The 71,923-nt window shown below is 44.1% G+C and overlaps 1 protein-coding gene and 1 long non-coding RNA gene across 3 annotated transcripts; one reads left to right on the forward strand and one right to left on the reverse strand.

Annotated features, from left to right (window-relative positions):
• Positions 1 to 17,757: 17,757 nt before the first annotated feature.
• Positions 17,758 to 20,848, reverse strand: Stk35os1 (serine/threonine kinase 35, opposite strand 1). Its single transcript, NR_029452.1, has one exon. It is a non-coding gene; the product is annotated as a serine/threonine kinase 35, opposite strand 1 (long non-coding RNA).
• Stk35 (serine/threonine kinase 35) lies at positions 19,906 to 51,676 on the forward strand. 2 transcript variants are annotated; one of them, NM_183262.3, is made up of 4 exons: positions 19,906 to 20,235; positions 20,793 to 21,393; positions 29,877 to 30,626; positions 47,163 to 51,676. In NM_183262.3, the coding sequence occupies exons 1-3, from the start codon at positions 19,930 to 19,932 to the stop codon at positions 30,587 to 30,589; spliced, it is 1,620 nt and encodes a 539-aa protein (NP_899085.3). In that variant the 5' UTR covers positions 19,906 to 19,929; the 3' UTR covers positions 30,590 to 30,626; positions 47,163 to 51,676. The 2 variants fall into 2 exon arrangements, with proteins under 2 accessions (NP_899085.3, NP_001033724.2); NM_001038635.2 differs by lacking the exon at positions 29,877 to 30,626.
• Positions 51,677 to 71,923: the final 20,247 nt, after the last annotated feature.

A 71,923-nucleotide genomic window follows, 5' to 3' on the forward strand; every position in this document is an offset into this window, starting at 1 on the left:
AAAATGGACAAAAGATATAAGGAGTTACTGAACTAGAAAATATCTACAGTTGCCAAGTAAGTGTGTGAAAATGTTTTCGGCATCATTACACACTAGGGCAATGCAAATTAAAGTCAGGGAGGTATCTGCTCTAGCTACCATGACTTCTTAAAAGATAGCGATAACTCAGGGAAACAGAGAGAACCAGGGAACAGCAAGACTCGGGAGCACAGCTCGCTTGTAGACAGACGGCTGGGATGTTAAATGGCTCAGCTGCCTAGAGGAAGGCATGTTCTCAGGAAGTTACATGTGTGTTTATAACACAGCTAATGAGGGAGACGAACTGTTGACATGTTGAATATAAGCACACACATTAAAGCATGTTGAGCATGAATCTGGACCCATGAGTTCTGGGATGCACTGCTCTACAGGACTTCCCTGCATTGTGTCTTAAAACTGCATATTAGTATATAATGGTCTTGAAATCAAGAGTTCTTAAAACTGTTTTGAGAACTGCAATGATATTTACTATATTAGAAATTAGGCCAGGAAGTGGCGGCACACACTGAGGAGACAGAGGCAGGCAGATCTCTGAGGCCAGCCTGGTCTACAGAGTAAGTTTCAGGACAGCTAGGGCTACACAGAGATAACCTGTCTTGAAAAACAGAGAGAGAGAGAGAGAGAGAGAGAGAGAGAGAGAGAGGACATTTTCAAATCTCTATTTAGTAAATAACTGTAATTCTTTATATATTAATTTCAAATTTTTATGAACTATAATTATATTTGGCATTGTTCTGACATTTATACAATTGGATCCTCATATTTGCTTCTGTAATACATGATAGTCATGTAGAGGAGACTGGAAGGTTCTCTGGGGATGCATATACACAGTATGTAGTTCTGAAATAGAATAAAAGTTATAAGGTGCCTATTTTTCTATGAAAATAGTTTCCGGGCTGGTGAGATGGCTCAGTGGTTAAGAGCACCACTGCTCTTCCGAAGGTCCTGAGTTCAAATCCCAGCAACCACATGGTGGCTCACAACCACCCATAATAAGATCTGAGTCCCTCTTCTGGTGCATCTGAAGACAGCTACAGTGTACTTATTTATAATAATAAATATATATATATATTTTTTTTAAAAGAAAATAGTTTCCAGCCTCACCGACCCACCTTCAACTATTTTCAGGACCCCAGAAATCCTGCCTGCATGTTGGAAAGCCCACAGTTTTGTGAGCTTGTGTGCACACATGCTCCTGCACGCACAGCTAGTGGGGCAGGCACAGTGCACTTTCCTTTTCTATTCCAACCACCTTATATAATTCCTGGTGCTATGCAGATACCAAATAAACATTTGATGAGCCAATGAAATATTAATGACTTGTTTGCCAAGGACAGGGGGAAAGAGAGGGAGAGAGAGGGAGACAGAGAGAGAGAGAGAGAGAGAGAGATTGTCAATCTGGTTGACAGTTTATTACTGTAGACTTGTAGCTCTGAGTCAGAATAAAGGTCAGAATGTTCTGATCTAGCTTGGTCCAGGGAACAAACACTGTTCCGGGAGGCTCCTAGGGCATAAAAAACAGGGCATGTAGACTGACTGGCCTTTGAGAAAGGTCTCCCCTGCCCCTGCCCCTCCATTTTTCAGCCTTGTGCTTGAGGCCTCTCCACACCATTCAGAACAGGCACAAAGAAAAGGGACTTAGCAGGGTCTATAGAAACATCACACATAGTTCTTCCCTGATGTACATCTTTTTCATACTCCTGATACTTTGGGCTGCCCCCAAGGACCCATTGGTGACTCAGCTCAGTTCACTGGACCCACAGTGGCTCTAGAAGAAGGAAAAGAAAGTGGAGTGCAGTTTGATTATGAGTTTGATATTAGTTCTCATCTAACATATTAACCAAAGCTTAGTTCAGCTGGGGGCGTAGGTGAGGGTGCTGACTTAGAACATTTCTTGCTGACACCCCCTCTATCCTGGATGTTGAGCTAGCTGGTCCTATGAGTTGGCCAAGGGCACCCCCATCCCCACCACTGCCCTCTTAGACTAAACAACTGGAAGCCACATTGAGAGGAAGGTGAGAACTCAGCCTTGTTGCTGTGATAAAAATATCCCGAGAAAAGTTAACGCCAGGGAGGCAAGATTTATTTTGGCTCTTAGTCGGAGGGTAAAGTCCATCATGGTGAGGAAGTCCTTGCAGTAAGAGCTTGAAGCAGGTGGTCAAGAAAATACAGTCAGGGGCTAGAGAGATGGTTCAGCGGTTAAGAGCACTGACTGTTCTTCCAGAGGTCCTGAGTTCATTTCCCAGTCAACCACATGGTGGCTCACAACCATCTGTAATGGGATCCGATGCCCTCTTCTGGTGTGTCTTAAGACAGCTACAGGGTACTCATATACATAAGATAAATAAATAAATGTCTTAAAAAAAAAAAAAAAAAGAGCCAGGTGTGGTGGCACACACCTTTAATCCTAGCACTCGGGAGGCAGAGGCAGGCGGATTTCTGAGTTCGAGGCCAGCCTGATCTACAAAGTGAGTTCCAGGATAGCCAGGGCTACACAGAGAAACCCTGTCTTGAAAAACCAAAAAAAAAAAAAAAAAAAAAAAAGAAAAGAAAAGAAAGGAAGGAAGGAAGAAAAGAATATACAGTCAGGAAGGACAGCAGCAAATCCTACTGTTTAGCCCTGTTTTCTTCTTTTTGTGCTAAGACCCCAGGGAGTGGTGAGGAGTGGGGGTAGGGGGTAGTGCCTTGCAAATCTTTTAACATAATCAAGATAATCCCTCACAGACCTGCCCAGGGGCTAATTTGGCCTAAAAAGCCTTCACAGGTGCTTCTGGAGGCTCCGCTCCTATTATCCCGGTTTCTGCCACATTGATAGTCTATCGCTAATCATCACAAACTCTCTAAGTGGATATGGACCCAAGGAAGAGAAACTGACTCTTCCGGGACTGGGCAACCGTAGCAGATTTGATTTTGCCCTGGAAAAGAAAAGCTGCCATGTTATCAGATAAAATCAGCTAGATAAGCAAGCAAGTGTTGGCAGCACACGCCTTTAATCTCAGGAATCTAGGAGAGGCAGAGACAAGCAGATCTCTGTGAGGTCAGCCTGGTCTACAAAGTTCCAGGCCAGCCATTGCTACACAAAGAAACCCTGTCTTTAAAAAAAAAAACAAACAAACAAAAAAAAACAAGAACAAACAACAACAATAAAAATCCAGTCAGATAAAAACTGCCATAATCATCGTTCTTTTGTTGTGAAGAGACACCATGACCAAGGCCACTCTTTTAAAGGGAAGTGTTTAATTGGGGCTGGTTTACAGTTTCAGAAGCTTAGTCCATTATCATCTCAGTGGGGAGCGTGGCAGCAAGCAGGGCTCTGGAACAGTAGCTAGGGGCTACGTCCTGGATCTGCAGGCCCAGAGATTGAAACAGGAATCGGATCTGGAAAATACAATTCTAAAATGTAGGCTTCCTAATTAGTTGTGGTACTGCATACCTGTGACTTCAGCACTTGGAAGGGAGAATCATAAAGATCACAGGCCAGTCTGAGTGACAAAGGGAGATGCCATCTCAGAAATAAAAACAAAACAAGGGTTTGGAGTGTATAGCTTAGAGGTAGATGCCTTGCCCACAGAGTACAAGAACTGGAAATAAATTTCCAACATATGATATACACAAATACACTCTTGGGAAACTTCGTGCTATCTAGGTGTGAAGAACACTCCTATAACCCCAGGACTCAGGGAAGCTGAGGCCATAGAATCCCAAGTTGAAGGCCAGTTTGGGACCATATCACAACATAAAAGTGAGAAATGGACTGGGGATATAGTTTTGTGCTACAATGTTTGCCCAGTATATACAATGCCCTTGGTTCAGTCATCTGCCATCTATCTATTGATCTATTTATTATCTATTAATTATCTACAATTGATTATCTTATCATCTATCTATTCTATCAACCTATTGATTTTCTATCACCCATCTATAATCTATTATCTATCATCTATTATCTATCATCTACCTATTATTTATCTATTATATATTATCTATCACCTATCTACCAACTAACTATCTTCACCTATCTATCAATTATCTACTATTTATCTGTCTATTACCTATCATCTATTTATTATCTATCATCTATCTATCTTTTATCTATCATCTATTATCTATCTATCTATCTATCTATCTATCTATCTATCTATCAATTCATACATGTAAAACTATAGGTTTTCATTGCTGGAGAAACTGGGATCAACTGGAGACCTCTGCTTGAGCCCAGGTGTGAGAATAGGGAGTGTTTCAGAAGCTGGAAGCCAGAGCATGCTCAGAGATTGTACCATGGAGGAAGGACCTAGTGGGAATGAAAGGTCTAGGCTCCTGATGGGAAGTTGCTAGCTGAACACTATATTCTAGAAGCCATCTGCATCTCCTGAAAGGCTGTTAAACTCCCCCAAGTTGCCCAAAGTTCTGATTGAGTAAATCTTCAGAAGATCTTAAAACACACATTTCTAACTAGTTCCCAGGTGCTGCAGGTGCTCCAGAAACTTTGAAGAAAAAATAAGGGAGGGGTGTGGTTACAGAAAGCTCTGGAAAGGAAGGTAAGTCTGTAACTCATAGAGTGGAACCTGTAACTGACAACATGCTGAACTGCAGCACCCAGAGCTTCTTCTTTGTCCTCATGTTCCTACGACCTTGATTGAAGACAAACAAGGCTAATAAAGATACTGCAAATTGCAGCATAGATGCCTAGGGCCCAAGGCACCTTACCATTCCCTGGCAGGGTTACAGCACCAGGCTCTACCTATAGCCATCACTTCTTAGCTCTGAAGGCAGCCTAGAAATGAGCTGTGTTGAGCAAGTCGTTATTCCTACCACTCCTGGGTTTCCTTGCCAATAGCAATGCTGGAGATTAGTTTAGGTGTTCCAAGGTGCCAACCAAATCAGGATTTAAAATGCTCATATTTGTTGATTTTATAGTTCCATTTCCAGGAATTGAGTTTGGAGAAACACTGATGTTTGTTTGCTGGACATAGTAGCACAGACCCTGTAATCCCAGCACCCTTTGGGGAGAAACAGAAGGATCAAAACCATCCTGGCATACACAGACCTTGTCTCAAAACAAAATACTCATGCACAAGTGCATAATAAGGCTACTCAATGTATTAATAAACTTTCTGTTACTATCACTAAATACCTGAGGCAACTAATGTATAAAGAGAAAAATGGTTTCTTTGGATTCTAGTCCAAGACTAAGGGCCTTGTGAATGTGAAATGTCTTAGTCTTCAGATGGTAGCATTGTTTGGAAAGATTATGGAACTTTTAGAAGGCAGAGCCTCGCTGGAGGAAATGGGACACTCAGGGTAGGTATTAATGTTTCTTTGGGGTTTGTTTGATTGATTGATTGTTTGTTTGTTTGTTTGTTGAGACGGGGTTTCTCTGCAACAGCCATGGCTGTTTTGGAACTCCCTTTGTAGACCGGGCTGGCCTAGAACTCCCAGAGATTCCCCTGTCTCTGCCTCCAGAGAACTGGGATTAAAGGTGTGAGCCACCACAACTCATGGGGTCTTAGGGTTTTAAGATCAACTCCTACCTCCTGTTCGATCTCGGCTTCCTGGTTAAGAATGCTACATAAAGAGCACAAGCTGTCCTTAGGCTCTTGTCACCATGCATTCCTGTCTGCTGCCATGGCTTTCCCAACATGATGTACTGTGAACTACAACAAATCCTTCCTCCCTGAAATTGCTTCTTGTCTGATATTTGGTCACAGTGATGCTGATACAGGCTCTCGGGAAGGCAGTACATCACAGCAGCAGTGCATGCCCGAGCAAACTGCTCTCCTAGGGACTCCCCAAAGGCCTACCTCCCTAAGATGCCACAAAAGCCCAACAGCACCACTCTGAAAATAAGTCTGCACCTAAGATTGAGACTATGGCAAATGCCATTCCTCTCTGCTGTCAAAAGATGGGTAATAGCACAGATGTCATCCATAGCAGACCAGTTAAATAAACCAGGAAGCCGAGATGGAACAGGAGGTAGGAGCTGATCTTAAAACCAGAAGATCTCACTAGTTGTGGTGGCTCATACCTTTGGACCCTGGTAAGTCCAAAAATGGAGTAATGGGCAATCCTCAAAAACTAATCAGGGGCTGAGCTTGGTGGTACATGCCTTTAATCCAAGGACTCGGGAGGCAGAAATAGACAGAGCTTTGTGAGTTCAAGGACAGCCAAAGCTACATACGGAGACCCTGTCTCAAAGAAGAAAACAAAACAAGCAGATCTAGGTGCGCCCATTTAGAATAGACTCTGAGACTGTAAGCATGTGTGTATGTATACATGTTTAATGATATGATCACTGAGATTTTATGTGCTTTGTAACAGCATATTATACAAAAACCTCACAGCTAACTACTGTGGTGCCGTGCTACCACTTATAGCGTGTGTACATTCGTGCAGGGCACATCTCTGGAAGTAGATAGAATAACAGTCTGCCTTTGAGAAGAGGAATTAGGATGGCCCAGGCTGAGGGAAAATACGTTCTACTGCAACCTTTTTTATACATTCTTTTTTTTTTTTTTTTTAATTGTGTGTGAATTATTTAAACTCACAATGTCTCCAGCCTCTGGATCACTAGGCAAAAATACATCTAAGTAAAACACTCCACACAGAGAGTAGAAATAAATAAATCTGTTTTTAAAGAAAAATAACGAATGGGGGAGGGAATTTTGCTAAGTGGCAACTTTACAAATTACAACAACTTTCCTTAAAGATAGGGCTTCTTTTGTCTTGCTTGACCCTTTGATAAAAATGGTAGCACATCTCCTTACAGGTCGGAAGGGTAGCATTGTTTCTTGACTTTGTTGCCGCGTTCTAACCGTGTTCCAGTAGAGGCCAGAGAACAACCTTAGCTATTCTTCCTTAGCTGCTGACTACCTTGCTTGTTGAGATAAGATCTTTCACTGCCTGGGGCTTATCAAGTAGATAAGGCTGTCGGACCAATTAGCCCAGGATATCTCCCTGTCTCTGCCTCTGCAGTCCTGGAAGTACACGCATGTACCATTTTGCCTGGCTTTTCTTTGTGTGTTCTAGGAAACCAGACTCAGTTTCTTGTTACCTGAGCACAGTCCCCAAATCAAAAGAACTGTCATCACTACTAGGCCGGCTGCACCGGTCTGTGACAGGGCCTGTCGAATGATAGATAAGGAGTGGGAAAGGTCTCTGGACTCTCACCTGAGTATCCAGACATTCCTCTCAGCTGAGTCAGCTTTAATTGCATATAGCTTGGGGGTCTCAGGGAAGTGCTAGGGTAGATAAGCTGGGGAAGCCTAGTGGATAAGGACTCCATCTTTGGGGCCATTGGGAAGCCATCCTTCATGCTCCATAAAAGACCCTCCACTGGGCCTGCTTTAGGATCACCCACATTCTGGCCCATCACCCCGCACCCACACTCTGTTCAGTAACTCTAATAAGTTTATTGGTCCTCCAGAGTGGAATCCTACTTTGGTTTGTCATTGGGAGAAGAGAGTAAATGTTTACAATCGCCTCAGGCAGAAAATTCTCAGAACAATTCCGGACCAAGCATGTTGCTGACTGAGCTATTATACCCGTCCTACAAGCAAATCTTAGGCAAATCTTTTGCAAGTTTTATAAAAGAAGGCTTTAAAAATACATTATGGGAGAAAGGCTACATTGAATATTAGGATTCTGTGGCCATGAGTATAAACTTAGTCTAGAAATGGGGAAAAAAATGTCTTCAGGCTAAGAAAGGCAGAAAGGAGCAATTTGGAAGCAGCAGTATCTAAAGGCTGAAAGGGTGCTAGATCCCACTGTGACTAAGGATGGAGAAGCATGCACTCTTGAAAGCAACTAAGAGGATGGGGAAGCCATCCTGAGGACAGTTAATATACTGAGATCCCACATGTTTGAGGAGAAATGGAAGGAAATTGGTTTTTGGAATGATAGAGTGTGTGTGGGGTGAAACCCTAATAATTCTAAATAATCTTGAAATTAAAAATTAGCAACATGCAGGAGTAGGAAATAATTGCAATAATATTAACTATTACACATAAACATTTAAGTATCTCATCTACAGCTTAGGATAATAAATTCCACTAGACACATACACACAATTTTTTTTTTTCAATCTTCTTACTGTGAAAAAAAAAATGGGCCTGTGGCAAACTTGTCTGTGCTTTAGCTCCCTCATCTGTAAAATAGACAGTAACAGCACCTCTCCGATCAATCGCTAAATTAATGTACTGCAGCAAGTGTTTCAAACAGTGCGTGGCAAACACCTCTTAAAATTTGGTTATAATAGCTGGGCAACAGTCACTCATTCCTTTAATCCCAGCATTCAGGAGGCAGAGCCAGGCAAAGCTCTGAGTTCAAGACCAGCCTGGTCCTCAGAGAGAATTCTAGGACAGCCAGGGCCACATAGAGAAACCCCTTCTTGGGGAAAAAAAAAAGTGGTTATGAAAATTATATTCCCATTGAACAAACATTGTTTTTATTTCTATTGGAAAATCTTTTTGAATAATATATTTTTATTACTTCTGGGGGTAGAACATGTGCTTAGCGTATGTGAGGCTCTAGATTCAGTCTCTGGCACAAAAGAATGAAAAATTAGTTAATTAATTAAATTTTTAATTGAAGCCTGATAATTACATGTGAATGGGATACAGTATCACATTTGATACATTATATAATGTGTGGTGATTGGATCAGAACAAATGATATGTATCACCTTTGATGTCTATTATGTCTTTGCACTGGAAGTATTAAAAATATCCTTTACTTGATACTTTAAAATATTCAACTATCACTGTCTGCTAGTTATCCTTCTGTGTGCTCTAAAACGCTGAAATTCTACCATAGGACTTTCCCAACTACGTAAAAGCTCAGCTGTCTCCCCATTGTTCTGTGAGCTTTTACTAGCATGAACCCCGACCTCCTTCCAGAACCCACACTATGGCCTAGCAGCATCTAGTACTGTAAATTCGCTGAGCCATTCATTTGTGCAGAGGACAATACACACGGCTTGGGAACAGCACAGACCCTAGTTCTCTGTGTTTGGAGAAACATGCTCTGCACTGTGGCTCACACACACTTCTCACTGGTAAACCAAAACCTCAAGAAACCCACCCATCCTGAACAGACATTGAGTGGCCACTCCTCCGGGTGTCTTCACAGGGACCATGAGCTCCTTCCTGCAGGACAAGACCTGGTTCTGCTCATCTCAGTTTCCAGGCCAACAAAAACACAGGGGCTTGATAAATACTCATTGTACAAACAAGGAACATTCTGTAGTATTAGGTACTGTTTGTTTTTAATTGAATTTTATTGTTTTCATACCTGAAAAAATTATTAGAATTTAATACCCCAAATAATACATAAAATGTTCAAATCATATCACATTATGCTACATGTGAAGGAATCAATTGAAAAAAAATTCTCCTTAACTTTTAGAGCACTATTTACCCAAATATTTCCTTTCTGTATGCAAAACTAATAATAACTCCAAAGGCATCTGTGCCATGTAACTGCTCAGGGTCAAAGGCTGTGGCGCTAGTTATGCCTACATTTGAATCCACCCACCATCTAATGCTGTGGCCTTGAGAAAGTCACCTAAACTCTTGTTGCCTCAAATTTCTTTGGAAAATTAAGATAATGATCATGTATCTCTGAAGATTTAATGGAAAAATAAATTTGATAGTACACACAAACACTAAGGATGGTCCTAAGTGCATATGTAATTCAACAAAGGTTAGCAACTGCATATGCATATGTTTTTTAAAGATTTATTTTTATTTTATGTGTATGGGTATTTTGCTTGCATGTATATCTGCGCACCATATATACGCAGTGCAGTCAGAGGTCAGAAGAGGGTGTGGGATCCCCTGGGACTGAATCTACATACAGCTGGTGATGAGCCCTCCTGTGGGTGCTGAGATGAAATTTGGATCTTTGGCGAGAGTAAAAGTGCTCTCATCCACTGGGCCATCTCTCTGATCAAATCTCTCTCTCTCTCTCTCTCTCTCTACCTCTACCTCTACCTCTACCTCTACCTCTACCTCTATCTCTATCTCTATCTCTATCTCTCTATCTATCTAAGGAAGATATGAGCTCATACCGGGTATCTTTCATGTTTTCTTTTTCTTTCAGGTTTTTTTGTTTTTTTTTTCCAGCAGGATTACTGTGTTGTGTTGTGTTTTGTTTGGGGTTTTTTATTTTTTTAATTTTTTGAGACAGGGTCTCATGTAATTCTGGCTTGCTTAGAACTCTCTATATAAACTTTGTGGCCTCAAACCTACAAAGATCTGTGTGCATCTGCCTCAAAGTGCTCCATCCCACGTTGTATCTGTTTGTCTATGTAACAACGTATCACAAATGCATATGTTGTATGCCTGTATAATGTATGTATATATTTAAAACATATACCCATACATGCAGGCAATTCCTTCTTTTGATGGCTATACTATATTCTAATGTATAGCTTTAAATAAGCAATCCCCTGCATAAGTGTTTCTAACATTTTATTACCATAAATAACTACAACCCACTGCATATAAAGCTTCTTTTAGAATTGTGTGCAAGTGTGGGCACTTGTGAAGGCCAGCAGACCTCCTAGAATCGCTTCTTTCTGCCCACCATGGGTGCTGGGAAGCAAAGTCAGATTATCAGGTTTGAGTGGCTCATGCTTTTACCTGTGAGCCGTGACATTGTCCCCCACACGTGTAAGTTTTTATCGTTCCTTTTAGTTTTCTATGTGTTTGTGTGTGGTGGGTGTGGGACATTTGAGTATTTAGTATGCACGCCTAGAAATGGACTCTGTGTATCAACGTGTATGAAAGAAAGGAGTTACAATATTTTATTTAAAAATTGTCAGATTGTCTTTTGTTTAAAAGGATGTTTGCCTGCATGTATATCTGTGCACCACATGTGTGCCTGGTGTCTGAGAAGATCAGGAGAGGATATGATATCCTCTGTAACTGGAGTTACAAATGACTGTGAGTTACCCTGTGGGTGCTGGGAACTGAGCCTGAATTCTCTGCAAGAGCAGCCGGTGCTTTACCCACTGGACCATCTCCCTATCCCCTAATTGTCCTTCTAAGTGGCCTATGACTTTCCTTTTCCATGAGATAACATGTTTTGTTGCCTTTTGATTGTATAAGTTTTGGTCAGACTGTAGTTACTGGTTCACACTTTCTAAAAATGTTTATTCCTGTGTGTGTGTGTGTGTGTTTGTGTGTGTGTGTGTGTGCATTTCTTTTTTTCTTTTCTTTTTTTTTTTTTCTTTTTTGGTTTTTCGAGACAGGGTTTCTCTGTGTAGCTTTGGCTGTCCTGGAACTCACTCTGTAGACCAGGCTGGCCTCGAACTCAGAAATCCACCTGCCTCTGCCTCCCAAGTGCTGGGATTAAAGGCGTGTGCCACCACCACCCAGTTAAAACTTTTTAAAAGTTTATTTATTGTGTTTTATGACTATGAGTACTTGCCTGCATATGTATGTACACTATGAGTATGTTTGATGCCCACAGCAGTCAGAGGAGAGCATTGGGTCCCTTGGAACTGGGGTTACAGATAGCTGTGAGCCAATAAATGGGTGTTGGGAATCGAACCCTGGTCCTCTGCAAGTGCTCTACCGACTGATCTCTCCAGCAGTGTATTTCTACTTTCAGAAACTTGGTGAGTCCAGAGTCCTTGCATGCCCTGCATTCTTACTCATTATGCGGACAGAGAAGGGCGCTTCTGAACCATAGAAAACACCAGGATGGCATCATGACTGCAAAGCTTGCTGCCAACCCCAACCTAGAGGTTGTAACTTTAACTCTACGGTTGCTGTACTTTACCTGATCACCATGCCATAGACCTCTCTCCTTTCTTCTCTTTCCTCTTCCCTCCCTTCCTTGCCCACCTACATTAAAACATTTTTCAGATAGGGTGGTCTTCAATTCACAATCTTCCTGTCACGCCCTCCTGAGCTCTGATTTACAAGTGCCCACCACAATGTCTGGCAAGTGTCCCTTTTTAATGTTTTAATTGTAAAGCTTTTCTACCTATTAAAGATAAAGATTCTCTTCCTCTTTAGACCTCTTAAAACACACACACACACACACACACACACACACACACACACACACACACTCACACACACACACACACTCTGCCAGGCTGCTTTTTTCTTGATTTGAGTAATCACCTCAGGTCTTATTTGCTCAGTGGTTTATATAAACGCTCCAAGTCAGACCCATATTTGTTACCTGATCTCAGACCTTCTGTAGTGACCTTTAATTATTGCTCTGTCTAGGATTAGGGCTAATAAGGTTTCATTCTCAAGGTGTGACCTCAGGAGATTAGCAGATCAATTTGAACATCTTTCAGATTGGAAAGAATTACAGATTATCATATCCTGAGTTAAGTATCTATTGCTGTGATAAACACATTGAGCAAAAGCAACTTGAGGGAGAAAAGCTCTATTTGGCTAAGCAACCACCATCTTGGAGAGTTCAAACATGATCCCTTGCAAAATGACTACCCCAGGTGGGTTAACTATTTACCTCACCCCTCGTAGAAAGCCCTCATGGGACCTTCACCTGAGTCTCTGTCTGTCCACTCTCTATCACCTGTTATATACTACTTTGCCTTAATTGTATGGCCTGATGAGGGGATGACGCACCCACACCCTGTAAGTAGGCCCTCACCTATGTTCTGTAAAGAAGCCTAATAAACTCACTGGTTCCCCAGAGTGAACTTTGGTGGAATGGTGTCTTGATTTCTAGTCGGGACCTTAGGAAAAAGGTTAGACATTGGTTACACCTCCTGCTAGGAAAGAATTTTAACACAGCTTACCGTGTTATGGTCTATCATTAGGGAAATCCAAGGGAGGAAGCTGGAGGCAAAAATTGAAGCAGAAGCCACAGACCATGGCTTCCTCAGCCTGTGTACTCACACCACCCAGGACTGGCAAGTTAGCTGGCAACCCTCACATTGGTTGTCACTCAAGAAAATGCCACACAGACTTGCCTACAGGCTAATCTGATGGAGGTAAGAGGCCAAATCTTTTAAGTTCAGACTCCTTTTAGAGAACCTGACCTACTTAAGTTTGAACTCAGTCAAACTAACAAGTGGTACCTAACATTAAGTTTCCAAGTTACCCCCCAACAAAACCCAAGCCTAGCTTCAATCTCCAGGTTACATCCCAACAAGACCAACATCTGCAGGTTATTTCCCCAACAAACCTTCACCCCCAGGTTATAAGCCCACCCCCCTCCTAACGACCACCAATGCAGAGGAGAGCAGAAATTAAGTTTATGATTGGACTCCCAGCAGCAGCCAGCCAATTATGTTAAAGGCCATAGTAGCTTTCCAATTAGTTGCTTTAACACTCACACCCACTCCCCCCCAACTCCCATCCCTGGCTGTAGCCTTCTATAAAGTCTTGCCCCATAGATATTCAGGGCTCTCCACTGGGATATATATGTGTATATATATATATATATATATATATATATATATCCTTTGTCCCTGGGTAGAAACCAAATAGATAATACTCATTAGTCTTGGATTGGATTAAGAAATATCTAGGACACTGCTTAGTGGTGGGCAAGCCTTTAATCCCAGCATTCCAAGGCCATCCTGGTCTACTATAGCTAGGGCCACACAGAGGAACTCTGGCTTGAAAACAAAACAAAACAGAAAAAGGGAAAAAAATTCCTTAGACATTAATGAGGCACATCCTTAGGTGTGCCCTTCAGTGAGACTTAACTAAAAAGGAAACACCCATTGTGTATTCAGAAGGTACCATTCCAGGAACTTCCAGATAGAGAAAGAAGAAAGGAAGGGACTGCTGAGTGCACACTGTTTCCTGGTCAGTGTCTTGGACCAAGCCACTTCCAATGTCCTTTCTTTCTACTCATGATGGACTGCATCCCTCCAAACTGTGAGCCATGAAGGACTGTATCCCTCCAAACTGTGAGCCATGATGGACTGCATCCCTCCAAACTGTAAGCCATGATGGACTGCATCCCTCCAAACTGTGAGCCATGATGGACTGTATCCCTCCAAACTGTGAGCCAGAAGAATCTTCCCTCCCATAAGTTGCTTTTTGTCAGCTTTTTGGTCTCAGAGATGAGAAAAATAGATAATAGAGTTCTTGGAGTTGCACTTCTGTTACTCAGGCCTGCTCCACAAACCAGTTGCTTAGCCTGCCCAGGTCTTTCCCAGGGTCCCTTGCTTGAGAATCACTCCATTGAGGCACTCCAGTGTCTGTCTTCAGTATTCCTTCGTCTCAGAAGTCCCCCCTAATATGCTGGTACTATTGTCTCTACCCTCCTTAGCTCTCTCCCACCCTCAGCTCACCCTCTCAGTCTCACAGTGTGGCCTAGAGCAGCCCTCCTTGTCCCTCCCCCTAATGTTCCCCAAGCCCCCTGAGCTATCAGCTCTTCTCCTAACCCTTCACTCTTCTAGACACCCTCCACAGTCTTTCTCTACAAGCCAGAACCCCCCACCTTCTCATAGAACCAGACCCAGGGTGGGGTGTACTTAGCCCCCAGACGTGTGAGCATGGGGAAGAGGGCTGGATTCCCTGTTCCAGCCTCAACAGTCAGCGAGCTCGCTTTGGTTGGCATGGCAGTTCTTAGCGTAACTGAGCTTCAGCTTTCTCACCAGAAAGGAGTGGTTTATGTAGAAGCCCAGCTGCTCAGGTCATCTCAGTAAGACCCAAGTCCTTACCATGGCTTCTGCCCCTGCCTCACTGTGGGTCCCACAATACCTGCCATTTCCTACTTCTTTTACCTGTCCCCCACTATCTGAGTTCCTACTCTACTGGCTTCCTTGGGCTCTCTGATCTAAGGGACTCTGCATTTATTCTCCCATCTGATATGGTTTACACACACACACACACACACACACACACACACACACATATATATATATACATATATATGACTTACATACATCCCAACTGCTGTCTTCTCTCCCAGTCCTCCCTCCCCTTTGCCTCTGAGAGGGCACCCCCCCCCCCCCCAGGATAATTAAGCCTCTGCAGGAAGATTATATACATACTCTTCCACTGAAGCTAGACAAGGTAGCCCTCTGCTACGTATGTGCCAGGGGCCTTGAACCAGCCCTGTATGGTCTTTGATTGGTGGCTCAGTCTCTGGGAGCTCCCAGGGGTTCAGGTTAGTTGACATTGCTGGTCTTCCTTTAGGGTTGTCATCTCCTTGAGGGCCTTCAATCCTTCCCCTAACTCTTTCATAGGGGTCCCCAAATTCTGTCCAATGTCTGTTTGTGGATATCTGCATCTATCTCAGCCAGCTGCTGGCTAGAGCCTCTCAGATGGGGGCTATGCTAGGCTCCTGTCTCTGTGGCTGTCCCAGGTGGACCAGCTGGGGTTGGAATACTTTCTTTTTTCTTTTTTTTTTTTTTCTTTTTCTTTTGAGACAGGGTTTCTCTGAATAGCCCTGGCTGTCCTGGAACTCACTCTATAGACCAGGCTGGCCTTGAACTCAGAAATCTGCCTTCCTCTGTCTCCCAAGTGCTGGGATTAAAGGTGTGTGTCACCACTGCCCAGCTGAAATGAATACTTTCTTAATAGAGGTACATTTGGCTATTCTGTTACAGGAATCAAACCTTTGTTCCATGATCCCCTATCACAGAGATTTTCCAAACTATCCATTCTAAAATGATATCTCGCCCCCACCCCTAGCACCACCTTGCTAAAGCCAGGAAGGGTACAGGGAAGCCTAGGGCCTCATTTCCAAATCTAGTTGAAGAATTTTTACCTTCATTTTCATTGTCTGTAAAATGGGCTGGTGATAGAAACCACCTCTCTGCAATGCCATAAATGTTGTCAGTTTCATAAATGCTCATAAATGTTAGCTATTGGGCATAATAATAAATAGTTATATTAGTAATTTGAGCAAACTAAAAAGAAATTAAGTAATCTAACAGCTACAGCAGACTTACACCCATAGTTCTTCTAGAGCTTCTTGCTCCATCTCTCCAAATTCAGGGGAGGGCAGAAGATAGGAGGAGAAGGGTTCTTGACTTTGTCTCAGACTATGGACCCAAGGGTGGGAGGAGTGAAGCCAGGCTGCATCACACAGCACTCTGTCCGCAGAAACTTCTTTAAAACACAAATCTTAGCCAGGTGTAGTGATGCACGCCTTTAATCTTAGCACTTGGGAGGCAGAGGCAGGCAGATCTTTGTGGGTTTGATGTCAACTTGGTCTACAAAGCCAGTTCCAGGACAGCCAGGGCTACATAGAGAAACCCTGTCTCAAAAATAACAGAAGGGCTAGGGAGATGGCTCAGCAGTTAAGAGCAATGACTGCTCTTCCAGAGGTCCTGAGTTCAATTCCAGCAACCATATGGTGGCTCACAACTATCTGTAATGGAAATCCGATGTCCTCTTCTGGTGTGCTTGAAGACAGCAACAGTATACCCACATACATGGGATAAAAAGTCTAAAAAACATTTTTTAAAGGTTAAAACGAAAACAACAGAAAACCCCCCAAACAAAAACAAAACCCACAAATCTTCTTGGTTGAGGGGCTTTCATTTTTTTTCCCAGCTTTTAATTACATCTCATTGTAGTACAATTCACAAATTCTATCACCCTTGTGCCACTTGGCAGTCAACCACTGGCATTCTGCTACCATAGGCCGGTGGCCACCCTTTCTATTAAAGGAACCATACATTATGTAACATTCTCCCTACTGCCTCCATTTTTAGAGCTTTTTAGAGGTAAGCCTGAAAGGTGGCTATACATAAACTAAACCCATAAAAGGACACAGTTTGAGACATTCTTTAAAAACTTTTAAAAAATAATTTACTTATTTTTATGTACATTAATGTTCTGCCTGCTTGTATGTCTATGAGAGGGGGTCAGATCCCCTGGAACTGGGATTACAGCCAGTTGTGAGCTGCCATGTAATTGCTGAGAACTGAACCTGGGTCCTTTGGAAGAGCAGCAAGTGCTCTTACCCACTGAGCCACTCGCCAGCCCCAATTTGAGGTATTCTAGCATTTCCCATTAAAACTATCACCACATAAAAATAATGAGCATGCCGGGCGTGGTGGCGCACGCCTTTAATCCCAGCACTCGGGAGGCAGAGGCAGGCGGATTTCTGAGTTCGAGGCCAGCCTGGTCTACAAAGTGAGTTCCAGGACAGCCAGGGCTATACAGAGAAACCCTGTCTCGAAAAACCAAAAAAAAAAAAAAAAAAAAAAAAAAAAAAATGAGCATTATTGTTCACCCCCCCCAAAAGGTTTTCCTTTTTTCTTCTTTGATCCCTCTCTAGTATAGATTAGTCTGAGCTTTTTTCCCGAGTGGTGTAGGACTCACTTGGCATGTGTTCTTTTGTGCCTGGGTTCTTTCACCCTGCATTTTTTTTTTTTAATTCTTCCATGCTATAGAGTCTCAGTTCCCCTTTTGTTCCCACTATCTGGAAGTAACACAATCTATTTGTGTATTGACAAACATAGTAGTACCTTCCAGTTTCTGACTGTCATGGGAAAAGCCACCATGAATAGTTTTATACAAAAGTCTATTTGTGAATCTAAGTTTTCATTTATCTTGGGTAAACCTCTAGACTGGGAACTAGCTAGGCCACAGGCAGACATATACATTTAACTTTGAAAGAAACTATGTTTTCAAGGATGTCATAAATACTCTTTGTCACTCTCTATGCCAGGAAGATAGAAACTGCTCATAAATGTTAGCTATCAAGCATAAAAGCAAGTGAAGATTACTTTAGTAATTTAAGCAAGTCCAAATTTAAGAATCAAATGTGAAAGTATTTTATTAGCTAATTCAACAGCTGCAGGGGACTCATACCTCTGAGCCTCTGGGGTTCATCACCATCTCTGTAGGATTGTGGGTACCAGGGTAGAGGACAACTTTGTGGAGTTGATTCTCTTTTCACCTTTTTGTCAGCTTGGGGGGTGGGGTGGGGATTGAAATCAAGTCATCAGGTTCACACTGAGCCATTACCCAGGCTGTTTTACATTCTAATAGTCTCTTTAATTGACCAAGGTTATCTCCCTGGCCACTCTTGTACTTGCTGTCTCTTCTCCCTGCAATGCCCCACCACTAGTTGTGGCATGACTGGCTTCTTGCTATTCATTACTCAGATGAGTGTCATTTTCTAAAGAGATTGCTGCCAACTGAATTGTGGTCCTACCTCAGAATCATGTGTTGAACCTATAACCCCCAATAGGTTAGTAACAATATTTGAAGATGAACCCTTTAAAGAAATTTAAGTTGTTTAAATTGTGAGGTTGGGTATGGTGGTGCACACCTTTTGATCCCAGCACTTGGGTGGCAGAGACAGGCAGATCCCTGAGTTTAAGACCAGCCAAAGCTAAGTAGAGAAACCCTGTCTCCAAACAAACAAACAAACAAACCCAACCAACCAACAAAACAAAAACAAAAAACAAAAAACCCAAATCACCACCAATTAAAAAAAAAAAAAAACCCAACAACCCAGCAACAACAAGGAAAAGAAGTAAAGGAGTTTCGGTTAACAACGAGGCTGTTGGAATCCTTATCCAATAAGGCTAGGTGCTGAGGACTCGTATATTGGACTAGAAGAGAAAGGAAAGGACAATCGGTAAACCTTGAGATGGCATAGTAAACAAAAGCATGGCATTGTTCATGGTTCTGCACTGTATTGAGAGTGTGCTAGAGAGTATCTTTGTCCTTGGGAAAAAAACACACACACACACATATATTTGTGTGTGTGTATATATATATGTGTGTGTGTGTGTATATATATATATATGTATACATATATATCTTATAAATATAAAAGGATTTACAACATGTATACATTCATACATACATATTTGTGCACAGAACATGAAAATATAGCAAAACAATGTAATTCTGGCAAAAAAAAAGATGAGACTTTACTATTCTTACACCTTGTGTGTATATGTGACCACTTACATACAGAAAAGCTATAGAAATTCTAGAAACTCTTGTTTATTGTTTTACATTACATTTAATCTGTCTTGTGTGTATTTTAACACTGTTCTAAGTACTTTAACTGTGAGACATCTACGAAGACACAAGGTTGACTGTCTCCTCCAGTGTCAAGAGTCGCAATTAAGGCAAAGACTGTCGTGTCTACTCCTTTTTCCCCAGACTTAAAATAGTGTGTAGCAGAAACTCTAGTTACTGTCCTTCAATATCAGCTAACAAAATACTGGGCACCTTCTAGGCATTGGAGTACAAAGCAGGGTACAAAATACTTTAAAAAACCACGCCTAGGGGCTGGAGATGTAGCTTTGTAAAGTGCCTGTCTAGCATGCACAAAACCCTTGGATTCCTAGCTCTGTACAAACAAATAGGGTGTATAAATTGGGTGTGGTGGTGCCCGCCTTTAATCCCATTACTCGGGAGATGAAGACAAGAGGAAAAGTTCAAGATCATTCTTAACTACACAGCCATTGTGCTCCCTCCCACCACAATGGGCGGCCGGGGTGAAGGGTATCAAAATCCAAGCCCAAAGCAGCTTATATCAGGCACTCAATTAGCCAGCCATCATATTTCACTTGGTCCTTTGCAACCTTGGAAGTGCGGACCACCCGGGTTTGGCAGAGAAGGATACTGAGGATTAAGTGCGGCTGAGATCATTGGGGTCATTAGTGGGCGTGGAGATTAGCGTTCTAACCCTGGTCTCAGCTGTGAATCGATTACACCTAAGCCATTCCCCCAATCAGCATCAAGTGCCGAGTGCGGGCGTAGAGGTACGATGCAGGTCAAGTCCGGAAAGGCGTTTGCGGAGTGCAGGCGCCTCGCGAAGGCCCTCGGTACAAATCGCGGGATTTTGGCGCGCTCTTTTTGTTGGCTGGGTGTTCTCGCCAGTGATTGGTTCCGGGCTGTCGCGGCGGCTGGGTCTACCTCGGCTGCAGAGAGGCGGCGCGGCTCTCCGCTGGCCTCCTGGGGGATGGGCCACCAGGAATCTCCGCTGACCAGAGCGGCGGCGGGAGGTGCAGCTTACATAAAGAGGTTACGTAAAGTGCTCAGCTGGCGTGAACTCGGGGACGGCCACGGGAACCTGGAAGCCGAGGCCTCCCCCGGGAGCGTTGCTGTCATCACAAGAGCAGCGCCGCGACGCGCTACACGCTCAGCCAGGCTCCCCGCCTCGCGCCCTACCCGGCTCTGCAGACAAGCCCGGCTCGGAACGGACCATCCTCCGGCGCGGGCTCCAAGGGGGAACCGGTTCGCCCGGAAGAGGAACAGCGCCGGCCAGGTAAGAGGGAGTGGAGGGAGGAAGGGAGGGCCGAAGCGGGAGCCCCGGCGCCCCACCGTAGTCCCGGGGGCGTCACCGGGGCCTCCGCCTGTCGTCCTCGGAAGCCGATCTTTTAGCCGGTTTCCCTTCGCCCGCTGTCCCCGGGGGTCTGGGTCGTCCCGCCGGGCTCTCCTGGGTTTGATTCACGGGACTGTTTACACCGGGAGAAGCCCGGGTAGGACGTGGGGAGGGGCCGTTGAGAGGGGGCTAAGCCCCAGGAAAGTTTAAGCCGGCCGTCTTCGATGGGGACGATCCCTACGGCTTTATTTATTTTTTCTGCTCCTGACGGATAAGTCGGCGAGAGGGGACGGTTTGCGCTTCGGTTTCCGGTCCTCCCTCGGTACTTCCCGGTGGTTCCGTCTTTCCCGCTTTCCTTTCCCTTCCCCCGTTCAATTCGAGACGGTGGCTCCTTCTTAAAGGGGCCGCGACCGGCGGCGGAGGTGGGACGCCGGACGCTTTAAGTTCCTCATCTACCCTTCTCGGCCCGGTGGGTTTTAACTTCTCCCTCTCGCCCTTAGATCACCATCCAAGGTCCCGCTCCTCCACATCTCGGGGCTAGACGGAGGGATGAGGCAAGGGGGGCCCGGGCGGCGCCGTTGCTGCTCCCCCCGCCCCCCGCAGCCATGGAAACGGGGAAAGAGAACGGAGCCCGCAGAGGGACAAAAAGCCCGGAGCGGAAAAGGCGAAGCCCAGTCCAGCGGGTACTGTGCGAGAAGCTGAGGCCGGCGGCCCAGGCCATGGATCCGGCTGGGGCCGAGGTCCCGGGCGAGGCCTTCCTGGCCCGGCGGCGGCCGGATGGCGGCGGCGGGGATGTTCCTGCACGGCCGCGCTACAGCCTCTTGGCGGAGATCGGGCGCGGCAGCTACGGCGTGGTTTATGAGGCTGTGGCTGGGCGCAGTGGGGCCAGGGTGGCAGTCAAGAAGATCCGCTGCGACGCTCCCGAGAACGTGGAGTTGGCACTAGCAGAATTCTGGGCCCTCACCAGTCTCAAGCGGCGGCACCAGAATATCGTGCAGTTTGAGGAGTGCGTCCTACAGCGCAACGGGTTAGCCCAGCGCATGAGTCACGGCAACAAGAACTCACAGCTTTACCTGCGCCTGGTGGAGACCTCGCTCAAAGGTAGACTACAGCCGGCAGTCCTGCCCTCTCCTGGACCCCCTTGTTCTCAGAACCACTCAGTTCTAATAACTGTCTCTGGCTCGCTAAGGTCCTTGACCCGGCTTTGGGACCTTCTTTCTTGCTAGGAAATCAGTCTGTTCCCCAGCCGTTAGCTGACATTCCCTAACAAGCTCACCAAGTGCTAACCTTGATCTTTTTAAGTACTCACTCAGTAGGTGTGAGCCATAATTACAAGCCTAGCATTTTAAAAGATGGATGAAGAGTAGTCCTGGTGGGATTCAAAGTAGTTGGTAGAACTGCAGAAGCCCCCTCATGCCTCTTTCTCATCAGAACCTAGAGGGGAAAAAAAGTAGCAGACCCACCCATGCCATTCTCCTTTCCTGATTTCTAGTTTCTTCCAATTCTGTTCCCAAACCTTGTCTTCAAGTGTGAGGTTTCCTCCGAGAACCCCAACCCTTCACCCGAGAGCAGACAATCATTCAGTTGGTTCTTGGTTTAGTCCCTGAGGGCACCACAGGTTAATAACTCACGCACCCAGTAATAACCCCCTCAGGTGGGCCAAGAGCTGTCGCATAACAAAACAGGTTGCAGCTTTCCCTGCCCTGTTACAATCTCAGTTGTTTTCATAACCCCTGGGGCTGTCTGAGCAGTGATTGTTGCAGAACCATGGGGCTCCAGGAGGCCAAACACCTTGCCTTCCTGTGTAAACTAGAGAAGAGGCAGTGGGCTGCAAGTGTCTTGAGTTCCTGGGGCAGGGGGTAGGGCGAGGGAAATTGGACAGTCGCAATCCCAGCTATATAATCTGAGCGCTACGATTTGGATAATATCTGTAACAGTAAATTAAGCTTCTGCTCTATAAATAGAGGAACTCAGCCTAGTGGGCACAAACACAGCTCGATTAAGGTTAATCAGCTTGAAAGAGTGGGACTCCGGCCTCCAAATTCCTGTGTCCTTGAAGTATTTGTAAGCCAGCATGGCCCTCACAGATCTTTGCAGATATATTGCTGCCTTCCTTCCCTATCTGAGGTTGAATTTAGCAGACTGGGTGGGATTTAGGGCTAGATTTCCTAAAGTCTTTTTGGAGCACCTGTCAGATTTTATTGTAAGGTCCCAGGAGAACTCCTTGCAGAGTTTTAAAGTCATTTAACAGTGGATTGGATAGTGTGATGGAATTCTCTGGGGGCCTTTCCCATCCTGCTTGTCATCATTTCCAGGAGGGTGGATCCTTGAAGATTTCCTAGGTAGCACCTTCTACTTTGCCTTCAGTCTCATCAGTTACTTTCTTAGTTCTTTTACACACCGATTACTTGAGTACAAATGAATGAAACATGCTTAGCAAATGTTTGGTTGATATTTCAATAACTGCCTTGGGCTGTGTGAATTTGCATTGCCAAACAGTATCTTCTAACCTCAGTTCATTGATGTTGCCAGCTTGAAACTGGAACTTAAGCTAGCAGTCCTTGTTAATTCTTCCAATACACAAATACTTTAAAACTTTCTTCACAGACAGCATTTTAAAAAGAATTTTACAGTAAATAGTGGCAGAGTAGCAAGTGTTTAACTCCCTGGAGTTTGGGACTTACATGCAGTCGTTGCTTGTTCTGAGCTAACATGGCAAGTTGACAACCCACAGGGAGTGTGTGTGCCTTTATCCTACGATGGGGATCTCTGCCAAGAGGTTGTACATGTTGGGAACGTCGGTAATCTATAAAGAATCCACTGCCTCATTACGTTCAGACTACTTTCTGAATTTCTTCCATCTTCATCTTCTTAGAGATTTGGGTTCTTACTGTAGTTTCCCAAACTTTGACTATGGAACACATTGCCTGTGTGGCCGGAATAGTAGGTTGAAAGCTACCCTAGTTTTTTCATCCCCCCTTTGTGTGCTAAAACTAGTGAATTTTTTCCCCTGTGGGCCACATACTTAATATTCCCTGTTTTAATTCAGAGTCTTAATATGTATTGCCTCTACTCTAGAAAATGACAGCTAAGCTTACATGTCATACGTCTGCTTAGTGGATAATACATACATAGCTTGCTAGCATTAAAGTGGAAAACAGAGACTCAAATTTCTCCAGGGTACGTTTTCTTGACTTAAGTATCCAAGTCTTGATCGGGCCCTGAGTTTATAGCATGCTATTGATGTCCAGCGATACCAAAGCTTTCCTTAACCCCAAAGTCCTTTGCAACCATACTCTGCCCTGTTCCTTGTAATTCAGAGTGATTCACTGCATGCCTCTGGTAGTATTGGAATGGGAAAAAAGGAAACAAAACACATTATGGCTATTGAAAAGTTTAAAGGCATAAATAGTGATTAGGGTCACTGTCCAGGGTGACAGGTTAGCTCATTACCAGAGGGTTGGAGAGAGATTTAAGAGAAGAAGAGAATGGTTAGAAAGAAGGTGATCTTGAGAGGACAGTGCCTGACGACAGTTACCTCCTCCTCACCTCAGCTTCTAGTGAATATGCAGAAAGCAGTTTTAGGGTTTACTGAAATAACTTGATATACAAACAAGTATCCAAAATACATTTTTGTTGATCTGAAGCATTTTTATTTTTAAATCATCATCATCCAAGTTCCTTTACATCCTCTAACCTTCATCACTAGCATTTATCAGTCTCTCTTTTTTTTCCAAAATACATTTTAAAAAAGAACACAAAACTATGTTCTTGATCATATCCCCAGTCCATTAGCATCTGTGCATCAAATTCATCTTTTCTGCCCTCAGAAGTCCAGTGTGGTCCTGTCTCTCTCTTTTTATTTTTTTTTTAATTTTTTTTTGGGTTTTTTGAGACAGGGTTTCTCTGTGTAGCCTTGGTTGTCCTGGAACTCACTCTGTAGACCAGGCTGGCCTTGAGCTCAGAAATTCGCCTGCCTCTGCCTCTCAAGTGCTGGGATTAAAGTCGTGTGCCACCATGCCTGGCTGGTCCTGTCTCATAACAATGTGGGGCCAATATCATGGGGGATACGGTCTCACGTAGCTCAGGCTATTACACAGCCCAAGATGACTTTGAACTAAGGATTCTCTGCCTTGAGAACTTTAGCCCCAATCTATCATGCTTGGTTTATGTGCTGTTGAGAATTAAACCTAGGGCTCTGTATGTGCTAGGCAAACACTTTCCCAACAGGGTTCTGTCCGCAGCCCTTAGTCTGTATTTCACAAAGAGAGAAATAGGAGCTCTGGAAGGAGACAGGACTTGCCCCAAATGAAATACTGGCACAACACTAACTAGCTCTAGAGCTTAAAACAAAGCCTACAAATTAGCTTGATGTCTTCAACTTAAAGTCCTTCAAGGAAAAGGGGAATTAAGGTATCAACAGTTGCTTTTGCCACCTTGTTTTCCATCCCTAAAAGCCCCTTTCCTGAATGTACCCAAGACAAAGTCTAAGGTCATTACCACTTAGAAAATAGCAAGCACTCAGAAATTTGTTGCCCTAGTCTAAATCTTTCTGACAAAAAGATTGACCTTTATGTACCCCAAACACATGAATTCTGGGTTAGCTCTCATAAAGCTAGAAATGTGGAAAAGCTGGGAGACGGGCTTAACTTGATGGTGAGCCCTGATGTTACTCAGGGTGTTTGCATAGCTCCAGATGGGCTTGACCTGGGCTCTTCCCTGCATACCCATGCTGCTGTGAGTCAGCACATGCCTGTGCTGCTGTGAGCCAGGATGCCACTTAAGAGGCTTTGCAGGCTTTCCTTCCTAAGAGGGGACACCTAAGCGATTATGCTGCAAGGTCGCAAGTGGTGGCATCCTATTAAACAGGTTCTGGTTGAGAGTTTCCTTAGTGGCCTAGGAAAGCAGGCAAAAGTAGCTGACACAAGGGAGCCTGAACCTAGAAGTGACTTAACTGTAGACTCCTGGCTACGGAGTGCCTAAGGAAACCTAAGGGGCTCGGAGCAGTGTAGTCATCTTTTACCCAGGCTTCCCCTTTACTACTGAGGCTTGGGCCTTGGAATTTAGAGACCCTCCATTTAGGCAGAATTGGATGATCTTTGACTATCTTGAAGTAGATAAAGTGGCACTGGGGACCTTCAGAATTAATGGAAAACAATAGAACAATGATTTAGAGTCCAAAGGTTTTATTCCTAATTTGGATGAAGCTAGTTGTGGTGGCTCCCACCTGTAAGCCCATCTTTTTAAGGGTGAGACAAGAAGATTGCTTTGAGTACAGAGTCAGCCAGGACTACAGTGAGTCCTCAGCCAGACTGAGACCCTGTCTCAGAAACAACACCTTGATGATATATATGTGTCTATTGTAAAGGCTTCATACCATAGCTCATTCAGCCTTCATGGCCATCTTTTCAAATGGATACTATGAGTGTGTTGTGAAGGTTAGACATCCAAAACTGTTGAAGTTGCATAATGTAAAATAGCTAAACATAACCTAGCCAGGATTCTGACTTGTCTTTTAACTGCCTGGGGTGTATGTTAAGTACAAGGCTTCAAGGTTAGAGTTGTGGTTTGTTGTTTGGTTTGGTTTGGGTTTTTGCTTGTAAAATATATGTAATTATATGTTACTAATAGAGTGTAATACTACTACATCAGTCATGCATCCTGATTGCTGCTGTTTGTTTCCTTATGCTTTATCAGTGCTTATTGCACTGCTTTCTTTGGTGCCATCCTGCATAGCAGCCAGAGAGGCCGTTCCTGCTTCTGATCTGTCCTTGGATGCCTTGGGGCAGTTGCACACTCTTTGCTACTGGGTGTTTTCCTTCTATGTGTAGGGATTTTAGGGACTAGCCCCAGGAGATAGAAGCCGCCCTGTCTTAATTGAGAACATTGGTTAATTGGGGTTGCAATGGGGAAGGCTTTTTATAGTGTAAACTCTGAGGGAGATCTTAACTTCCCCAGTAGAGTATCAGTTCACCTTGAGTTTGCCCTCCAGCCCTATCCTTAGGGCAGGAACCCTCCTGAGTGACTCAAATTCTCATCCTTATTTAGTTGAATCCTGTTGAGTAGCTTTCACAAAGCACATTTAAGTTAATCAAAATCCTGTACCATAAAAAGGAATCTGTATTTTCTATAGTTGGATAATCCAGCACTAGGGACTTGAAGCTTAAATTGTTTGGTGTATGCAAGAGCCTGCATATAAGGAACATGTGTTGTGTAGCATGGGAACTAGAATATCCAAGAGTAAAGTTGCTGCTAGCACCTTGAAGCAATAGAGCTTTGAGTGAAGAGTTCTGAGTCTTGTGGGGGGGGGGGGGGCATTAGCTTTAAGATTACAGACAAATAGTTTTGTTTTGAGCTTCAGTCGTCTCACCTGAAATTGGGGTGTAATTGTCAGGATTAAGGGTGCAGTTGTCAGAATTACAGTTTGGGGCAGAGACAGGAAGAGTGCTCTTAATTCTTTGATTAATTATCATAGGAGATTAGTTACTAAATTCTGATATAAACCTTCAAATCCTTGACCCTGCCCCCTCTAGCTTCCCCGCTTGACTGTCTTCACTCTGTTACAGAACCTTCTAATGACTTCTTAGGTGCTCATCTGTCTTCCCTGGCTCTCAACCTCCAGAGGGAACTTCCTTATCCAGTGACCAAGACTTGCCCTTGCATGTTAACCTATGCTGATCTAACTTCAGCTGTCACAGCCCAAAAAATGTGGTGTAGACGGAGCAATATACCTTTCTTTTTTGTTCTAAATTTTATCTTTTGCTCAACATGTAACATTCTGTAACCTGTATAGTTATTGAAATCAATTATGATTATTGAAATCAATGATCTTCAAGCTGAGTATGGTGGCACACCTGCAATTCCAGTACTGGGGATAGCCTGGGATACATATTAAGACTGTCTTAACCAAAAAAAATTAGGGGTTGGAGAGAAAGTGCAGAGGTTAAGAGGATTTCTCACTCTTCCAGAGGACCATAGTTTGGTTCCTAACATCTGTGTTAGGTGGCTTACTGCTGCCTGTAACTCCAGCTCCAGAGGATCTGATGCCCTTTTCTGGATTCACCATCACCCCCCAACCTCCAGTTTATTTTGAAGGACCTTGTTTTGGGTGGTGATGAGGATGTTAGTAATGGTCAGTAGATAATTCTCCAAAAAGTCTCTTTATGCTCTGCATAATACTAAGTTCTCATATTTAATGTCTAAGAATGCTGGATTTTCCCAAGGTTCCCATTACCTTCTGTTTGTGCCAAAGAGCTAACAATCCGTTAGAACAAAGGTTGGGAGAGGGGTCTGTGGTCACTTGACTGCTTCCTTCTCTGTGCTCCTCCTGGTTTCTTCACTGTTTTGGCTTCTCCCTTGGTCTTGGGCAGGAGCTGGCAGAGGCCCAGGCAGGTAGTCACTTGAAGGAAGGACTGGAACCCTAACTAACATCTCTCCTGTGCTCTGGGTGGGTGGCTGGGACTCAGACTCTTCCCTGAAGGAAGCCCTACCCTTGCCTGCGTAGAGAAGTCATTCTGCAGTGTTCTATGTTTGCTCAGTGATGTTGATGGGCTCTGAGCCTGCTGCTTCTGTTGGCATGTGTCCTGGGGCTTCTCTCGCATCTTTAGAGTCTCTCTGCCCCTTCTGTAGACAGCTTAGTGTGCTTTTTACCTGACTCTTTTTTCCAGTTCTTACAACCTAGATCTGTGTTATAGTTCCTTTGGCCAACTTGTTTTCTTTTATTCCTCTTAGTTACCATAGTTACCAGTTTTGTGTATAAAATAATAATTTCCCTATTCATATCTCAGATTAGAAGTTTCATTGCTATGTAATGTGGTCTTTGTAGAAGGAATTTGATGGCATTCCTCCCTGGCTGTACTGTTTTGGAACTTTTCTTGCTGTCCCTTTTCTGTTTGTTTCTAGGTGGGGCCTCAGGTTGTGGCTTCATTTTTCAGTTTTTTTGGTTTTGTTTTGTTTTGTTTTAGGTAGACTTAGCCTGCTTGCTAGCAACCAAAAAGAGGATTCTAGAGAAGGGAGTGGGGGTTGAGGGAACAGCTCAACACTGATTTTAAGAAGAAGCCATATGCCCTGAATTGGTTCTGTTTGTATTACTTTGTGAGTAATATAAACAAATAAATTGTACAATTACAAGGGAAGGTAGGTCTGTGTTTAAAACCAAAAACATTTGCCATGTCTCTTCCTGCCTCTCTGGCTTTGGTAGATTTTGTTTGTACATTAGTGATTTAAGGGCCAGTGGGGAAGCAGAGATTCATTTGGCTTATTGTATCACTGTAGTATGATATTGTAGTAAATGGCTAGGAAAAAGAGCCTCCTTCTAGAGGCTGAGGAAGTGCTAGCCTTTTCTTTTGGGACATAGTATACTCTGAGCCAAGGGACCTGTTTTCAGGTCTTGATTCACTTAACAAATAGCCAGTCAATGTATAGTTTGTCTTCCTTTTTTTTTCTTCCTTCCATTTTTGTTTTGTTTTTAGATAAGGTCTCAACTATGTAGCCCTGGCTGTCCTAGAACTTACTATGTAGAGCAGGTGGGCCTCAAACTCCTAGAGAGCTACCTGCCTCTGCCTCCCAATTATCAGAATTAAAGGCACGTGCCTGCACACACGGTATCAATCTTTCTATTGTCAAAACTAGACATTTGCCTACTTGGACCTAGCTTATAGGGCACTTGTCATCCAGTAACTCACACATAAGCTCTATGTTGCATTATGAGGCACGTTGGGATTGATTTGACATGGAAAAAGTTACCAGCTTTCCTGGTTTTGAATTTGTATAACCTAATTCTGCCTTATGCATCTACTTCAAATTTCACTGTCCATCAGGTTAAATTTTCCCAACTGCATCCCCCATTTCCTTACACCTCCTGGTCCACTTGTCCTGTGTCCCATTATCTTTTTCATCTCAGCCTAAGAGTTCTTGCATGTGTGTGCCAATCTTCTATAGAAGTTGACCTTATTACCATCATTCCATTTAAGATAATTGCTGTCATAGGTACCTGTTAAACCAAGGTTCATAGAGCTGGGGGTGTAATGCAGACCGAGCTTGGAGTAGGCATATGATGAACAAGCAGAAGATATGGATGGAGGGGAGTGTGCCTCTGAAATAAAATTGTAATGTCATTTTGTTCATGTTAATAAAAATGCTTAGGTGCATCAGGAAAGAAGAGCAAGAACATATATGCCTTGAATAGATTAGGAATCATAGAAGCTAGAGCGATAGCTAAATGGTAATAGTAGAACCAGCACGCACTTTACAAATCTCGTTTGCTTTTTGTTCTCAGCCTTACAGAGAATGGATAGAATCATACACCAGTTCAAAAAATAAAAATACACAAGAAGGCCTCAAAGTCAACTAGATGGCAGCAAATGTAGAGTCTTAAATTCAAACCCCAGGTGCTTGACACCAGCCCGAATGCCTCTGCCATACTTTGACTTAGTCTGTATGGGTAGAAGTGGACTGCGGGCATAGACTTTGCTTGGTGCCAGTTGTGTAGATCCTCATGGCACAGTTATTTGTCGCCGTCTTCTTTCTTTGATTGAGATAGTATCTGAATATCCACTCAAGCTCTTTCCTGTCCTTTGGTTTAGGAGAAAGGATCCTGGGCTATGCTGAGGAGCCCTGCTATCTCTGGTTTGTCATGGAGTACTGTGAAGGTGGAGACCTCAATCAGTATGTCCTGTCCCGGAGACCTGACCCAGCCACCAACAAAAGTTTCATGCTACAGCTTACAAGCGCCATTGCCTTCCTGCATAAAAACCACATCGTGCACAGGGACCTAAAGCCAGACAACATCCTGATCACAGAGCGGTCTGGCACCCCCATCCTCAAGGTGGCAGACTTTGGACTGAGCAAGGTCTGTGCAGGGCTGGCACCCCGAGGCAAAGAGGGCAATCAAGATAACAAAAATGTGAATGTGAATAAATACTGGCTGTCCTCAGCTTGTGGCTCAGACTTCTACATGGCTCCCGAAGTCTGGGAGGGACACTATACAGCCAAGGCGGACATCTTTGCTCTGGGCATTATCATCTGGGCAATGATAGAAAGAATTACCTTTATTGACTCTGAAACCAAGAAGGAGCTCCTGGGGACCTACATTAAGCAAGGGACTGAGATCGTCCCTGTTGGTGAGGCGCTGCTAGAAAACCCAAAGATGGAGTTGCATATCCCCCAGAAACGTAGGACTTCCATGTCTGAGGGGGTCAAGCAGCTCTTGAAAGACATGTTAGCTGCTAACCCACAGGACCGACCTGATGCTTTTGAACTTGAAACCCGAATGGACCAGGTCACATGTGCTGCTTAAACTCCAGGGCTGAACGTCTTGGGTGTTTTTAAACTAGGTGAGTGCTCTTTTGTTATTGTACTTACACACTCCCTGGGCTGGACTCTGGAGTTGTAGAGAAAATTCAGGGCCAGGAAGTAAGTCTTGTTGACACAGATTGGCTCTGAAGTCTTGGCAAGTAGAGATAGGTCAGATTATCTGATTACAAAGTAAGAAATGTAGAGAAGTGTTTTAAGAGGAAACTATATGAGGCTGAATCTTTCAAGTTCTTCAGAAACTGTTTCTTATTATCAATGAATTCTCCATATAAAATGGTGCTGAGAGGAATACAGTTTTCAGAGAAAGCACTTTGTCCCAACTGTGCTTGCTTGTTCATGGATCCAGTTCTGTCCACATGGGACCTGATATTGGAGGAAATTAGGATGTATAGAGAATAGACCAATTTGTCTTAGTGTGGAATACAGATAATATAGAGAACATGGACCAGCTAGGATAAAGAACAGATAAAGTATCCAGAGATGTTTGACTTCTCTTTTCTTTTTTTTTTTTTTAAACTTTCCCTTTTTAAAATATTTATTAATTTATTTTACGTATATGAGTACACTGTAGCTGTCTCCAGATGCACCAGAAGAGGGCATCAGATCCCATTACAGATGGTTGTGAGCCACCATGTGGTTGCTGGGAACTGAACTCAGGACCTCTGGAAGAGTAGTCAGTGCTCTTAACCACTAAACCACCTCTCCAGACCCTGTTTGACTTTTCTGTTCAAAGGAGTTAGACCGTACCAAAGTCTGAGGTGTGGTGGACAAGGCAGGACATTACAAATTGATCATATATGCTAGGTATCTTTACACATATTATAAGTGTTTTATATCATATCTCATAAATTAAGGCCTTAACCAATCTACCTGTCCCCTTTTCCTGGATTATCAAGATGATAGGGTAGAAATAAGCTGTAGCTCTTGGTCTGATGTCTCGGGTTGGGTAGCTCTGGTGTTCCTGTCATAGGATGGACTCTCTGGCACGGGACTCTGCTTCCTCTGAACCTCTGCAAAGCTGACTTGTGCTTAGCTGGGCCGCTTGCGTCTGTCCTGTTCTTAGTAGACGTGGCTGGCTAGTTCCCTGACTGTAGCTTTCCATTTCCATCCTAGCCTTTGCGTTTCTGAAAGACCTCTTGGAATTCAATTTTTCCTTACATAAGAGAAAGGTTGCCATTGGGGAAAGGACCTGAATTTAGGTTAGGATTATGGGATTGTCTGAGTTGAGATCTGGACCCCTATTTGGTTCAGCACATGAGATTTGTGCTTGTTTACAGGACAAAGTTGCACCTAAAGAAAACATGAAGTCAGGTGGATTAGTTAGGCGTTTTGTAAGCCAGAAGAGGGTGATGGTCCCCTGAAGCTGGAATTCCAGGTTGTGTGAGCCAACTAATTTAGGTGTTAGAACCCAAACTCGGGTCTTCCAGAAGGGCAGCGAGCCACTTAACCTCCGAGTTCTCTCCAGCCTCAAGAAATAACTTGATATAAAAGAAATAGGTGAGCTTGAGAGGAGGGGACTGGGTTTTGGGTATGTGCCGCAAGCGCTCCTGTCCGTTCATTCTGTAGTTCCGACAACTGGTTGGTGCTGGGCTTATAGTGCCAGTTTTACTGGCCTGTTTTGCCCTGTCCTGGCTGAGCACTATGAATTGTGGGATGGGCCCCAGCTGTGTAACTGGTGCCTCAGGCTTCAGTTGTCAGATGAGCTGTAGCTGCTGCTTAGTTTTGAGAATCAGAGGCTAGAGTTGGAAGGGGTTGTGGGTCCCCATTCTGCCTACCTCAGGACACACGGCTGCTCAGGAGGCGAAACTTGGGGAGTTTATTAGTTAAGGCATTTTGTAAGCCAGAAGAGGGTGAAGGTCCCCTGATGCTGAAATTACAGGCTGCGAGCCACCTGATTTAGCTGTTAAAACCCAAACTCAGGTCTTCTGGAAGAGCAGCAAGCCACTTAACTACTGAGCTCTCTCCAACCCCAAGAAACAATTTTTTTTAATGTTTTCTTCAGATGAATGAATTAATAACAACATACCAGTTTTTGTCATAAGTAATCATATTTTATGAAAATAACTATTTCTAAAAATTAAGGGTGGCTAGCAATGTTTTTGCAAACCTGTTTAATTCTTGCCTTAATAATCTCATTGGGTTCTTCATTGTAATATGGTAGACAGCTCATTGTGTACTTCTGGAAGACTCCATTGGGAGAAGGACAGTGAAAAGGGCAAACAGTGTCCTGTTATCATGAAAAGCGTAGCTTTCTAAGTCTCAGACAGCAGGTAGAGAAGCAGCAATGCTGATGGCTCTGTGAGGAACTGTGTTGCGGAAGGATCTGAGAAGCATGTACTAGTTAGAATCCTACACAGAGAAGGATATATTTGAGGATTGTCCCAAATTAAGGGATAGAACTTGAATATGCTGGATTCTAGGTAACTTGCTATCAGACGTGTCATTGCTGGGGATGTTAAGCATGCCTAGCCCCAGTCCAACATGAACAATCCCATCACATAACAGTTGGGTATGTGCCCAAAGAGCAGTTGTTCTTGCAGCGGTGAGAAGAGGGAGAAGGGAGAATTCCTATGCAGAGATAATTGGCTACAGTATAGGATTTGTGTCTTATTTCTGTGTTTTATTGGCTATGTGATAATCAGGTTGGTTATTTCACCACTCTGGGCTTTGGTTTTATTACTCACAAAATGGATTTAACCATGTATATTTTATAAGGGTTGTGAAGTGCCCCAAACAAATTGTTTTAGTGAAGCAGTAGGTTTTAGGTGTGTACTTATGGAGATGGAAGCATACTGATGCATAGCAGCCTTACGTTGGGAGGTTTGCCTTTAAAAACAAAGCCGACTTGTCCAGTTGATTGCTTTAGAAAGGCATATCTGCATTTAACAATTGCTCAATACAGCCGATTTGTCACTTTTCGGAGCCATATCTAATGAATACTATCTGCCACAATCCTTATCCAGTCAAACTGATGGTCCTGTGCCATAGCTCATACTTTACCAGGAGGGTGCTGTGATAAGAGTGAGGGCCTCTGCCTTAATAGCCAAGCCTGAGGTCCAGCATACACATTTCTATCAGTGGGACCTTTTGAAGTCAAGCTCTTGGGTGATAGGAATGGGCAGCTAAAGCCTGTTGAAGGAAATCAGATGTTAATGTGACTTGAAGTGTCTGTGGAGGGGTGGGGTCATAGAATAGAGCCTTACTCCATATGAAGTCTTAGTAGTTATCTAATATCAAAGAACTAGACCTGGTTGTTGTTGATGAAGATCATAGAGCTAATAGTGTATAGTTTAGGCTGTAAGTTTAAGAAATCCTCATAATCGAATTCAGTGAATAATTTAGCATGGACCAGCCTGAATTTTGCTGTCCTAGCTCTAAGCATTTTGGAGTGTAGACAGGGGCTAGAGAACTTGGTAGGTTTCCCATGGTAGAGTTTCTTCAATGAGATTTAGTGTCCTGGTTCAAGCAGTGTCTCAAGGAAAGGTATGGTGGCTAAAGGGCCAAGGCCTTTGGTTTCTGTCTCAGAAGTTGTTTTTAGCTTTAGTCTGTGTAGCATTGAATTGGCCACAATGCACATCCCCCTTCAGGTGTGTGGGCTGAAGGAGGGACTTGACACTCTGTGGCCTGAGGTAGACTGCTGTACCTATGAACGAGGCTTTTATTTAAGTAGAATGATCACTTGGCCACAGGGGATCCATTGACTAGTGTCTTAAGGTTTCCATTGCTGTGAAGACACCATGACCAAGGCAGCTCTTACAAAGGCAAACATTTGGGGCTGGCTTATAGATTCAGAGGTTTAGTCCTGTATCATAGCAGGAAGCATGGCAGCATGCAAACAGACCGGTTGCTGGAGAAGGAACTGAGAGTTCTTCATCCAAAGGAAGCTAAGAGCAGAATGTCTTCCAGGCACTTAGGAGAGTTTCAAAGCCCACCTCCCACAGCAACATTCTTCCTCCAACAAGGCCACACCTCCTAGTAGAGCCACTCTCCATAGCCAAGCTTTCAGACACTCGAGTCACAAGCCTATTCAGACCATGACAGTTAGCAGATGGTTTGTTTTGGCAGACTTGTCCTCTCTGTCTTAGTCTCTTCTGAGTCCCTGTCTGTATAGATTGTGTCAGGGCTGTGTGTCCCCAGTATTTCACAGCTATACACCAAGAGAGAACGTTGGGGGAGATGCCATATTTGGTTCTCCCTTGTTCCAGGAAATAGAAGCTTTGCTCTTGACTGTGATGACTTTGGCTTAGGTACCAGTGTATACATGTCCCCTGGGGCCTTGTCTTTCTAGGTGTTTTGGAGTTTTCCTCCACAGATGAGGAAGGCTGATAGCAGGTCCAGGCAGCTTCCTGGGGGATCCTGTTGTCACCTCTTGTGGCTCCTGCTCTCAGACAGGTGGAAACCTAAGTGTTAGTTGTGTTAACAGTTGTGTACCCACCCAGGGGTCCTCGGTTATGCTAGCATCAGGAAGGAGCAGGCTTGCCCTGGGGCTGTTGGTAGCAAGGCCCAGATGCTGCTCCTAGGGCTTTCTCTAGCATCCTTGACTCCACCCAGCAGAGATTTCATCCCTTCGGCAAATCTCGGGCCTCTGATGGTAATCGTTCAGCTGCCAGCAAAGCTGTCTGAATGTTTGGTTTTCTTCCAACTTGAATCTCTTGGGACCTTGAGGACATGAAGATATTCCCAGTGACCTAAGGAATAGAATCATGCTATCAGAGAAGCCTGTTTGAGGGGCCTGTGAGTTGGGGCCAATGGCCCTGTCTCTTTATTTCTAGCCCTGAGTGAACTTATTCAGGGATAAGTTGTTATGTGCTTTCTGCTCTACATCATCTATCTCGTTATGCTATTTGTCCTCATTCTGTACATGAGAGAGCCGTGGTTCACTGAGAGTCAGAATTTGATGCAAGTTTGCGGTTGGAGGTTCCAGCCTTCCATTCTGCCTTCTGCAGTCTCTTGAAAACCACACCTGTGTGGGTTCATGCTTTGAAGCAGGTAAAAAAACTACACTGATTGCCTGCCATATAATATACAGTTCCTGTGGGTGTCCTCCACAGCAACAGCTGCTCTTGGCTGTGTATACCACAACAGGACCACCAGCCCAGCCACTGCTTTAGGTAACATCAGCCTGTGTACAGATAGATTCCTTTTGAGTTACTCTGACACTGCCCTAGACATTGGCAGGGAAGGCAGCCTAGAACAGACACCCATATAACCAAGGAGTGTCTTCATTGGAGCAGTGCAGTACCAGCTTGCAAAGAGGAGAAGCTGCCATAACATCCTTTCTGAGACCCATTCTCAAGAATTAGCCAGAAGTTTCAGGTAGACAAGAACCCAGAACAGAACAGCAGGGTTGCTGTAATTCTCAGGGACAGCTCTCTTAATTCTCTCAAATCCTGACTAAAGCTGCGATGTCCTCAAGAATGTCTGCTCTTATGGGTGGGGCTGCCTGCAACCCCGTGTTGAAAAATTCTGGGGCCAAGGCAAGCAGGCAGTGCAGTCCATTGGTGACATTGGTCATTTAGATGTTATTGCTGTCTCCTGAGAGCTTGCAGGTTAGTTATAGGTGATGACTCAGTGGATGGCAGGGAAGTCTTTGTGGAGGAGTAGTTAGGACTGGTTCTTGAGGGACTTCGGAATAACTTATCATAGTTGAGATGTGAGGAGACCACTTGGGCATGTACTGAAGAGGCTACTCAGGACTACTCTGTCGAGAAGGGAAAGGTGCCATTCCCAAGTGCTGATTCAGGCCTGGGGAGAGTACCCAAGATTGTGTCTTGACAAAGTAAGGAAGAACAGACAAGTTGTCAGCCCCTTTTCATCTCAACTAATACTTCACAGTAAAAAGTAGGAAAAAAATAGATTTCTTTCAGCATTTCTAGAGCTCAGAGGCATGGCAGGTCTTAAAAATGCCAACCAAGTTTAAAATAAATCAATACTATAAAACACTGCAATGAATTTCCCAACTTTAAAGGAATTTCACTTTCAGTAAGAGCTACCAAGGGAAAGCTGTAACTCAGCCTGCAACATAAACAGGTCAGAAAGAATTCTGTATTTTGTTTCTTTGTTAAAGAAAATGATGCCTAGGGACTTGGGAAGACTGTGTTAGAGCTACCCTGGCACCCCATAAGGTATAGTAAGGAAGATAGAAATGCTTGTTTTCCAGCTACAAAACTAATCTTGATTTGAAGCTGAGGGAAGGAAGGAGTCTTATGAATGATGGTTTGAATTTTTTTTCCTGGACTCAGAAGCATGGTCCTAAAGCAGTGATGGGAGAACCATTGGCTGTATCATTTTGGGTTTTAGTATTTATCATTTTGTCCAGTGAGTAAAATTACCAAGGTGATGTGAGGCAGCTGGTTGATTCTAGCTAGGTGTACCTAGCTCCATCCTCCAGGGAGAGGGACCCCTTAGCATCCACATATAACAGCCCTTTGCTTTTCCTTTTTTGCTTTCTATTGGACATGCCAAAGACATGCCCTCGATCTAGGACAGATTTCAGGCATGGAGTAGGAGGGTGCTGCTGTGGGATCTTGGCAGACTGCACAAACACTCGCCAGCAGGACCCAACCCCTTGTACCAGACATAAAGAAAACTGGAAGTCACAAGTAAAGACTCATTTGTTGTTAGTAACCAGATTGCCTGTTTGGATCTGGTGAATGTTTGGAAAGAACTCTCGGTTTGCATGGGGCAGCAGAAATGGGTGTGAAAAATACCACACCCCAGACAAACAACAGGGTGACTTTTTACCTTTATGAAACTTGTTCTGGGGTTTAAGCCAAGTACTGAAAGTGAAGCGCAGCTGCCACTACTGACAAAGTCCAGAGGCCCCTTGACCATCGCAGGGCCCAGCTTCATTCTAGTGTGGTATAAAAAGGCTTTGGAGAACATGCAGCTCCATCCCACTGATACAGAATTCCACTTGAGCACTTGCTCATAGAGCTGGTGTGATGCTGTAGGCAGACTAAAGAGAGTCCTCTGCAGTCCCTATCTTTGGCCTTGGGGGATACAGTGTTAGAAGGTGATTCCAATTTAGCAGTGTCAAGACCTTACGACAGCCATAAGCAAGAATTGTAATTCCCATCAGAGAGAATTTCAAGCCATTGTCACAGTCCTCCTCAGCTGCCTTTAAGACTGAGTACAATTATCAAAAGCTTAGGGATGCTCTGTAGCCTTAACTTGACCTCTACCTGGTAAAGAAGAGACTTCTGTCTTTCAGTATCCTTTCACACCTTGGTTTAAATGGCCGATGGTACAAAGGAAAGGCACATGTTTGCAACGGAACCCAGGAACCTGTGGGTCTCTTTCTGTGTACATGATGAACATGTGTGCGTTCATAGCCCTGCACTTACCTGTTGGCTGTTGCAGAGGATCTGGCCTGGAACAAGCTGGCTTCTTAAGTGGGGTGTGAAAGGAACCCCTGCTTCTTCAGCTTGCTCTGTGTGCCATGTTCTGTCCTCCCACTGGTTAGCTTGTTAAAGTCTTACTTGTATCTTTGCTGTGGCTGCCCTTTCTCCCACTGCTCTCTTCCATTCCAGAGAGGAAGTTAAGTGATTTGGCCATGTGGGTGACATCTGCTAGCTCAAGTGCTAGAGCTAGCCCAGGGTCCTCTCCATTGAGCTCCCAAAGAGAGGACCATGTAGACAACCCAAGGGTCTTAAAGGCCACTAGAAGCTTAGAGAAAGAGTACTGTCTTTTGAAGTAGGTGACAGGAACATTTGTCTAGATAGACTTGGAGAAAGACCATCAGCCGGGATCCTGAGCAGAAGTCAGAGTGAGCATTGGCGGGGCACCAAGAATGTATATGCAAAGAGCTTAGGCCTGGCTTGGCTCATACAAGGTCAGGTATCTCTGAGCTGCCAGGGGCTCTGATGTCAGCCTAAGGAGGAGGAACTTCATCTTGCATATAAGGTGGGGTTGGAGAGTGGGTGGAACAGTGCCTCTAATATTTTAGGAGGGTGGGTCAGACCTTCTGGGAAGGAGCTACAGCACCACATCTGGCAGGATACTTGTATGGAGGGCCTGAAACTAACTACACAGTCCCATGTGAAGGAGGGAAGACAGCCAAGATCAAGGAAGCCCTGTGTTTTCACAGTGGTGACATTTAGGGATTTGTGGAATCTGCATTTAAACCACACTACCCATTTTGCCTCTGTGGCTTTGGATAGCTCATCTCTCTCTGGGTTGTTTACCTGTGTGAAATGTGGGGTGGTGCTCAGACCATGGTCTTCATTGCAGCTCAGCAAGTGGAGAATTCAGAAGTGCCATGTTCCCTTTTACCCCCACCGTGGTTCTGGTTTTTCATAAACCTTTCTAGGCTAAGCATGAATTTGACTTTATCTCTCTATCTCGTGATGTGTGGAGCCCTTCTTTCCCCTAAGAAAGCCTCAGACTCCTTAGCAAGAGCCCCCAAGAGTTTCCCTTGGCATGCTCGGCTTTGAGCTGTAACCAGACAATGTTTTGCCCAGATCATTCTGGCCTTGAGCCTTTCCTTTTAAAACCACAAATTGTCCTGTCACCACATGGAAGAGTGACCTCTCCTTTAGTAACAAGGACTTAGATGGCTTCCTCCTGGTGGGAAAGTGTCCTTTGGGGAAATCCCAGGATCCCTGACTTTTCCCTGGAGCCTTTTTTCTGCTAATCATAGCAGCTACAGTTGAACCTGGTTCTGTGGGGACCCACTGAGGCAGTGAGCAGCTTTTATTTCAACCCCACACTTAATAGGCTGAGGGAAGGGTATTTGTTATGGTATCCACTTATCTAACTGAGCTATTTATCAGAGCTATTTCTAGGAACAAAATGTCCTCTTTTTTAATATAGGACCCACTTACAGCTAAAGTGCTAAAGAAAACTCCAGCCCCAGCCCTAAGACCTCTTGTCTTCCTTCAAGGCCAGGCAGAGGTCTCAGTGGTTCCAAGCTCTTACACACACAGTCAGAATGACTCAGCTGGCAGCTCTGCCTACTGTTGGTTACCATGGAGCCTTCTAAGTCTAGAATCTTCCATCCTGGCCAGTAATTTTTTTGTGTGCATTTGGTAAACTTTTTAATACTAGCAAGTTTGGCAGTACACTTAAAGGAATCAGATGGTTTAAAATAGTCTGATGTCAGTAGTACAGTGTGATCACTGACGTACTAAGATGAAGTAGGCTCCGTGTATAAAAGCCCCTCCTTGTGCTGTTGCCATAGACTCACTCACTGCCCTGTGGCGTGTTCTGACACAGTTGAGGAAAAGCTGATGTTTCTAGCAGTGTGCTGTTCTTACTGAGTCTTCTTGCTCAGGTGTCCATTGGGCCTGGCAGCTGTGCTTTCTTTAAAAATGTGTTTCTGAGGGAGTAAGATAGCTGTGGATGCAGCTTCAGACGATGGGACATGGAGCCCATATCTCTCAATGGTGTTGTGCCCTTGAAGGAGGGTTGCAGGTTCTACTTGAAGACTTTGGAGCCAAGGAAAGGCTCTGGCATGTTGAGTTGAGGCTGCCTCACCGTTTTTCACTGACTGGATTCCCTGCATCTCAGCCACACAGATTGTGCTGTTTACCTGTGCCTACCTGCAAGCTCTTGGTGTTCATGTGCTGCCTCTGGTTAGTTTTTGTCTGCATAAATCAAGCGCCTGTCTTTGATTACTCATTGTGCCGTGGGTACTTCTCAGAATCTGAGCAGGGAGATGGTCTACAGGAAAACTGCACATTACATATGTACTGTGAGAGTTTAAGGCCTTTCAGGGATTTGAGAACTTACACTACATTCCTGAGATTAGAAGAGCCTTGGAATAAATGACCTTCCATCTTATGAAGTTCTTCACTGAGCACTTGGGGCTGGGGGTGGGGTGGGGGCGGGATGAAGTCTCTACAGGAAGAAGCAGTGGCACTGGAAGCCAGGCCTCTCGTCTTACTGTCAAGTAGAGATGTCGGTCTTTCCTGTTGCTTTTGAATAGGCCAGCACGTGGGAATCTGCCCAAGACTTATTTGTGTTTCAGCCCAGGTGGTATTCTGCTTTTTTGAGAAGCTGTCAGGCCAGATGGCTGAACAAAGTAGGTGGATGGGATGTAGACTATGGGAGCATGGCTCCCTGGCTACTAGTGGATATTTACTGCTTGTTTCCTTTGAGAGCTGCTATCGGTCCACGCAACCCCCCTGACACTGACGTAGGAATGCGGAGTCTGAGTCTTTCTACTCCCACCAGAACTACACTCCTACCTCCTGAGCTGCTTGCCAGCCAAGGAGAGTAAAGCCATTTTAAAAAAGTAATTCCTATTTATTTATTTGCCATTTTACAGATAGATATTTGCCAGATTCTAATTCTGCTCTTGACATGAATCATGTACTTTACCTGACTTCTACCCAAGGGACATAATCTGCAGCCAGCCCCGTCAGCATTGCCACGTTTGGGCTTCAGGAGCTCTCTCCACATGAATGTAGAATCCGCTTTTCCTTGGGGGGTGGGGGTCTCATGCTGAGAAGCTGGGAGGAAAAGGAGACAGGAGCCCCCTCTTTCTAACCTGTCTAACTGTCAGAAGAGTCCATGCTTTCCATATGCTGCATTTACCTGTCCTGCTGTGATGGTGTGAGAGAGCCTAGGAATGTGTAGCTTGGTGCCAGAACAGCACAGGCTTCATGGTAGCTCTGCCTCTTGCTAGATGTCAGCGAAGAGAATTAGCCCAGTTTTCATAGGTGTGAATACACTTCCCTCGATACACTGGCTGCTCAGAAGCTTGGTGTGAGTACTGAGTACTGAGGTAGGAACTTAGTCAAAGGCAGAAGATTTTATAACAGTGTTTTCTCCCTTAAGATGCTGTCCTTTTAAACATCTCTGAGAAGTTTGTAATTAATTATATATTGCTGTATATACTGATTTGACAATTTCTATCAGTCATTGAATATATGAGCTCATTGTAGCGTCCAACACCATTTGATAATCTAATAGCCCTAAGAGAATCAGCAGACCACAGTGTAGATAGTAGAGGCTAATTGTTAGGCCCGTCCACTCACCACAAGGCAGAGTCGTTGCAAAGACTGTTCTTTGGACGTGCGTCCTGGGAGCATACAGCAAGGGATTGGGAAGGCTAAGGTGACAGCTAGACGGCGAAGGAAGCAGAACAGTGGGAGCCGAAGCCTGAAGCAGGAAGGAGGCTCTCGCCTGAGGAGAAGGCTGACTAGACACCAAGCTGTATGCCTGTAATCCTAATACCCGAGAGGCTGAGGCAGGAGAATTGTCTCTGGGACCATTATGGTAAAAATTACTATCCTCTGAATGGAGTTTACCACCATTTATTCTCTCAGCTCATAGAGAAGATACAGAATAGATCCTGAATTAAGCCTTGACTCCACGTTAGTCATGATGACTTGGGCTTGTAATCTCAGCACTCAGGGAGGCTAAAGTCTGAGGATTGCCTTGACTCAAAGACCAATCTGAGGTCTAAGCCAGTCTGGGCTACAGAATAAAGCAAAGTTATAAGTTCTAGGTAGTCTGGTCTGACACCCTAAGAGCCAAAGTGACCACTAGTACATGACAGTGCAGTAATTTGAGTGTCGCTATGTGAGCCAGGTAGTATAGGTGAAGAAGAAGATGGGTGGCTGGCAGTTGATTGGAGTCTCACTCCTTCCTCACAGCAGACCTCAGTGTGCATTGCACTGTCTGCATTCCAAAACAGGAAAGGGTGGGAGGCAGGCGCCCGTCATGGTTGTACTAGATAGTCTGGCTCCGAAGCCTCGGGTGCCTCCTGTGAAGCCTGTGCCTTTCCTTCATGGAGCCAGGGGAGGAGAAAGTTGTATTTGACCTGCCATGTTTCTAAGCACATTTCATAAGATAATATAGTATATTAATAAACTAGGGGCCAGAGGAGGGAGGGATCTCTACTTATTACAGTTATTTAAAGAAATGACACTTAGACACACAGGACGAGAGGCTGTCATGGGGAGGGCGGGAGGTCGACACTGTCCCATCTCTAGTCACGTCTTTCTGTTCCTTATTCACCTGCTCTTCTAGTTTCTGTACTCTTAAGATGCTGATGGCTTTAATAGGAATGATTTGTCTCCCCAGCTCACTGAGTAGAGCAAACTACTGCTCGGCTGGCAGGGGAGCTAGCTGCTGGAGTTCCTGTGGCTGTCCCTGGGCATATGACAAGTGCCTAAGACAGGTGCCTAACCCACAAGCTCTTTGCTGAGCTCTCTCTATAAAAATGTAAGGACTAAATGTGTTTTAAGCAATAACACTTGGCTCTTGTCTCTGAAAGAATGCAGGTTATATGATAAAAGTAGAGGCTTTGGAAAGAGACTGGCCTCTGTATAAACTGCTGACTCAGCCCTTCTCCTAGTTTCAAGCTCATCATCCTCTTTAAGGCCAGGATGACACTACCTCCTACCTCAGAGTTGCTGGAGAATGCAAATTTAAATTGAAAAGCTTTGCAGGAGGGTTGAAAGTCACCTCACTGGGTTACCTATCAAGTTGCAAGTGCTCAATAAGATGTGCTATAGAGCTGGGCGTGGTGATGCACGCCTTTAATCCCAGCACTCAGGAGGCAGAGGCAGGCGGATTTCTGAGTTCGAGGCCAGCCTGGTCTACAAAGTGAGTTCCAGGACAGCCAGGGCTATACAGAGAAACCCTGTCTCAAAAAACCAAACAACAACAACAACAACAAAAACAAAACAAAAGATGTGTTATATAGAAATTGAGTTGTAACAAAGAAATTTAGTCAAAGATGTGAAGTAACAAAGGTAAGAATTTATAGAAAACCTGATAGATCTCCTTCTATCCCAAGCCGAATCTAATGTAAGCTATTAGGCTTCACCAGTGTTGAAGCACACAGTGAGTATTCTAGTGGGAAGGCTGCAGAGGTTCTGGTTAAGTTAGACCTACTAGTCTCACTTTTGTGATGTGTGCCAGTTGCTTCTTCTCTCTGCACCTTTTCTTTGGGAAAAGTGGTCAGGCTCATCTTGACATGAATTGTGGGATGTAGTTACAAACTGTAAAGTCTATTACAGATGGCTACCATTTGTCATTATGCTTAGCAGATATGGCTTTGACTTTCAGGAGGGCTCTAGCCATGAGTCTCACTGACAGCAACAAGGAAAACCCTGGTCACCAGGGGAGCCAAGGATGGCATGTGGTAGATGATAGGAGCTAAGCAAGGGCCCACACGCTGGGACCTGCACTGCTCATCAGCTAACAGGCATTCAGGGCCGCTTTGAGTCCAAGCACATGGCCTTCACTGTTCTGTTGAGGTGGTAAAATGTGCTTCTGCACCGTCCTGTCAGCATGCTGTGCTGTGCGTGCTCGCTGGGCAAGGTGCACCTGTCTGTCTTGTTTCACCTACTGAACACAGACAACAGCAACAGGCAAAAGCTACCGAAGCTGGCATAGCTGCCAAGTCATCAGGGAGTATGAGTTTTTGCCCAAGTTTGTCAACTTGGGAAGAAATCCCCAAGTGGATTTTTGGGGGAATCTTTTAATTCCTGTTGTTAGTAGGGGAGCAGATGCATTCATGAAAGAGTAGGCCTCAGAAATAAGAGTTTTCTTTCTAGACTGCATACTCTTTACATACAGACTTTGGGTCTAGTTAATTTTGTGCATGCTGATTTTATTGTTTGTTATTTATTTTGGTTTTTTGAGACAGGGTTTCTCTGTATAGCCCTGGCTGTCCTGGAACTCACTCTGTAGACCAGGCTGGCCTCAAACTCAGAAATCCGCCTGCCTCTGTCTCCTGAGTGCTGGGATTAAAGGCGTGCACCACCACGCCTGGCTTTATTGTTTATTTTTGAAAAACCAAAAAAAAAATTGTTTATTTTTTAATTAGAAATATTTTCTCATATATTCTGACTATTTTCCCCTGTGATTCTCCCAGGTTCTCTCCATCTCTACCTACCAAACTACTACTGCTTTTTTTTTTTTTTTCGCCTTAGAAAGCAAACAGGCGAATTAAAACAAACAAAAAACCCCATTAATTTTTAAAAAATATTATTTTTATACACACACACACACACACACACACACACACACACACACACAGACACACACACACACACACAGCAGAAGAGGGCATCAGATCCCATTACAAATGGTTGTGAGCCACCATGTAGTTGCTGGGAATTGAACTCAGGAGCTTTGGAAGAGCAGTCAGTGCTCTTAACCACTGAGCCATCTCTCCAGCCCCCAATAATTAATTAATTAAACAAAACAAAACCCAAAACAGGAGAAACACATACATACAGAGACATACACAAAGCTCATTAAAAAAAACAAAATAAAAAAACAAAATTGGAAGCCATAATATGCAAGCAAATGATCAGTAAGGTAAAAAAAAAATGCCTAAACAAAGCAACATGAGACAAGAAAAAACAAACAAGCAACAACAAAACACTCACATACCATTGAGTTTGTTTTATATTGGCTATTTACTGCTGGGCGTAGGGTGGGGTGTCCTTGAGTATGGTTACTATGTTGCAGAAAATTAGGTTTGCTTTTTGCTACCTGTTGTCAAATGAAGATAGCCTCTTGGTTATTGATGAAGCTGTCTGGTTTTCTCTCAGTGCTGGGACCCTCTCAAGTGTGGACCTGTCATGGTAACACAGTCCTGTTGTGTCTAGGAGGCCCTGGTGACATCCATCTGCTCTGACGTCTCTTATTGTCCAGATTTGAATCTCTTTATTGGTTCCCGACTACTTCAGGAGAAAGCTTTTCTGGTGAGGCTGAGCAAAACACTGATCTATGGCATAGCAGAAAGTTGTTAGGAGTCATGTTATTGCTGCATTTCTTTGTTTGTTTGTTTTTGGTTTTGTTTTTGATTTTGAGACAGGGTTTGTCTGTGTAGTCCTGTCTTGGAACTCACTCTGTAGACAAGGCTGACCTCGAACTCAGAAATCCGCCTGCCTCTGCCTCCCAAGTGCTGGGATCAAAGGCGTGTGCCACTATTGCTGCATTTCTTTAGCAGAACAATAGTATTTGGTTTTCCTCTAGGCCCATGGTCTGCCTATCTATTCCCAGCTTCTTGGCCACCGGAGAAGTGTCAGGCTTGGGTTCCATCTCATGGACTGGACCTTTTAGTCCATGTGGTTATTCCCACAGTGTTCATTCAATTGTCGCACAAGTGTATTACGCAAGCAGGTTACCATTGTAGATAACAGGGTTTGTAGCTGGCTTGTGCTTCTCTTTCTGCTTTGGTAGCATGCTGAGTATCATGAAAACTTGTCTGTTTTCCATGTTTAGGGGTGAAGGTTCTAGTTAGGCAGGCACAGCTTGGCTTGTGTTCACAGAGATATGTAAGTGTTATTTTCAGCAATAGGCCTTCCCATCAGTTTGTAGAAAGCATCCAATATCCTTGGCAATACCCTGGGTTGTTGGTGGCTTTCCCTGACGCTGCAGACAGTAGGCTTGATGTGTCTAGAGAACAAGGAAGCCACTGAAGGGTGGCAAGTGTACAGGAAAGGACCTGTGTAGGTCAGTCGTCTAGGGAGAAAGTAAAGAGTTTGAAAACTTCAGACATTGCTACCCTGATGACCTGCTCTAAGACAGAGCTATACTTAGCTATGTTCTTAAGTGGCTTAGAATATGGGGCTGACCCAAGGCTAATCTCTATAGGCTTTTGTGTGCTAGGTTTCCTTGAAGGGCAGCTTTCTTGTTTTATTCCTGAGGCCTCACATCAGAGCACTTCCCAAATAACAGCCAGTGCTCATGGGACCAGGATCAGGCATTCTTCTAAGTAGTGTGTGTGTGTGTGTGTGTGTGTGTGTGTGTGTGTGTACAGTATATGTAATGATGTTTCAGGTAATAGCAGACAGTATACAATGGTGGTCCAATAAGTATACTCTGATATTCAGACAGCTCTACATTTATTGTATCATTAAGCTATGCACAGCTTAGTTTATGTGATTTGTAAAATCTCTTGTGACATAGGTTATAAGACTAAAGAACAAAGGGCTTGAATTTGTACAGTCAGCTGGCAGAACATAATAAGACACAGTTTTGTCTCCAGAACACTTACTTAGCTATAACCCCAATAGATGATGCTGTGGGCAGAGTGGGACCTATCACTCGGTTCTGGGAAACCTTGCTCTGGGTCTACCTGACCAAGGGGTGGGTGGGTGGGAAGAGGGGGATGATGTAATGTGGTCTCTTTAAAACTTGTTGCTTAATGTAGTGTATGTAGGTTCTCAGATGCTGAACACTATTAGCAAAATCTTACAGTGGGTGCTTCAAGGCTGTAACAGCAGTTATTGATGAGAGTGGAGAACCAAGACCATTCTCCATGTCTGGGAGAATGGCCTGTCTGGAATGGGTCCTGTGGGGTACAGGGAAGCTGGAGTTAGGAAAAAGGTATAGGATTTGTGATCAGCTTGGTAGCTGGAGCCAACATGCCTTAGGTTCCCCCTTCCACATCTTCCCTTAGTCACAGGGCCTTGGAGACACCAGTTTTCTTACGTGAGAAGGTAGGTAGAAGCTCAGCTTACTTCATGAAAGTATTTAGAAAACAGTATACAGTGCTTTGGGCTCAGTTTGGTTTGGGTGTTGGCTCTATCCATTCACCCACTGATCAAGTGTCCATTCCTTGCCTGCCTTCTGTCTTCCAGGTCGATCCTTCGGGACCCACAGTCTCATCGTGTCTCGGACAGGATGGCAGAGGGTACAGGTGGTGGTGATCTCCTGACAGCTGGACCTCCCACAATGTGAAGCTCACGCTTGGGCTGCCCACTCTACCCTTCTCTTTCTCCTTCAGTAGAATAATAATTGTTTTTCTAAACATTAAACCATCAAGACTTCTGAAGAGCAGAAGGCTACACTCTGGACAGGCACCTTTTTATTGTTTTTGTTTTGTTTTGTTTTGTTTTTTTTAAGAACATTGAATGTGGACAAAGCTTATGCATATAGTCACTGTTAATCTGTTGAGTTCTTAAGTTAGGAAGCAGTTTTGGTTTTCTCTTTCACGTTCTGTTTTCTTTCTTTACACACATCTCAGTTCTGCTTTAGCACCCCACTTCCCACAGAATTCTGTCTCCCCAGAGTTTGGTATTTCTCCTGGAAAGGGATGCGAACAAAGAGCTAAGGAAGCAGCCTCTGAGTTGCCTCCCCCAGATGTGGGAGCTGCTGACTCCTGGGAAGGGCTGGTTGGTCCTGGCCTCAGACAGGATCAGAGATGAAGAACCTCTCAGAAGAGGAACACCAGGGGTTGGCCCGAGGGACTCTAGAAAGAAGACCTAAACCATGGGTTTGGTTCTCGTTAAGTTCTTGAGAGCCCCAGGCCACACCAGGACTCCCTGTAGTGGGCATTGCTTCCCTCTTTTGCCCTGAGTCCCTGAGGAAAGAAACCAAGAGTGGTCATCCCATCACTTGGGGATTGAGACTCCATCCCCACTCTTTGCACAAGCCTATCTTCTATTAGGACTGTTGTGCCAACCCCCTGTCAAACTTGGTCTTCCTTGGCCTCTTGTCACTACTATGAGACCAGTACCTTTCATCCTCTCCTGGATTGTCTTCTCTGTGTGCTACAAGTCCAGCCTGTCACAGACACTACCTAGGTCTCAAGATCCAGTTTTGATCCTTGCAGAGTACCCTTAACTGGCTGCTGACATCATTTCCTCACAGTGAAAGGTGTGCCCTGTGTACCAGGATCCCTAGTGTCACCACTGGGTGACACTGTCAAGCGCCATCTCTCTTACCCCCAGGGACTTCATGTTAGGTGATCAACCTCCATGTCACTGTTGTCTGATAAGCAGAGAAAGGACCTGCCTTGAAGAGGGAGGTCTGAGGCAGATGGGAGTGTCCAGGTGGCTAATAGAGGCCCATGTAGCAGCTAGCCATATAAAGCACTGCGACACACATTTTGACTTGTACCTCCTTGCAGTGTTCTGACAGCCTCCTGAGGGAAGATCTCCTCCCTCCAGCTGCCTCATGGACCCACCATTCTCTCTGGTGTTGCCCTCTACTTAGACGCACCTTTGGTTGCTCCAAAACTTTTCCAGACTTTTCACCTTGTTCTGGCCTTGTGGGATGGGGTCTCTGGACAAGGAAAGAAGGTATCTGTGTTCATTCTTGTTTATACTTCCTAAACTAGCACAGGGTGGATAGAGATATAAGAGGTCAGGGGGAGCTTTCCCTCAAGCAGGGGTCCCTTGTTCCTGCAGCGTGGGGGAAGGCCAGCACAGCTGACCCTGACAGCTGGCCCCGCTTAGCAGCGCTGTCCACGTTTCTCTTTCCAGCCTTCTGGTAGGCAACTCAGCACCAAAGTTTCTTTCTCCTCTTGGCCAGAGGTCAGCTGCTGTTCCTGTGGGTACATGACTGCAGGTGGGAGCCCTACCTTGTGCTGCACTGTGATAGCATCTCGTCTCCTTGAGTGACTTTATAAGCAGCCTCCTGAGCCTAATCAGAGTGGCCCCTGGGAGAGTGGGAACAGCGGCGTCCCCTAAGTGCAAGATACATTCCATTTCTGTTCTGCTGCCCTCCCTCCCCTTGGGTGCTGCAATCTCTTTGTGCCTGAGCAGATGGGAAAAGCAGTCTCTGAGCTCAGGACCCCGACTCTTCCTGCTCTAGTCCTGCTCTGGGTTCCTGATAAAGGCTCACTATCTACCTTATTCTTTTCTTTCCCGTCTCTAACAAGGCCTGGGTTATAGTGCTTTCCCACCGTACTTTTCTTGGTGTCAGTGTAGCCTCTGCAGTTTGCAGGTGGGTAGCCTAGTGAGGGGTAGCCTGCTTCCCTGCACCTTCTCTTCCATGAATCCCAGCTGCTTCTGGCCTGGAGATTGCACCTCTTTCTCTGGCTCCAGTGAGAGCCATGTCTTGAGCCCCAAGTGCCTCCTCCTGCTGTTTTCATTCTTCCCTCCCTGTAGTCCCTGCTATCTATCACCTGCCAGCCAGCTGCAGGCTGGCCCCAGGACATGCTTGCTGTGCTGTGGCTGGTGGGTCAGGACCCCTGTGGGCTCTGCAGTCTTCTCAGAGTCCAGCTCCCTGTCCCTCTTGGAGATGGACATCCTTTTCCTCTGTTACTTCCCTCTTCTGCCTCTGTCTGGGGTGCAGACTTGCCAGTAGAAGCTCTGGGGCATCTGATCTTGGGTGCCTCCAGGTTTGTTAAATCTGTTCACATTCTAGAAGTTTGCAGAACTCTTAACGTTTGTCCTTTTGGGGGTGGTGGTGAGGATTGCCTGTTGGGAGACTAGCCTGGCCTCAGTTCTCAGTTCTGAGCGCAGGATAGATAGATCATAGTGCCTTACTTATTCCATTGTCTTCCCCTGTCCAGACTCAGCCAGAAGCAGGTGGCTGTCTTCTGGCTCATTTTGTCACTTATACTCACAGTCTCCCACCTGTATATAGCCACAGGAGAAGGAAACCTGAGCCCCCAGCCACCTCCTGTGGGCTATAGCCAGACACACACCCCTCTCGCCTGCCTCCGTGGCCCTCACAGCAGCTTTAGACCAGGACCAAATGCTGCTGCCCACATATGCACACTGCCTTTGTTCCTCCCTGTTCTTAGCTCTAGCCAGGACGACACTGACTGCACCATCCAAACTGGCACCAGCTAACCCCCTCTGGTCACTGGAGACCAAGGTTCGGGCTCTAGCCTCACCTAGCTTATGGGGCACTGGGGCAGGGAGTAAGAACTCCAGTCCCACCTTGTAGGGTTTGCCCTTTGGCTGCCTGAGGGATGTTTTAATGTTTACTTAAAGAAAATACCCTGTTTACAGCTGGAGGAGAAACACGCTCACACTAGGTGAAGGTCTGACTCTGGATAGGGCCTGGCCTCCTTTGTGGCACTGCCAGTAGTAACTGCAGTGGTGGTGAAGGCGGAGAAGCCCGGAGGGAGCAGAGGCTCTTGACTCACTCCTCTTCCTAACCCTGTGGTGCTGAGACCACTCCCTGTTTTCCTCATAGCCTTTTTGCCTCACTAATCCCCATGGTGTCATTTCCTTCCTCCAAGATTCTCAGCTCTAACATATCACTATTTTAGAAAACCAGTGTTTTGCAGCAATAAAGTTATATTGTTTTGTGTGAATCTTATTCCAAGAAGAGGAAAAGAGCATTGTGGGAATCTGTTGATGCTATTAGCTGTTTACTGTTTGAGAAGATAGCTCGGAGGGATGGATGAATATGGCTTTTAACCTTTAGGTATCTTGAAGAGTGGGAAGAGCAAGAGTTTGACTGCTGTCCTCCCAGGAGGGACTGTACGGCCCTCGCCTTACTCTGATGTGCCCCTTCCTGCCCTGCCCTGCCCACCAGGAGCTCTTCCATCTCTCTTCCTCCCACCCCATCTGGGGGCACTGGGGGGGCTCAACTCTAGGCAGGTCTTTGGGTTACCCCTCCCTGTGACTGGATCTCTCTCCCTACAAGACAGCTGCTGGGAGTCTACCTCCGAATTGGCTGAGATTGCTGCTTCGGCCCTCCAGGCCAGCAGACTCTGGAGGCTGAGGCTTCTGCCTTCTCTGATTCCGAGCTCATGCACACAGGTCAGCACAGGCCTGACTTTGAGGGAAAGGAGCCTTGTCTGGACACATGCTCTGGAAGGAGAACCCAGTAGGTACTGGCATCTTGGCTGATGTCGGTATCCACAGCCATTACTGAGGGCCAAGTCTGCTACCATTCATTGCCTAGGGCCCCTAGTATTGGGGAGAGTGCCAGAACAAGTGGGCCTTCCCCCCCCCCCCCGCCTTTTAAAATCCAGATGAGATCATAGGAAAAAGGAAACCTATTTAGGGGACTTCCCCCCCCCCCCCCCAACACTTTTACCCCAAGGGCTCCTTGCCGTCAAAACTGGAGGATATTTCAGTTACTCTTAATGCTCATGTGGGTCAAACTTGGTTTTGAAAGAGGTTTAAAGCCAGGCACAAGGTTAGTTTCAAATACTAGTTAATCCAATTTTTTTCCTTTTTTTTTTTTTTTTTGCACAGAAGCTGGTAATATAGGACCTATGTGTGAACTTTATATGAATATTTTTTTGTACTTGGCTTACTTGGGTTGTTATGATAACATATTTAAGTTCCTTGAACACTGTGGATTCCCCCTAATGTGTATGAATGACTGAAACGTTGTAAATTAAGGGACGTTTGTGTGAATAAAGTTATTTGATGGGGTCAAAAAGCCATACGCTATTTGAAAATGAGTGTTTTGTGATTTTTACTGCCACCATATTATGATTGGGGTTAGAGTCAGAGCCTGATCCCTGGCATCCTGACAACTTGGACTTGCTGACCTGCCCTCAACAGACTAATTAAAGTAATAATGAGAAGCTGGCCAGCTGGGACAATAGCAGCCTTAATGCACCTCTGTCTTTCCATGTGATGAGGAAGTGCCAGAGCTACCTTCAGAGCAAGTAAAGAAAAGGTCCCATGCTGGGCCAGGTCTTGGCACACTCGTAGGTCCCCTTCCTGAAGAATCACCTTCGGGGTTCTAGGAGTCTGGTAAGCTGAGCTCTGACTTTCTTGGCACTACTGTGCAGCACTTGTTGAAGCTCTCCTGTCTAGTAAAAATGAATGGTTGGCATACCATACGCACACACCCCACCACCACCACACCACAGCATTTTGAACCTTACCCAAGGAGATCTGTAAGTCTCAGAAGAAATAACAACAAAACATGAAAAGAATCAGGACTCCAGGATATGTGTTAGAGGAAAACGCTTCTAACACAAACTTGGATTGTGTAAACTCCATTTTAGATCCTGGATTTAGGGGACAAAGCCTTCTGGAAAGGATTCTTCTATCCTTGACCTTGGTAATGAGTTGGCACTTGAAAAATGTAAGCACAAGTTTAGTGGGGATTTATGTTTGTGTGTGTGTGAGAGTGTTAAGATTTTCATTTAGAGGCATGCACCACCAGACCTGACTTTTGTTAGACTTTCTTTTGAACATTTCCAATAAATGCACTTTTGCCATATCCCCTTGTAGTTAGTTGAGTAGGTGAAATGTAGATATCTACTTCCGGTGTACAGAGAAAGGGAGGGAGAATAATAGCCAACAGATTCTTTAGATTCTATTCTGACTCACTGATCCAGTAAGGAGGTGCACGCCCACACCTGGCAAGATTAAAGGAGCGTGGGTCAGCTTTGCTGTTAACTGGCTTTCATTGGTCACTTCTCTCCAACTTCACTTTCTCACCCAGAGCAGTAAATAGCCACACAGTAGGATGGCTTAAAGGACCAAAGGCCTTTTACAGGAAAAGCAAGATGCCCCTACTCTTCCACCAGCGTTCTCTCCCCAGCCTTGTCTCTGACACTGGAGTTAGGGTAGTCAAAAGGGAAAGAGGAGGTTGCGAGTCGTTTGGTCATTGCTAACATGAAGATGAGACAACTCTGACACAGTAGCAAAGCACTATGTTCCAAGGATTAGAGAGATGGCCTTTAGACCCTCTTCCCAAAGTTCTAAAACACCGAAACTAAAATTTGGCAGGTTGGTAAAATGCGAAACAGAAGCAACGTAGCCGGGTGTGGTGGTGCACACCTTTCTTAGCAGCACGGGGGAGATGGTGACTCCGGGTTTAAGGCCAGCCCAGTCTGCATAATGAGGTCTAGGGTGGGGGTGGAGGTGGCAGCTCAACAGGGGAAGGGCTACTCAGCTTAGTTTAAAGGTTGAAAATCCAGGTGCAAAAGCTTCAGGCAGCTGATGACATCTACAGAGGCAGCAAGGAGAAGCCTCCAGGATCACTGTGCAGGGCTTTCCACATCCGTTAATGTAATCAAGAAAATCCTCAGTACCCAGAATCCCGTTTTAGTTGATTTAGAATCTTACACTGACCTCAACTCTACTCCTTGTCAATGACACAATACCTTATTGTAAAAAGCACTCAAACCCAACTTGAAACGCCTCCATAGTTTTCAATTGGTGTGTGTGTCTGTGAGAGAGAGAAATAACATGTACACACGTGCATGTATGTCAAGCCACACATGGAACTACTAAGCCACCTCATAACTGATCCCCTCCCCTATAGCCTAACGGTTTCAATGCTGTAAGAGTCTAAGGTTTTAACAGGCCTTCAACTTAGAATGGCATAGAAGGGAAGAATCTAGGGGAAACAAGGAATTCGGCCATGCTAAGTAAGACCTAAAGCCAGCCCAGTACATAGCAAAATCTGCAGCTCTCTACCTAGTGTCTGAGGCTGTGATGAAATTGATCTTCAAAGAATATAGGTAGCCACATCCCTTCAGCTCTGAGGCCTCTCCAGTCCATTTATACAGTTTGCTTTGGCTGACATCCCACAGTCTTGACAGCTCCAATATCCTGGTGTGTGTGTGTGTGTGTGTGTGTGTGTGTGTGTGTCTCCATTGCTTAACCTTCATACTTGTACACAAATAGCCTCTCAGGACCTCTCTATGGGGATTCTGACTTTGTCACAGATTGCCTGGTCTCAGCCACTCCCAATGACTCCTTAGTCGTGTGTGTGTGTGTGTGTGTGTGTGTGTGTGTGTGTGTGTGTGTGGTTTTAATTTTTTTATTTTTTATGCCTTCAAAACCAGTACCTCATTGTCAACAGCTTGGGCTGGAGCCTCTTGGGGACACCTTTACTATAGTTCCAGTGCACCATAGGTTTCCATAAATGTCACTTTCAAACAACTACAGCATTTTGCTGTCTTCATATTCTCTGCCCCAAACAAGCTTGTTCCCACACCTTTTCCTCTGCCAAACAAGTCTGTAGTCTTTACACTGAGCTACATTCAGCTTCTTAGGATATGGACAAAATGAAACTCTTGGTCAAAATCTCACATGGAAGGTCCCCAGCCCAGCTGCAGACAGAAGTTCCCCTCAGAACCTCATGAGACGGCCTCCACTGTCTGGGTTTCCCAGTTTTGTCTTCCAAGCTCCCATCCGAACAGCCCATTCTGCTTTTAGCACTTGAAGGCTTTCTAGTCCACATTAAAACAGTTTCAAAGGCCTATGAACCACGGGGTCAGGGTTAGCACAGTGCTGGTCCCACTTGGTGCCAATTTCTATCTTGGACTCTTTTTCTGTTGCTGGGATAAAAATAAAAAAAGCTTGACAAAGGCAACTTAAGGGAGCAAGTTCACAGTCGTAGCTGCAGTCCACATGGTGGGAGGCTGAAGCAGACAACCACATCCACCGCCAGGAGGGAGGACAATGCATGCTCGCAATACAGCTGTTTCTCTCCATTGTCTAGAACTCCTGCTCAGAGAATGGTCCCACCCAAGCTGGGTCTTCCTACATCTACTAACAGAAGATAATCCCTTATAGGTACTCCCAGAGACTCATCTTCCAGTAGATTCTAGATTCTAGAATTCTAGATTGACATCACTAAACAACCAACATCAGCAACTCAGTCAGTGGAAAGAGTTATCCAGAGCCTCACTAATCCTGCCCCCACCCCACCCCCAGCTTCTGTTTGTTGTTCAGGGCTTTAGTGGCTTGATAAATATTTGCTTCCAGCCTACTCACTGCTCTCCAGGAGCTTCCGTTCCAGAGGAAGAAATTGGGTGAATATAGGCACCTTGGTCTGGCAGGCTGGACCATGGGGAGACAGAAATGAGGCCCTGAAACAATCTGGAGGGCACGGTGGAGTCTTGCTGAAGGAGGTAAGGCCTAGGTGACTGTTCTTTCCACCATATTGCCTGGCCAGAATCCCACTCCAGACCCTGCTCAGTCTGCACTCTCAAGTGCCCGGGGTTTCCTCAGCCTCTGGTTTTCCAACTTGGAGCCTTGCAGGAGGTCTTCCTATTACCATATCGATGCCTGAGGTTCCAAAGGAGCTCCTATGACATTGGGACCCATCTTGGTCAGTATCCACACAGTTTCCTTCTAAGTCAACAGAGCAGGCCACACAGTGGCCCAGAACACTGTAGACTTTGTAGCACTTAGCATTTCTTCTACTTCTCAAGCCTTTCCACCCAGCATCCCCTCTGTCTCTGCTTCAAAGTCATCTTGGCTTTCCTGCTGTCTCGAAGCACCCTGAGCCTTTGTACACCTTTTCCCTCCACCTGGAATACATTTGTATTCCTGCTTCATAGAGGTGGTCTATTCATCTCACCTAAGACCCTTCTTGACGTATTTAAAGAAACAAATCCCCACCATCACTGGCTTTTCAACATGTCTCATTTCTCCTAAATCACATTACTACCAATGCATATATATATATGGAGCCCCGTCCCAACTGATATATCTACAACACAGCTTTTTGAGCCTAAGACTCGGTAAACATTGTAGGAGAGGGGCAGAAGGATTATAAGAGAGCCAGAGAACAGGGAGTCTGCTGTAATACTGTGTCTTGAAGGGGTGCCAGAAGCTACGGCCTCACCAATACAACCGTCTAGACAGGAGCTGAACAAGGACAACAATAGACATGCTAACCCTGATGCAAGAACGCTCGTGGGACCTCAGCCCTACACGAGAACAGACAAGGAATTCTGGGAGTGAGAGAAATAGCCTTCTTCAGGCAAGAGCACCAACTGATTATATAATACCAAATGGCCAGCCCTGAAAACATGTGTATAAATAATATATAGACTGAACAAGTTGTACATATGAATTTAAGAATTATATGTATACATACATACAGGTGGAGTATTACATACATATGTATATTAACTGAAAAAAGAGGCTAGGAATTTGAAAGAAAGCAAAGAGACTTATGGGTGGTTTAGAGGGAGGAAATGAAAGGGAGAAATGTAATTATACTCTGTAAATAAAAAAATATAAAAAAATATATGTATGCCTTTGAAGAGTACCTGATATGGCACAGAGTAGAGAGCAGCATGTAAGTGTTAAGTAGATGAATGAGGGAGACCCTGTGTAATCAGAGTCTATTATTTCACAATCTCAAGGAAAGATTGGGAGCCAGCAGGGCAGATTGTCACCGTGGGAAATGAACTCAGAGCCTTGTGAGCCCCAGCCCACTCTGTCTGGCTTCATTCCAGCCAGCCCCAGAGACAGGAATGAAACTTAAGGATATTACCAGATGCAAATAGTGAGACTACAGTTTAATTTCTTTCACCTGGATCAAGGGTCAGCCAGCTTGTTAGAGGATAACTAGTAAATATTTCAGGCTTGGTTGGCTCCAGGGTCCATTGAAGTTTTTCAACCCTCCTGTTGTAATGCACAACTGCCATTGAGAATATGCACACAAATGAGTGTGCCTGAGTTCCAATAGAATTCTAGTTATGGACTGAAGTTTGAATTTCCTATCTTCTCCAGGGTGTCAGCACTTTTACTTCAACCACGTAGAACCACACACCTGCCAGGCACAATGGTTTACGCCTTTAATCTCAACACTTAGGAGGCAGAGCCAGGTGGATCTGTGTAAGTTCTAGGCCAGCCGGGCTACATAAATGAGAACTGGTTTAAATAAATAAATATGATAAATTAATACATAAATAAATAAAACTATACACAAGAGTGGTCCAGGAGTCAAACAGACTGCTTTTATGAGCAGTCTGTGACTCATCAGATGGGGCCAGCTCAGTGATCGTGCCAGGGTCACAGGACTGAGGATGGTACCTGTGTCTGTCAAAAGCAGGGACAATAATCCAAGCCCTGAGACCTGCTTCGTGCCCACCTGGTTCCTTGGCTACAACTTGGAGTAGGGAGGAGGGAAGTAGATGCCACCTGCTGTACTAGTTTCATTCTGTTGCTGTGGCAAGCGCATGACAAAAAACAACTTCAGGGAGGAAGGGTTTGTTTTGTTACACTTCTAGGTTTATAAATGAGAGGAGTCAGGCAGGAAACTGAAGCAGAGCTCATGCTGGAACACTACCTTCTGACTTGTTCACCATCTCCTTCTTAGCTAGGTTTCTTATATAGACCAGGAACATCTGCCCAGGGAATGGTACTGCCTACAGTGGCCTAGCCTCTCCTATATCAGTTAACTATCAAGACAACCCCTCTGTCTTAGGGTTTTCCTGCTGTGAATAGACACCATGACCAAGGCAACTCTCATAAGGACAACATTTAATTGGGGCTGGCTTATAGGTTCAGAGATTCAGTCCATTATCATCAAGACAGGAGCATGGCAGCATCCAGGCAGGCACCGTACAGGAGGAGCTGAGAGTTCTACATCTTTATCTGAAGGCTGCTAAAAAAGACTGGCTTCTAGGCAGCTAGGACAAGAGTCTTAAAGCCCACACCCACAGTGACACATCTACTCCAACAAGGCCACACCTTCTCCAAAAAGCCACACCTCCTAGTAGTGCCATTCCCTGGGCCAAGCATATATAAACCATCACATTCCACTCCCTGGCCCCCTTACCCTTGTTCAAGCACATGAGTCTATGGGGGCCATATCTACCCATAGCATAATGCAGATAGATACATTTAGTCCAACTTCTAAAATCTCTATAGTTTATAGCAGTCTCAGCAATGTTAAAAGTCCAAAGTTCAAAGTCTCTTCTGGATTCATCCAGTCACTTAACTGTAATCCCCAAAGAAGGCAGGAAACCAGCCAAACTGCAAACTCTGCATCTCCATGTCTGATGTCAAAGCAGTCTTCAGATCTCCAACTCCTTTTTTCATCTTTGTTGACTGCAACAAAGTTCTTTCTCCTAGGCTGGTTCTACTCCAGTAGCAGCTTTCCTCAGTAGATAGCCCGTGGCTCTGACATCTTGAATATCTAACTTGAACATTGCAATTTCAATGTTACAGCTTCTTGTTTCAATGTCTGGGATCCACACATGATCTGGGCTCTTCCAAAGGACTTGTATCATTTCTCCAGCTCTGCCCTCTTTAGCACTCCAGGCTCTGTTTGACTCCACTCCACTGGTGCTGCTGCTCTTGGTAATTATCTCATAGTACTGGCATCTCCAATATACTGGGGTCTTCTGCTGCAGCTGGGCTTCACCATTAGCCTTTCTCTCATAGGCTGTCTTCATGGTGCCAAGTCTGCACTTCTTTACATGACTCCTTCAATCCTGGGCATTCAACTGCAACTGAGGCTGTGCTCACCAATGGCCTTCCCTGGCCTCTCACAGCGGGCATATTTTGCCTAGCAGGGCATTGCTGTAACACCAGGAGCCAGTGCAGAGTATTCATTGATGTATTCTACCCTAGCTGCAACGTAGCACTTTCCATCACTGTGAAAGCTAGGGATAGAGTTTGCTGGTCAGTTCATGAACTCTCTATGTCCTGCGTGCGACATGTGTCTTCAGCCACAGGATTTTAGCCTGTAGATATGAGGGGCAACCAAGAGCAATGGCAACAGCCTGTCTTGTTTTGAACCTTCAGGACAAATAACTCATAGGGAGGTGACCTGCGCGTGGTGTTGAGTTTCACCTAGTAAGCTATGTCCTCTGGGAGCAGAAATTTTCAAATTTCTTTTAAAAGTTGTGCTTAAATTAGCTTACAGACTAGTGGGTTTTCATAATGCTCCTTCATACATTCTTAGTTAGGGTTAAACCAAACCCCTACCCCTCCGTTTTCCCTCCCATATCTCCACCGAAACCTTTACTCCCTGTATGCCCTACTGGCTGTTTTTCCATAGCACATGCACTCTGCTATCTCCTCTTACTATTTTTTTAAACTTGGGTCATAAGGTTATGTGTTCCCATGTAGCTTCTTCATGTGCACTTGGTTAACCCTTCCGTGTCCCTCATTTCCCACCCACATCACTTCATGAATGCTTAGACCCTTCTGCCTCATCTCTACTTTCATTTCACCTATTTCACTCTGCCTACCTTTTAAAATACCCCCTCCCCCACTGACCTCTTACTGATTTTCTGACTTTTACATTTACTCCACACTAAAACACAAAATACAAGGTTCGAAGCTATCACCAACATATAAGAGAGAACACCCAACATTTGTCTTTCAGTGCCTGGGTGACATTAGCAAGTTAAAACAACAACAACAACAACAACAACAACACCCCCAACAAATCCCAGTTCATCAGTTTCATTTTTTTCATTATTATGCAAATTTCATTATTTCATTTTTCAAGAAGCTGACTAGTATAGTTCATCTGATGCACATGTAGCACACTTTTGTTTTCCATTTGTCACTGATGAGCATCTAGGTTGATTGAGTTTACTAGCTCTTGTGACTAGGATGGCAGTGAGCATGAACGTGCAGGTATCTCTACAGTAAAATACAAGGCTCGCAGTCTATCCCCAGGAGTGGTGTAGCTGGGTCATTTGGCGATTTTCTAGGTTAAGAGACCTCTAGACTAATTACCCAAGTGCCTTTATTGTAAACCTCCTACAATAGTGACAAAGTTTCCCCTTCCCCCACACCCATGCATTTGTCGTCCTTATATTCCTGCTGATGGCCATTTGGAGGTGAGAGGGGTTCTTAACATAGTTTTAATTTGCATTTCCCTGATGGTTCCAGGTGTTAAACATTTATTAAAGGATTTTGAGAACATTCTGTTCCATTTCATAGCCCAGTTTTTTAAGTTAAATAGGTTTTGGGTTTGTTTATTATATATATAATATATATATGTGTGTGTGTGTGTGTGTGTTTTGTGAGTGCTTTGTATCTTCTAGACGGTAACCCTCTGTCACACACATGTCTGGCACAGACGTCCTGCCTTCCAGTGGAAGCCTCCGCACTTGATGGGCTACTTCCTTTGCTGTACAGAGCTTATAGTTTCATGAAACCTCATTTGTCAGTTGCCAATCTTATTTCCTCAGGAATCAGAGTTCTATTTAGAAAGCCCCTGCCTGTGCCTAGAATTTGAAGCTGCCCCTACTTTACAGTTAGCAGGTTCAGGGCACTAGGCCTCATGTAGCGGCCCTTCATTCATTTGGGGTGGTTTCTGTAGGGTGAGAGGTAAGAGTTTGGCTTCATTTCTCTGTGTGTTGAGCTGCAGGTTTCCCTGCACGGTGACCAGAAGCAACTTAAGGGAAGAAACTGTATTTTGGCTTATGGTTCCTGAGAGTTAGTGGGGGAGGAGGCATGGTGACAACAGACGCTAGGGGATTGCATGTCAGCAGTATAGAGGAAGCAGAGAGAGTGGACTGGAAGAGGGACAAGGCTGTAAACTCTCAAAGTCTGTCCCCAGTAACAGGCTTCCCTCTGCAAGGCTGCATAACCTTTCTTCTCTTCCTTCCTCCTTCCTTCACCCCCTCAGACGACAGCAGCACCTGAGGATCAGGTGTCCAAGTACGGGAGCCTATGGGTGGCATTTCTTATTCAGACCACACCTTTCTTTTATGGAATTGGAAAATCTAAAATAAGTGGATGAATTACTAGATAATATAGTAAGCATATACACAAAATGAAACCTACACAAGATAAATAGATCCGCATCCAGCAACGAGAGCAAAACCATAATAATCTCAAGAACAAACAAAACAGTAGGACCAGATGGAGTCACTGCAGAATTCTACCAGGACCTCGGAGAACTAGCAACAGCACTGTTCTAATTATTCCATGAAATAAAAAAGTAAGGCATGCTTCCAAACTCTCTTTATGAAGCCAGTATATACTCTGATCCCAAAAACTGATAAAGGAAAAAAAGAACGAAAAGGAAATATACAGGCAAACTCCTTGATCAATAAAACAAAAACTCAGTAAAATACTGGCAAACCTAATGTAAGCTCATACAAAAAAGTCCATGTGCCACGGTCGGCTTCACAGAAGTTCAGCGAAGGCTCACCATATACAAAGCTATGAATCCTAGCCATCATCACGTTACTGGATTAAAAGGCAGAAAAACAGGATCATCTCATGAGATGCAGAAAAAGCCTTTGACAAAATCCAATTTCCCATCATGAAAAGGTCTCGGGGAGACTAGGGATGGTGGGGATCACTAACTAAACATTTCTTTTTAAAAGGCTATATATACATATCCTGTTAAACACAAAACTCCAAAGCATTCTCACTAAGATCAGGGCTCCCGTTCTCTCTATTCCTTTTCAATTTAGTGCTTGGAGTCTTAGCCAGAAGGAAATGGGAAGGATACAAATAGAAAGGAAGTCAAAATGCTGCTATTTGTAGATGGTGATTCTCTATGTGAGATCCTAGAGACTCCACTTCTACAGTTAATAAATGCTTTCAGCAAAGTAGCAGGATAATGGCCACAAAAATAACATGAAAGACCTGTGAGCAAACCTAGCCAAGGAAGTGAAGGACTTGTACAGCTTAAGATACTGAAAGAAGACCCTGAGGAAGATACTGCAAGATGGAAATACCTTCCATGCTTCTGGATCGGAAAAACCAATATTGTGAAAAGAGCCACCATACCAAACCTACAGACTCAGTGCAATTCCAGTTAAAATACCAAGATCTTTTTTTTCATAGACACAGAAAAAATATTCTCAAAATTTATAAATTTGACATAAAAGACCAACGGTAGTCAAAGGAAACCTACAAAATAAAAAGAACACTGCTGTAGGTACACCATACCTGATTGCATATACTACAGAGCCATAGAAATCAAGGCAGCATGTTACCAGCACAGACACACAAATACATCATGGTAATAGAAGAGAGGAACCAGATATAACTCCATATAACTATGCCTACCTGATCTTTAACAAAGATGTCAAAAGTACATCGAGGAAAAGACAGCATGTTCACAAATGGTGAAACGGAAGTAACCAACCCAAGAGTTCTTAAGAATATGTCTGCATGGTATTCTGAATATCACCCCTTTAGTTTCAAATAGTATTGGTTTACATTTCCTCTTTCTTTTGCTTAATTTGTCTAAAAGTTTGTCAATTTTATCTTTTCAAAGAACCAGCTCTAAAATTTTTCCTTGCTTCTTTCCTTCCCTCCTTCCTTCCTTCCTTCCTTCCTTCCTTCCTTCCTTCCTTCCTTCCTTTCTCTCTTTCTTTCTCTGTCTCTGTCTCTGTCTCTCTCTCTCTCTTTCTTTCTTAAGATTTATTTGTTTTATGTATGTGTGTACATTATGGTTCTCCTCGGACACACCAGAGGAGGGCATCAGATCCCATTACAGATGGTTGTGAGCCACCATGTGGTTGCTGGGAATTGAACTCAGGACCTCTGGAAGAGCAGTCAGTGCTCTTAACCGCTGAGCCATCTCTCCAGCTCTCTAAGTTTCTTTGATTCTTTGTATCATTTCTTTGTTGTTTATTTGATTTCATTTGAACAAAGTTCAATCCATATTTGATTAGCTCTTCCCATTACTCTTCTGAGATTTGATTAGTTTTTATTTTTTAAAGTTAGTAATTTGAAATTTCTCAAAGTTTTCTATGCACGGTCTTAACGCTATATGCTTTTCTCTGACCACAGCTTTAATTGTATCCCACAGATTTTAGTATTTGTGTTTTCATTTCATTCAATTCTAGGAATATTTTTATCTTTTTCCTGGTATCTTTAGTAACCCAATTATCATTCAGTGGTGTGTTATTTAATTTCCAGGGGTTTATTTACTTTCTGTGGATTTTTTAAAAAGATTTATTTACTTAATATATTTACTTATATATGAGTACACTTCAGACACACCAGAAGAGGACATCAGATCCCATTACAGATGGTTGTGAGCCACCATGTGGTTGCTGGGAATTGAACTCCGGACCTCTGGAAGAGCAGTCAGTGCTCTTAACTGCTAAGCCATCTCTCCAGCCCCTTTCAGTAGTTTCTATTTAAATTTAGCTTTATCCCACTGTGAGAATGCAGAACATTATTTCAGTTTTCTTTTATTTGTTCAGACTTATTTTGTGTCATAACTGATTGGCTTTGAAGCAAGTTTCATATGCTGCTGAAGAGAATGTGTATTCTTTACGGTTTGGTGGAATGTTCTGTGGATGTCTGCTAGGTTCAGTTGACTTGTGGTTTCATTCCTGCCAAAGATTCTCTGTTTAATTTTAATCCAGGTGACCCGTCTACTGGTGATACTTTGATTTTAAATTCTCCAACTCTCACTATGTTAGGATTAATCCAACACAGTGGATTAATAACTTACACCGTATAAGTATTTCTTCCATGTGATTGGGTGCACATGTGTTTAGTGTGTGTATGTTTAGAACTATAATATCTCCATAGTACCTTGTTCCTTCCATGAGTATGAAATGCCCCAGTACTCTTACCCACTGAGCCATCTTGCCAGCCCAGGATCTGTTTTCTAATCCAATCTGCTAGGCTCCTTTTTTGGGGGGGGGGGAATTATGATCATTAATATTCGGGGTTCTTGTTAAAGTGTGTATCAATTCCTGTCAGTGTCTTGATCCCCTATTGTGGTAATGTTTATTTACTTGCATCTTTCTGTCTTTCTTTCTTTCTTTCTTTCTTTCTTTCTTTCTTTCTTTCTTTCTTTCTTTCTGTCTGTCTGTCTGTCTGTCTGTCTGTCTGTCTGTCTTTCATTCATTCATTTATTTATTTTGGTTTTTTGAGACAGGGTTTCTCTGTATAGCCCTGGCTGTCCTGGAACTCACTTTGTAGACCAGGCTGGCCTCGAACTCAGAAATCCGCCTGCCTCTGCCTCCCGAGTGCTGGGATTAAAGGCGTGCGCCACCATGCCCGGCTTAACCTGCATCTTTCAATACCCTTCCCTTACTCTGAGTTTCTGATGTTCTAACTGTGTCACTGTATCACAGGGAATTCCTTTTTTGCTCCTTTCTAGTTGATGTTCTGTAGGCTTCTTGTGCCTGGATAGATATCTCTTTCTCTAGCTGTGGACATTTTTCTTCTATAGTTTTGTTGAAAATATATTATATGCCTTTGGTGCAGTATTATTATTTTGCTTCTATGCCCATAATCTGGTCTTTCTCATGGTGTCCTGGAGCATTCCTATATTCTATTCATATTTTGACCTTCATTGTTTGATCCAGTTTCTCTACCTTGTCTTTCAGCTCTGCTTCTGTTTTCCACATGATCCATTCTGTTGGTGAGGCTTTGCCCTGAGTTTTTAATTTGGTTTATTGGATTTTCATTTGCAGCATCGTTTCAATTTGGCTTTTCTTCAGTTTCTCTATGTGTTGCATTCTATTTTCATTTCTTGTATTAACTTCCTTATTTCATTTGTCTCTTTCCTCTCTCGGGGTATCTTCATGTCTTCTTTGAGCTTGTTTGAATTCTTCGTCTGGATGTTCTTCCAGATCACTCTCCCTGTGGTTGGTTATTATGGGTTAGTACTTTTTGGAGGAGATGTATTGTCTTGGATTTCTGTGCTGTTTTGTTTCTGCACTGGAACTTGTACATCTGGACTTGGTTGGCTGAGTGGAAGGGTGTCTCGGAGGCTGAGTCTGGGGCTGCTTACCTGTTGGCACCGAGAGTGAGTAGGTGTTGGAAGGCTCGGGTTCTGGGAACACTTTGCCTCTGGGTTTTGGGAGCAGAGTGGAAGGCAGAGGTTTAGGTCAGTTTCTCTGGGTCTGAAGATTCCTATTTGTCAGTGAGCTTGGGAGAAAGTCGACATTTGGTGCTCATGGTCTATGGACCCCTTATGTGTCCTAGTTTTGTTTCTTAAGCCAACAGATACCCTGTAAGACACTCTTCAAATAAAGGGATTCTAAACTCAAATATGTTAAAGAAGGCATTTGTTTTTATTTCCCTTTTGGGACTTCTGAGAAGTCGTGTACCAAGTGCTGTTCCTCAGGCTTCTCAGATCACTGGTCTCACATTAAACAGCACCTGCTAACATCTCCTCAGACTAATTTCTTGAAACTAATGGTTTAGAGTTCATGTTGGGAGATGCTGAACAAGATCATTCCTACACCTTTAAGATCCTAATGTTCTTCCAGGAGACTTTAGCCTCCCCATCCTGGTTCCTATGAGGCTATAATCACATCCTTCTTGCAAAACCTTCAGTAATTTCCTCTACTTCTGGTTCCCTGAGGGCAGACAAAAATATTGGGAATTTAATAAACAAGAGTCTAGGTCTCTTGCCCAAATGCTTTGAGAGCGCTGACCAGACAATTTGAATGTAGTAAGAACACAGAGTGGCAGCTCCAGACAACATATCAAGTGTGGCACCAAGCCCACACATTCCTGGCTCCACACCAGGAGCCATGCGCTTTCATGTAGTGTTTACCTAACACCAACACATCCCGTTAGCCTTGGCTGGAAGGCACCTGCAACTTAGTGATTCTACACACTGGATCTACTGTGAAACCACATGGGTACCAACCAAGCTGCTCTCCTTTTCAAGAACCCAGTTCCCTCAGACACAAATGAAGGTGGATTGTATATGTTTGTGTGGATTGGTCACTGCTGCACAAAGGGGAGACTCCCAAACAGCAATTGCTGAACAAGACAGAATCTGTCTTCTTTCACACACAAAACAAGAAGAAGTGCAGGGCTCATATTGGTTATATCAAGCCCGCAAAGTTTCATCTTCTTGTCCTCAGTTCATGGCTTCCAGTCTCTAAGGCCCCTCCCAGTGCAGAATGGATGCTGGAGCCTCACTCGTTTCATCCTTATCCCAGCGGCAGCATAAAGAAAGGGGAGGAGAAATAGCCTGCTCCTTCTGCTTCATAGCCCTCTCCTTTTTTTTAACTTCTTTATTATTTTCTTCATTTACATTTCCAATGCTATCCCAAAACTCCCCTATACCCTCCCCCCATCCTGCTCCCCTACTCACCCACTCCCACTTCTTGGCCCTGGTGTTCCCCTGTACTGGGGCATAAAAAGTTTGCAAGACAAAGGTGTGGGTTGGCTAAAAATTAGTCACATGGCCACATGTGTTGCCAAGAGCGCTGGGAAGCAAAGTTCATAATAACTGTGTTCTTAAGGTTAAAGAGTAGACATTGGGAGAGGACAGCTGTGATATCTAGGTGTCTATGGTATCAGACATTCCACTGGCTTACTGGAATAAAGGCTGCTGATAACAGTTGTGGTGATACGTGCATGTATCTCCAGCACCAGGGAGGCTGAAACATGAGAATCGCTACAAGTTCAAGGTCAGCCTGGGCTACATAGTGGGTTTAAACCATCCTAGTCCACATAGGAGAAACCCTACCACAAAAAGTGCAGATTTAGCTTCAAAACACAGCAAAACAGCAATTAAAAAGCTACAAAAAGATTAGGTTAGTTAGGAATGAAGAAGAAAGAAAAGAACTATCTAGACCATATTCAATCTCTAGGCCTATTCCTGATCCACATTCTGTGTTTTGATCTAGCCTGATAAATCTACCTGATCCTCTATGTCTTGTCCAATCCACTGAATCCACTCAGATTTATCCTGCCCATTCCAGGCCTAGCCCACATCATCCATCCTGAGCTCTGGTCCAGCCTGGTGAATCTATCTGATCTAGTCTACCCGCATCCTCCCAATCCTGAGATCTAGCCCAGCTCTCACATCTTGTCTGCACCAGCCCCATCTATGAGTTCTGCTTGCACCATTGCCAAGCCTTGGTCCCAGAGAGATACTTAGCCCAACCTGCCGAATCCACTAAACCCTAGACCATTCATGCCACATCCATTCTCCAGGCTTAGCTCAGGTAGCACATACTATTGCTGGTTTAGTATGGTGAGTCTTCTGGATTCTACCAATCTCAACTTCCAGGTTAGGGAAGCACATGTGTGTACCTATATAATCTGGTGAGTCCCTGGAAACTTGAATGATCATACCAGCCAACCCTCAAGTCTAACCTCAGTCACATGGCCTGTATGCTGGACTAATGAGTATCCAAGACCCTGGTCCACCCACACCATCCTTTCACTCCTAGGAAAAACTTGAAGAGCATAGCCCAAGTGGATCCAGCTATTAGTCCCATTCACCTGTTTTTTGTTTACCACTGAATTGTAGGCACCTCCATTTTTCCAACCCAAAAGCAACACTGTCTCCCTAGAGGACTGACCCACCAAGCTCTCATACATGATCTGAAATAAACCAGTCTTAAACAATAAAAACACAATCAAACTTCTACTCTACAGAGGCAGCCTAGAACCTCACATCAAACACACAACCAAGGAAAGAAATTCACATGTCCACGTCTCATCATACAAACACAAACATGAAAGGCCAAGACAATAGGACCCTCATCCCTACCCCAAACCCACCAGTCCTATAGAAATGGTGTCCAGTGAGAATTACCCAGGTGAACACCAGGTCACAAAACTTTAAAAAAAAATCATAAAGTTTGTAAAAACAAAAAAATTTCAAGTTTAAAGAACACACAAGTTCTGACAGCTTGTGATGGCTAACCTTGGTTCTAAACTTGACTGTATATGTAATCTAGGGGCTGGAAATGGCTCAGAAGACTATTGGTTGCTCTTCCAGAGGGCCCAAGTGTGATGCCCAACATCCATATGGAAGCTTGCAACCATCTGTGCCTCCAGTTCTAGGAGAGCCAAGGCCCTCATCTATTCTTTGTGTATGCTCTGTGCACTTGGATATATGGTGCACAGACATATATGCATATAAAGTACCCATGCATATAAGATTGAATTAAATTAAAATTTAAAAAGGAAGCTGGGCATGGTGGCGCACACCTTTAATCCCCAGCACTCGGGAGGCAGAGGCAGGCGGATTTCTGAATTCGAGGCCAGCCTGTTCTACAGAGTGAGTTCCAGGACAGCCAGGGCTATACAGAGAAACCCTGTCTCGAACCCCCCCCCCCAAAAAAATTTAAAATGGAAAATCTAAAAGAAATGGACAAGCTTCTAGAAGTTTACAGAGGCATCCAACCACCCAAGTTAAATCAAGAAGAGATCACCATCCTAAGTAGAGTGATAAAAAAGAAGAAAAATGAAACAGCATTAAAACGCCTTCTGAATAAAAAACAAAAGCCCAGGTCCAGATGAATTCCCAGTAGAGCTCTACCAGACTCTTGAAAACTATCTACAACTAAAAATTGTTGTTATTCAAAAAAAGAGAAAAGGAACAGAAAGAACATTTCAAAACCAATTTTACAAAGCCATTATCATTCTAATATAAAAAGCAAGTTAAATGCACACACAGAGATACTGCAGAAAAATATTGCTGATGAACACAGATGCAAAAATTCTTAATAGAACTTAATAGAATTCTTGCAAATCGAATACATGTATATATCACAAAAATCATTACCACGTTCAAGTTGACTTTATCCTAGAGATGCAGGGATGATGGTTCAACATTTTTTTTTGTTTGTTTTGTTTTGTTTTGTTTTGTTTTGTTTTGTTTTGTTTTGTTTTTTCAAGACTGGGTTTCTCTGTGTAGCCCTGGCTGTCCTGGAACTCACTTTGTAGACCAGGCTGGCTCGAACTCAGAAATCTGCCTGCCTTTGCCTCCCAAGTGCTGGGACTAAAGGTGTGCGCCACCACCACCTGGTGGTTCAACATGTATAAGTTGATAATTATTTAAACTAGGTCATGTAAACTGACTTAAAGTTTTTTTAAAAAATCACGATTCTTAGACTTAGCATCTATTTCAATAGATGCTTAACAGGCTTTTGACAGAATGCCACATGATTTCCTGATGAAAGCCCTAGAGAGAGTAGGGCTAGAAGGAGAATACCTCAACACAGACTGACAAACCAGCAGCCAATATCCTAACTGGGGAAAAAGTTGAATCAATCCCATTACAATCAGCAACAAGACAGGGCTGCCCACTACTCCCACTCCTTTTCAGTATAGTTCTGGGAACAGTGAGACAAAGAGAAGGAAATGTGAAGACAAATTATTACTTTTTTTGAAGAGATGATAATATATATTAAAGGTCTCAAAGATTCCACCAGAAATGATCAACAACTTCAGTAAGATGGCAGGATACAAAATCAACTTTCAAAAATCAGTAGCCTTTCTATCTACCAATGATAAACGTGATGAGAACAAGATCACAGAGGGATTCCACTTACTATACGCCCCCCCCAAATAGTAAAACACCTAGAATAAGCCTAACCAAGAAGGCAATAGAGCTCTGTAACAACAACTTTACACCACTGAAGAGACTGAGGAGAGCACTAAAGGATGGAAAGACCTCCAGTGCTCATGGATTGGTAGAATTCCTATTATGAAAATGACCATATTACCAAAAGCCATTTGCAGATTAAATGCAACCCCACTCAAAATCCCCATGGTCATTCTTTGCAAAAACAGAAAAAAAATCCCCAAATTCATATGGAACCACAAAAGACCCCACATTGCCTAAGCAGTCTTCAGGTTTGTTGGGGGGGGGGACCAATGCTGAGGGGGTTGGCTTGGCATTCTAGATTTATTACAGAGCAGGATAAAAGCAAAGTAATAAAAGCAGCATGATACTGGCAGAAAGAGACTTGGAGATCAGCGGGACAAAACAGAAGACCCAACCCACGTACATGTAACTACACCGTCCAGTACTTGACAAAGATGGCAAAAAGCACACAGTGGGGAAAAGGCAGCATCACCAACCAATCATGCTGGCGACGATGTCTGTCTACCTGTAGATGTATGAAATCAGACCCATATCTACCACCTTGTACAAATTCAACTCCAAATGGATCAAGACTTCAGTTATGAAACAGAAAACATAGGCAGTACCCTACACGATATTTGTGTAGGATAGGCCTTTATGAATATAGTTCTGTTTGCCCTGGGATTAAAGCTAACAGTTGACAGATGGCACCTCATAAAACTAGAAAGCATGTATACATCTAAGGAAAACAGTTAACTGAGTGAAGAGGAAGTCCGCAGGGTGGGAAAGAATCTTTACCAGCCATATGCCTACAGGGAATTAATATCCAGAATACAGGAAGAACTCAAAAAGTGAGCGAAGAAAGCAAACGATCCAATGAGGATCTGAGGAGGCTGTGGATTTGAACAAAGAGTTTTCAAAAGAAGAAATAAAAATGACTGTGTGGTGATGTGATATTATGAAAACATCTCTTACATTCTAAAATCTTTTACTGGATCTCGTAGCCAAAGTTAACAATACACCTTGAGGTCACTTAAAACTTAAGACTGCTATCTACTGAGTTCTCAAATTGTTGTTTAACCTTCCTTTAAGAGAACAGGGTAACACTCAACCTTATCATGTGATCAACTTTTATGAACTAAGCTAATGTCTAGCTGTAATCTGTAAACGATGTACTCTCTCCTACCCTTGGTCCATATGGTGCATGGGTATCATTTGCTGAAAGCATCAAAGTTGAGAGTAACTTCTAACATCTACCATAAAGGTTGAAAACAACCATTTATGGATATTGGCTGATAAACAATGGTATTTGATATCTGGATCAGAGAGAATCAGAAGGAGCCATTGACTTAGTCTCTGTACAACTCTGTTAAAGATTTCTGTATTTCCTTCCCCATTAACAGCTTTCTATGCTGTTTAATAAATATAGAGCAAAGCCCTTTGTTAGGGATAGACAGACATACAGCGACAGACACAGACATAGGGATAAACAGATTCACAAGATACCCTTCAAGCAGTAGCAGATTTGGACTCTTGAGACAGACAGCGGATGGAATATACGGGGAGCATAAAGTGAGGGATTCGGTTCTAGACTCACGCTTGGATAAATGAGTCCAAGGGGAAGAAGTGCTTTAGCTTCTTTTGAAATGTGACAACTGTGTTACTGGTAACTCAGGGTTAATCACTGATGCGTATAATTCATGCAGCTAAGAAATATTTCCAAAAGTTTTCATCATTCTTAGCAATTAGGGAAATGCAAATCTGAAACACTTTAAGATATAAAAAACAACTTAGACCAAATGTTGGCAAGGATACTGGGGAAAAGGGAAGCCCTCGTTTACCAGCCGTGGGATTGCAAGCTGGTGCAGCCACTTTGGAAATAAGAAGTGTGGAGAATTCTCAGAAAGCTAAAAATAAATCTGCTATACAACCCAGCTATACCACTTCTTGGCATAAGCCCAAGGGACCTGACTTTCTGCTTCATAGATACTTACTCAGCCATGTCCGCTGGTCTACTCACAACACTAGGAAATGTGAAGGATTTAGGTTTAAATATCCTTCACCCAGTGAATGGATAATGAAAATGTGATATGTAAACACAATGGAATACTATTCACCCACACCAGATAGATAGATAGATAGATAGATAGATAGATAGATAGATAGATAGATAGATAGATAGATAGATAGATGAAATCTACAGGCAAATGGATAAAACTAGAATGTATTATACTGAGGAGGTGATCCAGACCTAGAAAGACAAATACTACATGCCCTGTCTTACTTTTGAACCCTACCTCCAAATCTTTAGATGTGAATACATATATAGAGCATGGAGTAACCATAGGAACCAGGAAAATTAAAATGGAGTGGATGGGGCAGAGAAGGAGCCGAGGACTGGGGATAGCAGGACACAACGTGCTGTAAGGGGGTGGACAGGAAGAATGAGAGGGAAGTGTATTTGGGAAGATGAGAGGAAGGGAAAACCGGAGAGGAGGCAGAGAGGAAGGGTAAAAACACTTATGGGCTTCAGAGGGGGAGGAAGTACTTAGTCCTACTGTGACTGAATGTCCCAGGGTTAGATGGTACTCAAGGGGGGGCTTCCCTTCTCTGAGGAGAAGGGGAGGGATAATGGGGGAAAGGTATTTGTAAGAGTGAGACTGGGAGGAGAGGAGGGACTAGGTGCAATCAAAATGCA

This window comes from Mus musculus, chromosome 2 (assembly GCF_000001635.26).
Source record: "Mus musculus strain C57BL/6J chromosome 2, GRCm38.p6 C57BL/6J".
NCBI classification, from domain to species: domain Eukaryota; kingdom Metazoa; phylum Chordata; class Mammalia; order Rodentia; family Muridae; genus Mus; species Mus musculus.

What these genes read in the sequence shown, in the direction of transcription:
- Stk35 (NM_183262.3), top strand. Translation starts at nt 19,930, where the DNA reads ATGGGCCACCAGGAATCTCCGCTGACCAGAGCGGCGGCGGGAGGTGCA. An exon ending in AGAGGAACAGCGCCGGCCAG is followed by an intron (nt 20,236 to 20,792) that starts GTAAGAGGGAGT and finishes TCTCGCCCTTAG; the next exon opens with ATCACCATCCAAGGTCCCGC. An exon ending in GGTGGAGACCTCGCTCAAAG is followed by an intron (nt 21,394 to 29,876) that starts GTAGACTACAGC and finishes CCTTTGGTTTAG; the next exon opens with GAGAAAGGATCCTGGGCTAT.